At 43.3% G+C, this 72,089-nt stretch overlaps 1 long non-coding RNA gene across 1 annotated transcript; it reads right to left on the bottom strand.

Moving 5' to 3' along the window:
* Nucleotides 1–9,370: 9,370 nt before the first annotated feature.
* LOC115462734 lies at nt 9,371–24,611 on the bottom strand. The gene is made up of 3 exons (XR_003940939.1): nt 24,543–24,611; nt 13,218–13,222; nt 9,371–9,388 (listed from the first exon to the last, which is right to left on the bottom strand). It is a non-coding gene; the product is annotated as an uncharacterized LOC115462734 (long non-coding RNA).
* Nucleotides 24,612–72,089: the final 47,478 nt, after the last annotated feature.

Genomic DNA, 72,089 nt, shown 5'->3' on the forward strand with positions numbered 1-72,089 from the left:
AGCCTAATGCTCCTTGGGTTACTTTACTGGCAGTACCATGACTTGTGATGTGCACTCTGTGCACCCTGCAATTTGTGATACCAAATTTACATAGGAAGGAGTTGCTTTATATGCATTTGCATGTTTTGCATTTCATTATTGTGTAACGCAGAGTGACTTACTTAATGCTATGTTAGTGTACCTCACTCAGCTTTAGAGTCCTTTAACATGTGTTAAGGGGCAAATAACATGGGTTAGTGCCCTAATGCAGCTTGATAACTACCCCCCCCCCCCAAGTTCTTTCCTTTTAAGAACCCGCATCTTCTCTACATAAGAACATAAGAATAGCCATACTGATGAGACTGATGGTTCATCTAGCTTAGTACAAAGAATATAGGAAACACAAGAGGATAACTTATATATCACAAACAACTTAATAATAATCCTCTTTAAAGTGAGTACTTCCTTGGTTTTTATAATTTTTATATTTTTGTTTATCAGTTTTCTGAAAAATAGGGAGGGAAAGCCTCAACAGACTCCATCTAGGCAAAAGAGCCGATCAATTACAGGAGTTCTCTCTGTCATCATGGGCTAAAAAAACCTCCCAAAACTTTAATTGAATATAGACCAGAAAAACTTTTTATTTAGCTTGAAAGATGCACAGACTCCATCCACCACCATTCCACGACTGACAATGGCCAAAGGTTTGATTGCTGCATCAGGATCCGTGGAACACAAACTGTTAAAAATATAGAGAAGGGATCAGAACATCACACTGAAGCTTGTACTTCTATAATCAATGTACTCATATACCTCACTCCACTTTGTGGCTGTTAAACTCGGCTCTTCACAATCTTTCAAGATGGCGCCCGATTATATAAATTGACATCGGACACTATTTGCTCAAGACAGCCTATCATAGAAGGTTCTTAAAAAAATAACTTCAAAAACATCTGAATCAGAAATCCTTAGTAAAAGTGACACCATTCTAACTTTGAATTTAATCCCGCAGGTTCAAGTGTCTTTTATCGAAAAATCCACTTCTAATTATAATAAAGTATGTCTAAGTACATAAGTACATAAGTACATAAGTAGTGCCATACTGGGAAAGACCAAAGGTCCATCTAGCCCAGCATCCTGTCACCGACAGTGGCCAATCCAGGTCAAGGGCACCTGGCACGCTCCCCAAACGTAAAAACATTCCAGACAAGTTATACCTAAAAATGCGGAATTTTTCCAAGTCCATTTAATAGCGGTCTATGGACTTGTCCTTTAGGAATCTATCTAACCCCTTTTTAAACTCCGTCAAGCTAACCGCCCGTACCACGTTCTCCGGCAACGAATTCCAGAGTCTAATTACACGTTGGGTGAAGAAAAATTTTCTCCGATTCGTTTTAAATTTACCACACTGTAGCTTCAACTCATGCCCTCTAGTCCTAGTATTTTTGGATAGCGTGAACAGTCGCTTCACATCCACCCGATCCATTCCACTCATTATTTTATACACTTCTATCATATCTCCCCTCAGCCGTCTCTTCTCCAAGCTGAAAAGCCCTAGCCTTCTCAGCCTCTCTTCATAGGAAAGTCGTCCCATCCCCACTATCATTTTCGTCGCCCTTCGCTGTACCTTTTCCAATTCTACTATATCTTTTTTGAGATACGGAGACCAGTACTGAACACAATACTCCAGGTGCGGTCGCACCATGGAGCGATACAACGGCATTATAACATCCGCACACCTGGACTCCATACCCTTCCTAATAACACCCAACATTCTATTCGCTTTCCTAGCCGCAGCAGCACACTGAGCAGAAGGTTTCAGCGTATCATCGACGACGACACCCAGATCCCTTTCTTGATCCGTAACTCCTAACGCGGAACCTTGCAAGACGTAGCTATAATTCGGGTTCCTCTTACCCACATGCATCACTTTGCACTTGTCAACATTGAACTTCATCTGCCACTTGCACGCCCATTCTCCCAGTCTCGCAAGGTCCTCCTGTAATCGTTCACATTCCTCCTGCGACTTGACGACCCTGAATAATTTTGTGTCATCGGCGAATTTAATTACCTCACTAGTTATTCCCATCTCTAGGTCATTTATAAATACATTAAAAAGCAACGGACCCAGCACAGACCCCTGCGGGACCCCACTAACTACCCTCCTCCACTGAGAATACTGGCCACGCAATCCTACTCTCTGCTTCCTATCTTTCAACCAGTTCTTAATCCATAATAATACCCTACCTCCGATTCCATGACTCTGCAATTTCTTCAGGAGTCTTTCGTGCGGCACTTTGTCAAACGCCTTCTGAAAATCCAGATATACAATATCAACCGGCTCCCCATTGTCCACATGTTTGCTTACCCCCTCAAAAAAATGCATTAGATTGGTGAGGCAAGACTTCCCTTCACTAAATCCGTGCTGACTTTGTCTCATCAGTCCATGTTTTTGTATATGCTCTGCAATTTTATTCTTAATAATAGCCTCCACCATCTTGCCCGGCACCGACGTCAGACTCACCGGTCTATAATTTCCCGGATCTCCTCTGGAACCCTTCTTAAAAATCGGAGTAACATTGGCTACCCTCCAGTCTTCCGGTACTACACTCGATTTTAGGGACAGATTGCATATTTCTAACAGTAGCTCCGCAAGTTCATTTTTTAGTTCTATTAATACTCTGGGATGAATACCATCAGGTCCCGGTGATTTACTACTCTTCAGCTTACTGAACTGACCCATTACATCCTCCAAGGTTACAGAGAATTTGTTTAGTTTCTCCGACTCCCCCGCTTCAAATATTCTTTCCGGCACCGGTGTCCCCCCCAAATCCTCCTCGGTGAAGACCGAAGCAAAGAATTCATTTAATTTCTCCGCTACGGCTTTGTCCTCCTCTTCTTTGCAACAGTTCCACTCTTTGTAAAACAAATGTATGCTGTTTCAAATCACAATGCATTGCTAATGGAGAAGACATCTTCTTGGTGTTAATAGTACTTTTATGTTTAGTTAGATGTACTGACAATTTTCTAGAGGTTTGTCCAATATACAGTTTAAATACAATAAATCACAAAATCTGTCAGACTAGCTTAGTATCCTGCTTCCAACAGTGGCCAATCCAGGTCACAAGTACCTTGCAGAATCCCAACAACTGATCCTCACAACTGGTAGCCTTCTCATTTATCCATCTTGGAAACTACAATATTCAAACAAACCCCTGAGGCTCTAACAATGACTTTTCTTCTATCTCAAGAAGCCCGAAATCTTACATAAAACTCACCTAAAACCAGCACAAACCTCTCTCCTACATACTTGATCTCCAAGGCAGATCCCTCCAAACTGAAATCCCCTTCCTGATCCCCCTTCTGATCCCTTCAAGACCCCTGCAAACGGTTCCCAGCTGTGCCTATAGAAGAACTCAGTTTTACCTCCTCTGGACTCGTGTCCTGCATTGCTCATTATTGGTTTCCTTTGGGGTTCCTTTTAGCACATGTTAGATGTTAGTGTGGACCTGTGTTACCATTTTCCTCAAATTAAATCCTGTAGCATGGTTTGAAACCCCTGCTAGCTGCTTAATGCAGTGACAGGAATCGGCATGACTTGGGTTGGTCGGACGCATGGCTGGCTGTGACAGCTAGTGCATGGGTCAGTAGAATACATTTGAGTTTGACATGATGCCTGCTGACCCCTAATGATACCTGCAATACCACTGCAAAGGGTCAACCTTCCATATAATGACAGTTTGACCTTATATTTTATTTCTTTTTATTTATTTAATTTCTTATATATCATCTGCAAGCCTGAAAGTTATCAAAATGGTCTACATTCAGCTACAGTAACTATATATGGATGGCTGACCCCTAGCAGTAGTACCATGAGACTACTGCTAGGGATCAGTGGTGCCATTTTCTCCTGGATACAGTCAGGGCAGGAGAAGAGGGGAACATTTTTGCCCAGCCCCACAGACCACCAGGGAACGTCCTCAGGTAAGTCCCAAGGGTGATGGTAGGTACAGAGGCGGGGGGGGGGGGGGGGGGAGATGTTTCGGGGGAAGGTTGAGTTTTTAACCTTGAACCTGTGGGTGGGGCTTGAATATGGGTGTGGGGCATATTGGAAAGATCAGATCGAGGGAAGAGTGATTGGGAAGATCAGATCAGGGAGTGGAGGTTTGGGAGGACTGGATCACAGGGATGATAGGGATGGGGATCAAATGGGGCGGGATGTGTGGGGAAGGGGTGTGTCACCATGGCAGAGATGTGAATTTTGTTTCTTGATGAATGGGCCTGCAAGTAGCAGATCTGGGACTGAAAGTGACATAGTGCTATGTGGTCAATGTCTGCCCTGTGTGATAATTGCAAGGTATTACTACTACTAGTACTAGTGCTATTACTACTACTAGTAATCATTTCTATAGCACTACTAGATGTATGCAGCAATGTACGCATTATATGCAGGTACTTTCTCTGTCCCTAGAGGGCTCACAATCTAAGTTTTGGTACCTGGGACAATGGAGGGTTAAGTGACTTTCCCAAGGTCAAAAGGAGCTGCAGTGGGTCTTGAGCCCAGGTCACCAGGATCTGCTGCACCAGGACCTGCTGCAGTAGCCATTAGGCTACTCCTCTACATGCCCCCTGAATTTAACTCACAGGCTTTGCACTTACTGTGCACTAGTTTTTGCAAATCAGGTATGGTAAGTGCAAAATCTTACCGCACTTTATTAAAAGAGCTTGCCTACATTTTGAATGTCTTAAGCTTTTCTATGTAGGGTAAAGATCACTTATTTAATTAAGAGCAATCATTAGGCTTTTTACAGAACTAATCCTTTCACTCTAGAGATTACTCTGGTTGAAGCATTATAATAATAAACATATTTTCTAAAACATGCAAACAAATGACATGTATACTATGTTTCAATATAAGCTTCCGCATGGACTGGGTCTTAATATAACAGCACTGTTTAATATTGTAGCCCCTAGCAAGACTACATTCCATTATCCCTATCCTTGCTGCTCCCAATATGGCTGCAAAAGCCATTTGTACAAAATTCACACATGATCACAATGTCTAGTCTGGATGCTACTTCACTGCCTCATTCACCAGATAAGCAGGGATTCATTTGGTAAGTATCTTGTTCTTCCAGAAAGCAGTAATCGACACATTTTATAGCAGAGGCTCTCAAATCAAGTCCTTGAAGTCAGCAGGCTGGTTTGATTTGCAGGGTAATCAAGCTAGACATATTAACCTTGCTTCTGTGATCATATTTTTGCAAGTACATCTGATGAATATTCATTATGGATGTCCTAAAAACATGAAATGACTGTGGTCATGGCTGAGGACTCCTGTCAGAATTTTAATGACCGCCATAGTGGTCTTCAATCTTTATTTTCCCCTCAGGTGTGATTCTTCTTCTTAACCTTAATCATAAACCATGTGCATCATGGAAATTACAAGCTTCTTTTAAAGAATAACAAGGGTATTCAGCCTTACAGTGTACACCATTTCTTTCTTCTAGTCCATGGGTGGGCAACCTTCAGTGTTGTACAATGACTAAGTAGATGTAACTAATTAATGTACATAAGTGAAAGTTTAGTCACTTTTACTTGTAAAGAAGTACAGGAAACATTTGTTATTTTACTTTTACTGAAGTAATAAGGTCAGCAATTTTTACTACTTTTACTCAGTTACATCTGAGGCTTGTAGTTAAAAGTAAAAAGTGGAAACAAGATGTAAATGACGATTCCTCAGTAAACCAAATAAAACAGCAAAATCTGGGAACAGGATTTTGCTATTGCAAACCTTCCAAAAAGAAGCACAACGGGTTCTCAAGACTGGAACAAGTGCACTTTATTAATGACCCAACATGGGCCGTGTTTCGATGTGAACCAACGCTTGCCTCAAAAGTCAACCAACTAAGCAACACTAAAAACTTGAGTTGTTGCCAATATAGTGACTCATATTATGTTAATTTATGTTATGTTATCAGAGTCTTATAACCTGCCAAATCTCCCAAAGGAATTTAAGGCAAGGTAACAAAATAATTAAAATGAAACATAAATCAGGATATAACAAAAAACAATTATACATTATTTAAAAAAGACAATATATATCAATTATTTAAATTTTAAAAATGATTTGTTTTTAAGGCTTTCCAAAATGCAAAAAGATTTGTTATAGAACGTAACTGTACTGGTAAACCATTCCAAAGAAGAGTAGCACCAAAAAAAAAAAAAGATGTAGAATAATGCTTTAAAGTGAATAAATTTTACTGACGGAAGTGCCAAAATCAAGAAATTACATGATCTGGATGAAGTAAAGGTTTTTAAAATCTTAAAACCATTCAAAAAATCTGCAGAACATAATACTTTTAAGTGAATTCTAGCTCAAACTGGTATTCAATGTAACCTGGCCAACAGAGGAGAAACAATGAAAAATCATTCTAGCTGCAGAATTTTGGAATCATATGAAGCTTAGACAATTGTTTAACTGTTAGTTCAAATACAAAGAATTACCATAATCAAGTAGTGAAAATTCCATTCTGAAGACAAACTAAGTACCTAGTACAGAGCAGGACGCCAAGAAAAAGCAATAAAAAAGCTCAAAAGGTTGGGCATTATCTAATATGTTAAAGCTAAATGCAAACAAAATCAAGGTCCTTTGGTTTACTAACCATGTGGAATGTATACCAGATGCCATTCAAATAGGACATAATGTTAGTTTGAAGGTCGAGTGGTTATCTAGGATGTTAGGAATATTATTGGACTCATCTTTGATGTTTGAAGCACAGATTGGTTGCTTATTTAGGAGCATTTATCTCCAGCTAAGACAATTACAATCTTTTTGATCCTATTTTCATGAGCATCAATTTAGATTCTTGGTACAGAATTTTATCTTAACTCAGCTGGATTATTGTAACATTTTATATTTGAGTATTTCAATGAAATTAAGGAATCGCCTACAATTGTTGTAAAACATGGCAGCTCATTTGATTTTCAGGAGCATTAAGTTGGATCATGTGTCTTCCTTGTTGAGGGAGTTGCACTGGATGCCTTTGCAAGCGCAAATGTTATTTAAAGCCTGTTGTATTATTTTTAAGATACCATTTCAGGTTATTCAATTGGTTTCTCATTCATCTAGACTAAGTTCTAATCATTCATTCCATTGGATGGACCTTAGAAACATAGAAATATGATGGCAGATAAAGGCCAAATAGCCCATTCACTTTGCCTGTCCTCCGTAACCCTTAACTCCTCCTTTTTCCTAAGGGATCTCACATGCTTGTCCTATGCTTTCTTAAACTGTGACACAGTCCTCGTCTCCACAACCTCCACCGGGAGGCAATTCCACATGTCCACCACACTTTCCATAAATTAATACTTTCTTAGATTCCTCCTAAGCCTATTTCCTCTTAACTTCATCGTATGCCCCCTCATTCCAGCGTTTTCCTTCATTTGAAAAGGCTCTCTTCCTGTATATTTATTTTATTTTAGTTACATTTGTACCCCACGCTTTCCCACTCATGGCAGGCTCAATGCGGCTTACATATACAGGTACCTGGGGCAATGGAGGGTTAAGTGACTTGCCCAGAGTCACAAGGAGCTGTGCCTGAAGTGGGAATCGAACTCAGTTCCTCAGTTTCCCAGGACCAGAGTCCACCACCCTAACCACTAGGCCACTCCTCCACTGAGATATTTAAACATTTTTATCATATCTCCTCTTTCCCTCCTCTCTTCCAGCATATACATGTTGAGGTTCATAAGCCTGTCCTTATATGTTTTAGGTCCAAGACCGCTTACAAATTTTGTAGCCGACCTCTGGACCAACTCCATCCTGCTTATATCTTTCCGTAGGTGCTGTCTCCAGAATTGCACACAGTACTCTAAATGGGGCCTCACCAGAGACTTATTCAAGGGCACCATCACCTTTTTCTTCCTGCTGGTCATCTCTCTTCTTATGCACCCAAGCATCCTTCTGGCTTTGACGATCGCTTTTTCTACCTGTTTGGCCACTTTAAGGTCATCAGATACAATCATCCCCAAGTCCCTTTCTTTCTTTGTACACAGAAGTACTTCATCTCCTATATTGTACCGTTCCCTCGGACTCTTGTGACCCAAGTGCATGACCCTGCATTTTTTAGCATTAAATCTTAGTTGCCAAACATTAGTCCATTCCTCAAGCTTTGCTAGTCCTTCCTCGTGTTATCCACACCCTGTGGGGTATCCACCCTGTTGCAGAGTTTGGTATCATCCGCAAAGAGGTAAACCTTACTAGGCAGCCCTTCTGCATCACTCACAAAGTTGTTAAAAAGATCCGGCCCTAGGATCAATTCTTGCAGTATTCCACTTATAAGATCCTTATCTTCAGAGCAAGCTCCATTTACCACTACCCTCTGTCTCCTTCCGTTCAACCAATTTTTAACCCAGTCAGTTACTCTAGGTCCCATACTGAGGGAACTCAGTTTATTTATGAGTCGCCTGTGCGGAACCGTGTCAAAGGCCTTGCTGAAATCCAAATTCACCATATCCAGAGCCCCTCTCACGTCCAACTGTTTGGTCACCCAGTTGAAAAAATCAGATTCGTCTGACATGACCTGCCTTGTTGCCTCACGTCCTGCATTCCATTCAGTTTGAGAAACCTCACAATTCTCCACTTTAGAAGTGTTTCCATTAGTTTACTCAGCACCGAGGTCAGCCTGACAGGTCTGTAATTCCCAACCTTCTCCTTATTTCCACTCTTGTGCAAAGGGACCACATCCGCCCATGGCCAAGGCTTTTTTTGACTGCATGCATTAGAATTCAAATGCACCGTGTTATAGAATACTCCTAGAAAGTTGTGTGTGTTAATTCTAGTTTAAAAGCCAATTAGTGCTGCTAATTGGTTCTTAAGTACCAATTATTGGTGCTGATTGGCTTGTTAATCAATTAAGTTGTGCACCAATTTGGTCATGCGGCCAAATTAATGCACACAACTTAAGGTCAGCCAAAAAAGGAGGTAAAATACCTCATGTACCGTGAGATGTAGAAAAAACAGTGAGGAAAAAACAAAGGAGGATGCCAAAGAGCTTTATTGAAATTAAAAACGACCCGACACGGCCGTGTTTCGGCCCAAAAGGCCTGCCTCAGAGGTCTTAATCAATCTGGGTGTAGCAGTGTGTTTTGATACACCGATGAGAATTGATGCCCAATTATTGGGTAATATAAATCTTCCTCCAATCTTTTCTCCTTGACAAAATGGCTGTGTCGGGTCGTTTTTAATTTCAATAAAGCTCTTTAGCATCCTCCTTTGTATTTTCCTCACTGTTTTTTCTACATCTACACAACTTAAGGTGCCATATATAGAATTTGGGGGTAAGTGCTATTCTATAAAGGGTGCCCAAATTTGGGTGCCATTAATAGAAGCGCTTAGTGCCAAGATCTGCACCCATTTTGGGCGCAAGGATTTACACCAACTAAAACGTGATGTAAATCTTCATGGCTAAATTAGTTGCAGGTCTGCCATAATTTATAACACTGCGTAAAATTTCTAGGAATGCCCCTGATCCACCCATGACCCTTCCATGGCCATGCCACCTTTTCAGATCTGCATGGACAATTTACTTGTACATCTTTATAGAATCCCGACTAGGAAGATGTGCACATAAGTATTAATTGTTATCAATTAGCCCACAATTATTGCCAATTAACTGCTCATTTGTCAATTAAGTTGCATGCACATGGGTTAGGAGGAAATATTCTGGTGTGGATAAGGAATTGGCTATTGGACAGAAAACAGAGGGTAGGGTTAAATGGTTATTCCTCTCGATGGAGAAGGGTGAATAGTGGAGTGCTGCAGGGATCAGTACTGGGACTGGTGCTATTTAACATATTTATAAATAATATGGAAATTGGAATGACAAGTTAGGTGATTAAATTTGTGGATGACATAAAACTATTCAAAGTTGTTAAAACACATGCGGACTGTGAAAAATTGCAGGAAGACCATAGGAAGTTGGAAGACAGGGCATCCAAATGGCAGATGAAATTTAACGTGGACAAATGCAAAGTGATGCACATTGGAAAGAATAATCCAGATTATAGTTACCTGATGCTAGGTTCCACCTTAGGAGTCAGCACTCAAGAAAAAGATCTAGGTGTCATTGTAGACAATGCGCTGAAATTTTTTCTCTAGTATGCGGCAGCATTAAAAAAAAAGCAAACAAGATGCTAGGAATTATTAGGAAAGGGAAGTAAAATAAGACCAAGAATATTATAATGCCTCTGTATCGCTCCATGGTGTGACCTCACCTTGAGTATTGTATTCAATTCTGGTCACCCTATCTCAAAAGAGATATAGTGGAATTAGAAAAGGTTCAAAGAAGAGTGACCAGAATGATAAAGGAGATGGAAGTGCACCCATATGAGGAAAGGCTAAAGAGATTAGCAGATTGGAAAAGAGATGACTGAGGGACGATATGATTGAGGTCTATAAAATCCTGAGTGGTGTAGAATGGGTAAACGTGAATTGATTTTTTACTCTTTCAAAAAGTACAAAGACTAGGGTACACTCAATGAAATTACATGGAAATACTTTTTTAGCGCCTAAAAAATTGGCACCAAAAAAGCTCATAGCGGTATTCTATAAACCACACCTAAAGTTAGGCATGGTTTATAGAATAGCGCTTAAGCCCAGGGGTTGTGCCTACCTTTAGGTGTGGCCATTTACACCAACAAAAATGTGGTGCAAATGCTGATGCCTACATTTAGGTGCAAAGCCCCCTTATTCTATAATTATGCACATAACTAAAAGTCACGCCTCTGATCCACCCTGATCTGCCCATGGCCCTCTCATTTCTGCGCCCCCTTTTCTGACTTGCGTGTAAAATTTAGACAGATCCCGTGCTTAAATTTACATATGTAAATGTTAATTGAATCTAATTAGTGCCAATAATTGCATTTTAAAAAGCCAATTATTGGCACTAATTAGCTTGTTATTCAATTAAAATGTGTACACAAATTGGGCATGCGCCTTCATTTTTAGTGCTTTTTATAGAATTAGGAGGTTAGTGTTTACACACACAGGCACGTTGGTTTGGTTGATACTCTATAGCAGGGGTGGGCAACCTCTGTCCTCAAAGGAGACAACCCAGTCAGGTTTTCAGCATTTCCCCAATGAATATGCATGCGATCTATTTGTATGCACTGCCTCCATTGTATGCAAATAGATCTCAGGCATATTCATTGAGGAAATTCTGAAAACCTGACTGGGTTGTGGCCCTCGAGGACCAAGGTTGCCCACCCTTGCTCTATAGGAAGGTGCATTGTGGCGTTCTACTGCACTATTAAAAACCTTCAGATTAACAAGGATTTTTTACATTCATTATCTAATTAGAAACATGAAATACAATATGCTTGCTTTATTAACTTCAGACATTTTTTATAAACATAAGTATCCCATTTAGTCATCAGTATGTCCTCATTCACTTGATTTAATCGTTATATGAGTATTGGCGTAATTGTACTTTAATTACAATGAAATGTTATTTGCAGTGAATTATCAAGCACATAAATCATTTCCGCACTCAGCAAAGTATCTGATGGCTTTAAATTGGATGAAATTGTGTATTGGGTACATTTGCAAGTATCTACTTTCATTTCACATCACTCTCCCACTTAGTGGCATAGCGGGTAGGGCAATGGGTTATGGACCAGTGAAGCTAGGGTGCAAATCCAGGCGACAGTGACACTCCTTGAGGCCCTGAGCAAATCATTTTGCCCACCACTGTGTCAGGACCAACTTTAATTGCAAGCGTGAGTAGAGGAGTAGCCTAGTGGTTAGTGAGCAGACATTGATCCTGGGGAACTGGGTTCAATTCCCACTGCAGCTCCTTGTGACTCTGGGCAAATCACTTAACCCTCCATTGCCCCGGGTACAAATAAGTACCTGTATATACTATGTAAACTGCTTTGAATGTAGTTGCAAAAACCACAGAAAGGCAGTATCCCATTTCAATTTCCCTTTCTAGGGCGGGGCCTATCTGCTATATCTTACTTGCAACTGTCATTTGACATAATTTTAGAAAGGGGGGGGGGAGAGTTATTATAACCAAATTGGCTGTAGAGGTTATAGAAAATTATCTCTGGCTGAAAATTCTTTTAATTCTTCATTAATTTCACTTACTAACGCAATTAAAGAGGGTCATTTTAGATCACGTGATGTGCTGAAGGAGCAGGCAGCATTTTGCTGGAGCTCCCCAGTTCCCTCTGTGGAGACGGGCCCTAGCTGAATAAACTCTCTACAATATTCTCTTTTTCTGTTCCTTTTATTTCTTAATTGTTCTATGGACAAATTTGTGTGGAAATCAGCACAGATGATGTCCAGTAAAGTTTTTAAAAAGGACATGGAGAAGAAGACGGCCTGTGCAGATGGAGGCAAGGGGACTGCACCAGATATGGTGCAGTACATTATGGAGACAGTAGTAAGCTCATTGAAGTCTCAATTTGATGGCCTCACAGAGCAGTTTTCCGCACTGTCCCAAACTGTGAAAGAATTCGGTGGCAGGATGACGGAGTGTGAGAAACATATCAGTGAGGTGGAGGACTCAGTGGGAAGGCACAGGAGGAGCTATTTACCTTGAATACTGCACTGTGAGACTAAGCTAGAAGACCTTGAAAATAGGTCACGACACAATAATCGTTGCCTTGTGTGCTTCAAGAGACAGTCAAAGAGGCTGAGCTTGTGGAATTCTTGGAAGCTTTATGACAAAGGGAGTTGCTGCCGTCTGTGCTGGGCAGACTTCTACAGTCTGTGTCCTGATCGTAGCTGGACAGATTCAGTTTCAGAAGTTGGAGAACAAGGCCAGTGCTGGGCAGACTTCTCTGGTTTGTGCCCTGATCATGGTTGAATCAATTTGGATGGGTTAGAGTGGAGCTTTTCAGGGGCTTTGATGACAACTTCTGAAGTTTTAAAACAAGGACTATTTCAGGCAGACTTATATGGTCTATGTCCTAAAAATGGCCAGGACAAATCAAGATCAGGTATACATATGAAGTATCACATCATACCTTATGTAATGAGTTTATCTTGCTGGCAGCAGATCAGTAGCGTAGCCAGACATAGTATTCTGGGTGGACCTGAGCCCAAACTAGGTGGGCATACAATCCCTCCTGCATGCTCCTTCTGCCCCGCAAACAACCCCCCCCCCCTGCGCACATGTGCTTTTTTGCCCATACCCCGCACCACTGACTTCAAAGAATAAAATAAATACCTGAGCTGGCAGGGGATCCACAAGATCCGTCAGCTGAAGATGTCCTCCGGCGGCCAGAACAAGTGATTTTCCTATCTACTACAACCACCCATTGCCACTGTGCCACATGCTCGGTTTTCAGGCATGCGCAAAAAACAAGCATGTGCATAAGGTGTGGGGGTGGTTGGTAATGTGGCAATGGGTGAAAAGTACCGTTAGCTGAAGCAGGTAGGAAAATCACTTGTTCTGGCTGCCGAAGGACATCTTCAGCTGGCGGGGCTTGAGGATCCCTGCCAGCCATAAGGGTGTCAGAATTTTCAGGTGGGCCTGAACTGAGGTTGGGTGGGCCTAGGGCCACCCGGGCCCTCCCATGGCAATCCCCTGGGGTAGATTGGATGGACTTTACAGGTCTTTATCTGTCATCATCTACTATGTTACCACATGTTACTATGTTATGCCTGAGAATACATTGAGGAAGCTGTGAGTGGAATGTGCGCAAAGACTAATCTGTTGTGCTTTGGGAGACGGAGGTCATGTACAATTATAGCCTGCGTCATGCATTCCGGCCATAAAGATCTTATTTTGCGCCAGTATCATCAGCTGAAAGAATTAAAATATCAAGGCTCTAAAATTTTATTGTTCCTGGATTATTCCGCAGAAGTGGCATCAAAACAGTGTGCTTACAAGAACATTTACAAGATATTGGTAGAAAAAAATGTTCGCTTTGTGCTTCAACATCCAACATGACTCAGGTTTATTCATAATGGTTTACTGTGCTATTTTGCCACCCCTGAGGTGGCAACTAGCCACCTGCTGGCCCTTTTGGATGACCAAGCCTCAGCGTCTACCTCCAGAGGTATTGACTGACTGCTTGGTACTATATACAAATTGCTGGATTATGTTGCAATCCTTTTTTGATGCAGAGAAAGGAGTGATAATACTTTCATCAGATATGTATTGTATGAATGCTGGGTTTGTGTTTGGGAGATTCAGCATGAGTAATCTATGCATTTTATGTTTTTGACTGCAGAGGGAGGTTCAGGGTGGGGGAGGTTTTGGGAATAGTAATTCTGAATGTTGTGAGCTATTTCTCTTGGGAGGAGAATTATTGTCATTTTTGGTATTTTTGCAGGATGAGTGTAATACTGTTATCATTTATTATTGCAGGTATTGGGTTCTTGAGGGGTCCAGTGGGGGCTGGGCACTGGACACTTTGATATTGCTGTATGAATCCATGTTCCATGATGGATTTTATGCGTTTGGCATCGTGGAATGTCTTTGGCATAGGATCTCCCCTGAAGCACTATAAAATTTTAACTGCCTTGAGGCGTGCTAAGATTCAATTGGCCTGACTTCAGGAAACTTGGCTTTCTGCTGAGGAACACCTTAAGTTGAAGCTTGACTGGGTATGAGAGGTGGTGGTGGTGTCTTTGGGGGAGCACCATGCTAGAGTGGCCATACTTATTTGCAAATCATTTCCTTGCACGGTGGTGCATCACTTGCTGGATCCAGCGGGTCATTATGCCATATTTCAACTGCGTTGGCAAGGTATTGATATTATTGTGGTAAATGTCTACTCTTCTACTGTTCATGGTCATGCTTTTCTGTTGGCTGTAATGAACAAATGTTTGGCTTTTGGCACTTTACCTCTTTTCATTTGTGTGGAGTTCAATGTGGTTATGGATCCTAGTGTGGATAGACTCCCTGCATCGTCTCAACCTAGTAATCCTATGAGAGGTTTACCGTTTTTACTGCGTCATTGGATTTTGTAGATGTTTGGTGTGCCTTGCATCCCATGGACAATAATTTTACTCACTTTGCTAGAGCACACAATGTTGCTTCCAGATTGAACTATATTTTGTTGCCAGAGATTGGTTTGCACGTGTGCAAAAAGGGGAGCCTAAGCTATCTGATCATTTATAAATATGGGTGGGTTTTCAAGGGGCCTCTATCAGTATATCCCAAGATGGCTTTTCCCTAAATATTTATATAAGTACGTCCATTTTCAAAAATATTTTATAGAAAAATGGGATTCATATTGTTATCATAATTCTGAATACAAGGATGACCCCCTCCTTTTTGGTAGACTGCAAAAGTAGTTTTAAGTAGTTATTGCTTGTGTGGCACATAGACATAAACAGCTTAATCAGGCCACTCTAAAATTGATAGCAACTCTGGCTTAAGAACGTAGGCATTATATTCAAGACCTGACACAGGCTAATCAGGACAGTATGTTGACCATTCAATCTTTGCTAAACACCAAACTGCATGAGTGAAGTAAGAAAGAGAATACTTACTATAAATTCAAGTTATGTGTCCATGGGAATAAGGTGGGCACTTTGCTCTATCATCTTCTCCAGCCTTGGCTGGGTCCTAGAATGATGTCTACTATTTGTGATGATGCGGGGGGGGGGGGGGGGGGGGGGTCTCCATACAGTGCCAAAGGATATAGCTCAATATTTTAATGACTATTTTCAAAGTTTTTATTCAGCTCCGACAGAGGACTCTTCTGGCGGGTTTTCTTTAGAGTCCTTGGATTTGCCGCAGTTGTTGGCAGTAGATTTAGAGGTGCTTAATGCACCTATTTTGGTGGAAGTGATTAAATCGGTCATACGTTCCTTGGCCCTGAATAAATCAGCTGGACCTGTTGGTTATTCTAGTGAATTTTTTCAAGTTGTTGGAATCTCAGGTCTCGCCGGTTTTTTAATTGTATTTTTATCAGGTTTTAGCCCAAGGTACCTTTCTGCAAGATAGTAATCAGGCCTTGATTACTCTCATTCCAAAGCCTGGCAAAGATCTGAATTTAGTCATGTCCTACAGGTCAATACTGCTGTCAAATGTGGAATGCAAAATTCTTACTAAGATTCTGGCTCTGCAGATCAGTCACATTTCACCTCGTTTGCTGCATCAAGATCAAGTGGGTTTTGTTTGAGGTCAGCATTCTATATTTAATGTATGGAAGATTTTATTAGCTTGGGAATATTGTAATTTGCATAGGACTGAGGCCCTGGCTCTTAGTTGTGATGCAGAAAAGACCTTTGATTTGGTTTTGTGTTCTTTTCTTTTTCGAGTCCTAGAGAAGTTTGGTTTTCAGGGTTCTTTTCTTGCAGACCATTCATACCTTGTATCAGGAGCCACAAGCAGCGATATAGGTCAGTGGAGTGATATCTTCCACTTTTTTGGTGCAATGGGGCACCCGTCAAGGGTGTCCCCTTTCCCCTTACTATTTATGTTATTTTTGGAGCCTTTATTGAATAGCATACACATTGTTCCAGCTATTCATGGTGTTACCCTAGGTGGATCGCAAAAAACAACAAGGCAAACGATCTGCAAAATCCAATATGGAAAAAGAAGCCAGCAGATCAATATAACATCAGAAAGATTTTATTGAAGACACCGCATGTAAACAAATTGCCCGACACAGGCCGTGTTTTGCCCACCAAGGGCTGTGTCAGGGGCTAATTTGAAACCTACTGAAAGGAGCAACTCTAAAAATGGAAAACTTGTGGTGTATAATAGATTGGAAAAAACCAGCGCAAACAGCAGATGCCTAAATGATGTGACTCTTAACACAACGCAAGCAGATGCACTGCTGTCAAACCTCAGCCAGGTCACAGCAGGTACAGTGGGGGAAATAAGTATTTGATCCCTTGCTGATTTTGTAAGTTTGCCCACTGACAAAGACATGAGCAGCCCATAATTGAAGGGTAGGTTATTGGTAACAGTGAGAGATAGCACATCACAAATTAAATCCGGAAAATCACATTGTGGAAAGTATATGAATTTATTTGCATTCTGCAGAGGGAAATAAGTATTTAATCCCTCTGGCAAACAAGACCTAATACTTGGTGGCAAAACCCTTGTTGGCAAGCACAGCGGTCAGACGTCTTCTGTAGTTGATGATGAGGTTTGCACACATGTCAGGAGGAATTTTGGTCCACTCCTCTTTGCAGATCATCTCTAAATCATTAAGAGTTCTGGGCTGTCGCTTGGCAACTCGCAGCTTCAGCTCCCTCCATAAGTTTTCAATGGGATTAAGGTCAGGTGACTGGCTAGGCCACTCCATGACCCTAATGTGCTTCTTCCTGAGCCACTCCTTTGTTGCCTTGGCTGTATGTTTTGGGTCATTGTCGTGCTGGAAGACCCAGCCACGACCCATTTTTAAGGCCCTGGCGGAGGGAAGGAGGTTGTCACTCAGAATTGTACGGTACATGGCCCCATCCATTCTCCCATTGATGCGGTGAAGTAGTCCTGTGCCCTTAGCAGAGAAACACCCCCCAAAACATAACATTTCCACCTCCATGCTTGACAGTGGGGACGGTGTTCTTTGGGTCATAGGCAGCATTTCTCTTCCTCCAAACACGGCGAGTTGAGTTCATGCCAAAGAGCTCAATTTTTGTCTCATCTGACCACAGCACCTTCTCCCAATCACTCTCGGCATCATCCAGGTGTTCACTGGCAAACTTCAGACGGGCCGTCACATGTGCCTTCCGGAGCAGGGGGACCTTGCGGGCACTGCAGGATTGCAATCCGTTATGTCGTAATGTGTTACCAATGGTTTTCGTGGTGACAGTGGTCCCAGCTGCCTTGAGATCATTGACAAGTTCCCCCCTTGTAGTTGTAGGCTGATTTCTAACCTTCCTCATGATCAAGGATACCCCACGAGGTGAGATTTTGCGTGGAGCCCCAGATCTTTGTCGATTGACAGTCATTTTGTACTTCTTCCATTTTCTTACTATGGCACCAACAGTTGTCTCCTTCTCGCCCAGCGTCTTACTGATGGTTTTGTAGCCCATTCCAGCCTTGTGCAGGTGTATGATCTTGTCCCTGACATCCTTAGACAGCTCCTTGCTCTTGGCCATTTTGTAGAGGTTAGAGTCTGACTGATTCACTGAGTCTGTGGACAGGTGTCTTTCATACAGGTGACCATTGCCGACAGCTGTCTGTCATGCAGGTAACGAGTTGATTTGGAGCATCTACCTGGTCTGTAGGGGCCAGATCTCTTACTGGTTGGTGGGGGATCAAATACTTATTTCCCTCTGCAGAATGCAAATAAATTCATATACTTTCCACAATGTGATTTTCCGGATTTAATTTGTGATGTGCTATCTCTCACTGTTACCAATAACCTACCCTTCAATTATGGGCTGCTCATGTCTTTGTCAGTGGGCAAACTTACAAAATCAGCAAGGGATCAAATACTTATTTCCCCCACTGTAAATGCTTTCAGTAAAGCAGTGGCGTTCCTAGGGGGGTGGACACCCGGGGCGGCGCCCCGCCCCCCGGGTGCAGCGCCCCCCCGATGCAGCGAGGACCCCCCCGTAAAAGAGCCCCCTCCCTGGGTGCATGCCGCTGGGGGGGGGGGGGGGGTGCCGCAGTGTGCACCTGCTGCGAGTTTACTAACTTTGCTCGTTCGCTGCAGCTCCCTCTGCCCCGGAACAGGAAGTAACCTGTTCCGGGGCAGAGGGAGCTGCAGCGAACGAGAGAAGTTAGCAAACTCGCGCAGCAGGCGCACGCCGCGGCACCCCCCAGCGGCGTGCACCCGGGGCGGACAGCCCCCACCGCCCCCCCCTTGGTACGCCACTGCAGTAAAGGCATAAACTTGGACTTCAGTTCTTCTTTCCTTGGGTGGACCCAGGGGCATATCTGCGTGGGGCCACAGGGGCCTGGGCCCCCGCAGATTTCGCCCTGGCCCCCCTCCCCGCCGTCAACCCTCCCCCGCTGCTTACTTTTGCTGGCGGGGGGCCCCAACCCCCGCCAGCCGAGGTCCGACCCGCAATCTCCATATTTCGTCTTCCTCCGTGGCCATATGCTTCAAGGAAGTAACGCTGCGGTGCTGATTCGTTGAATCCAGTTCGGCGTCTGACGTCGCAGCGATGTCAGACGCCGAACTGGATTCAACGAATCAGCACTGCAGCGTTACTTCCTTGAAGCACATGGCCACGGAGGAAGACGAAATATGGAGATTGCGGGTCGGACCTCGGCTGGCGGGGGTTGGGGCCCCCCGCCAGCAAAAGTAAGCAACGGGGGAGGGTTGACGGCGGGGAGGGGGTGGAGAGAGGGGGTGGAGAGAGGCGGCGGCGGCGGGGGGGGGGGGGGGGGAAGGGAGGCAAAAATGTGCCCCCCCTCTCTGGCTCTGGCCCCCCCTACCGCCGGATTCCAGATACGCCCCTGGGTGGACCTACATTGAAATAGTGGCTTTTGAGGATAATATTTTATTTTGTTAACATCAGCCTTTGAATTCTATCCCTGCATTATTACAGTTAGTTGATTTCCTTTGGCACTGTTGAAGGTTTTACTGAACTATTAAAAAATGGTTTCTATACCTATACCTCCCTTTTCAATGGGGAGGAGACTCTACTGTTATTTGGGAGTTCAATTGCCCAAGACATTAGATAAATTGTATGAGGTTAACATTAAGCCTTTGTTGGACTATACCAGAAATCTGTTACATAATTGGGCGAATCTTCCTCTGTCTATGATGGGTAGACTTGCACTATTCTGTATGGGGCTCTTGCCTAAATGTCTATATGTGTTTCAGACTATCCCCTTGTCTCTTCATAGGAGAGATAAATTGCTACTACAACAGCATGTGCTTGCCTTTTTGTGGAGAGGACATTAGGCATAATTCGCTTATCATCAGTTGACTTGTGCAATGAGCAGGGGCGTAGCCAGACACCCAATTTTGGGTGGGCCTGGGCCCAAGATGGGTGGGCAGAAGAACTCCGCCCTGACCCACAAGTGATTTGGTCTCTCCCTCTCTCGCCTGCATGCTATATGGTCTCTCAAACATCCCCCTCCCCCCATACCTTTTAAATAGCAGCTTTTCACTGGCAGCAAGCAGTAAATAATACACACATTGCTCATGTTGGCTCCACAGCCTTCCCTCTGATGCAACTTCCTGTTTCTGCATAGGCAGGAATACATCAGAGGGAAGGCTGGTATGCAGGAAGGACAGGAATTTTCGACTGGTGGGGCTTGGGAATCCCTGCCAGACACTTCATAGGTGTGCTGCTACTGGGTGGGCCTGAGCCCAAAGTAGGTGGGACTGGGCCCACCCAGGCCCACCCTTGGCTACGCCACTGGCAATGAGACAGGGTGGCCTGGGATTACCTGATTTAGACCTTTGTTGCAAAGCTTGTGATCTACAACAAATTGCTGATTGGCTCAAGCAAACGGATTGCTATACATGCTTGCCATATGAATAAAGTCTATTTGCACCCCGGTGGCGTACCAAGGGGGGCAGTGGGGGCGGTCTGCCTTGGGTACACGCCGCTGGGGGGGTGCCATGGCGCGCTTGTTGCCCTGTCTCTGAGTTAGCAATTCGCATGTGTTCACTGCTCCCTCTGAGTCTGCCCTGGAACAGGTTACTTCCTGTTCCAGGGCAGACTCAGAGGGAGCAGTGAACACATGCGAATTGTGAACTCGGAGACAGGGCAACAGGCACGTGCCACGGCACCCTCCCCCCCCCAGCGGCGTGCACACGGGGGGTGTCATTTCGCCGGGGGTGGGGGGAGAGGTGTCATTTCGCTGGGGGGGGGGGGGGGTCGCATCGGCGATCCGCCCCAGGTGTCAGCTAGGGTCAGAACGCCACTGTTGCACCCTTGACTCTGAGCTATGTGCTTCATGCTGCATCTAAGATGCTGCCTAACGGCCATGTTTACTAAGCAGCGTTGTAGGTGCATTAACATTTTTAGCGCCCGTTAACCATGTATGTGCCTACAATATCCCTATAGGCACCTACATGGTTAACGCGTGCCGTGCGCTAAGTGTAGGCGTGCTAAAAACACTAACGCACCTTAGTAAACAGGACCCCAAGTATGCTAAAAACAGCTGCTTGGCTGTCCCACTGCGAAACGTTTGGTCCTGGCTATGAAAGTTGGAACATCTTCAGGTGTGAGTATCTGCCTGGCTGTCTTTGCAGGGCAATTTGGACATTCCAGCGGGCATGACTAGCAGTATGTTTCATCATTGGCGCTCTCTTGGAATAATTATGCTGAAACATTGTGTGGATGAGAATGGAAAAAATCCTTTCTTTTCAACAGCTATAGCAAATGTTTTAAGAAACAATACTGTGGCCATTTTACTGTTGCACTAAAAGTGGCCTCAGCACACAGGCTAAAAACAGTGCAGGCCACTTTTTAGTATGGCTTAGTAAAAGGGCCCCTTAATTTCCCAGGCAACAGCTTTTCATAAAACTAATATTAAGTCATTCAGCAGCTCGCAGAGTAAAAAACTTGCATCAGGCGTGGATGCTGTTTAAAAACACCATCCTGGAGGTTCAGGACAAATATATTCCACGTATTAGAAAAAAGGGAAAAAAGACTAAACGTCAGCCGGCGTGGCTAAACAGTAAGATAAAGGAAATCATTAGAGCCAAAAAACAATCCTTCAGAAAGTGGAGAAGAGAACCAACTGCAAGTAACAGGATAGATCATAAGGAATGCCAAGCCAAATGCAAAGCGGAGATAAGGAGGGCAAAAAAGGACTTTGAGAAGAAATTAGCGTTGGAAGCAAAAATACATAGTAAAAACTTTTTTAGATACATTAAAGCAGGAAACCGGCCAAAGAGTCGGTTGGGCCGCTGGACGAAAATGGTGTTAAAGGGGCGATCAAGGAGGACAAAGCCGTAGCGGAGAAATTAAATGAATTCTTTGCTTCGGTCTTCACCGAGGAGGATTTGGGGGGGACACCGGTGCCGGAAAGAATATTTGAAGCGGGGGAGTCGGAGAAACTAAACAAATTCTCTGTAACCTTGGAGGATGTAATGGGTCAGTTCAGCAAGCTGAAGAGTAGTAAATCACCGGGACCTGATGGTATTCATCCCAGAGTATTAATAGAACTAAAAAATGAACTTGCGGAGCTACTGTTAGAAATATGCAATCTGTCCCTAAAATCGAGTGTAATACCGGAAGACTGGAGGGTAGCCAATGTTACTCCGATTTTTAAGAAAGGTTCCAGAGGAGATCCGGGAAATTATAGACCGGTGAGTCTGACGTCGGTGCCGGGCAAGATGGTGGAGGCTATTATTAAGAATAAAATTGCAGAGCATATACAAAAACATGGACTGATGAGACAAAGTCAGCACGGATTTAGTGAAGGGAAGTCTTGCCTCACCAATCTAATGCATTTTTTTGAGGGGGTAAGCAAACATGTGGACAATGGGGAGCCGGTTGATATTGTATATCTGGATTTTCAGAAGGCGTTTGACAAAGTGCCGCACGAAAGACTCCTGAAGAAATTGCAGAGTCATGGAATCGGAGGTAGGGTATTATTATGGATTAAGAACTGGTTGAAAGATAGGAAGCAGAGAGTAGGATTGCGTGGCCAGTATTCTCAGTGGAGGAGGGTAGTTAGTGGGGTCCCGCAGGGGTCTGTGCTGGGTCCGTTGCTTTTTAATGTATTTATAAATGACCTAGAGATGGGAATAACTAGTGAGGTAATTAAATTCGCCGATGACACAAAATTATTCAGGGTCGTCAAGTCGCAGGAGGAATGTGAACGATTACAGGAGGACCTTGCGAGACTGGGAGAATGGGCGTGCAAGTGGCAGATGAAGTTCAATGTTGACAAGTGCAAAGTGATGCATGTGGGTAAGAGGAACCCGAATTATAGCTACGTCTTGCAAGGTTCCGCGTTAGGAGTTACGGATCAAGAAAGGGATCTGGGTGTCGTCGTCGATGATACGCTGAAACCTTCTGCTCAGTGTGCTGCTGCGGCTAGGAAAGCGAATAGAATGTTGGGTGTTATTAAGAAGGGTATGGAGTCCAGGTGTGCGGATGTTATAATGCCGTTGTATCGCTCCATGGTGCGACCGCACCTGGAGTATTGTGTTCAGTACTGGTCTCCGTATCTCAAAAAAGATATAGTAGAATTGGAAAAGGTACAGCGAAGGGCGACGAAAATGATAGTGGGGATGGGACGACTTTCCTATGAAGAGAGGCTGAGAAGGCTAGGGCTTTTCAGCTTGGAGAAGAGACGGCTGAGGGGAGATATGATAGAAGTGTATAAAATAATGAGTGGAATGGATCGGGTGGATGTGAAGCGACTGTTCACGCTATCCAAAAATACTAGGACTAGAGGGCATGAGTTGAAGCTACAGTGTGGTAAATTTAAAACGAATCGGAGAAAATTTTTCTTCACCCAACGTGTAATTAGACTCTGGAATTCATTGCCGGAGAACGTGGTACGGGCGGTTAGCTTGACGGAGTTTAAAAAGGGGTTAGATAGATTCCTAAAGGACAAGTCCATAGACCGCTATTAAATGGACTGGAAAAATTCCTCATTTTTAGGTATAACTTGTCTGGAATGTTTTTACGTTTGGGGAGCGTGCCAGGTGCCCTTGACCTGGATTGGCCACTGTCGGTGACAGGATGCTGGGCTAGATGGACCTTTGGTCTTTCCCAGTATGGCACTACTTATGTACTTATGTACTTATTACAGGTTTATTACTCCACAGTGAACAAGATAATTTTCAGGAATGAGTGATTAAACTTACTCTGGTTCAAAAATTCATCAGAAAACAAAATGGTATTGATCTTGGAGAGCAATGATTTACGACAATTTGTAAAGCTAGAAATAAAGGTCAACAAAATATTTGTAGGTGATACCTTTTTATTGGACATATATTTCTGGCTTGCTTTTGAGAGCTATATTACTTTCATCAGGTAAAAACAAACTCAACGATTTATATAAAATTAACTTTAAGATCAAGGGCACAAAACATTTTCCTATTACATTTTTGCTATCATTGCAAATGTCTGTTGGTCCTAGTAATTTATTTCATGGCTAACAAAATTGCTTCTCTCAAATATAATACATAAATAAAATTGAAAATAAAAATGTTATGGAATGCGTAAGTTATGGGGTCATGCGAGTAGAGCCATTTTGCTTCCATATACCACTACATGCAGTAAAGCACAGAGCAATTTAGAAGCAAACAACAGTAGCATTTCATCTGCTTTCTACCGATAAAAATCACTGTTTGCTCAGTATATTTATTGCTGTACTGCAAAATGTGGAATTATTTACACATGTCCAACTGCTTATTTATTTCCACAGCTTACTGAAATTGGAACATGCAGTATTTTAAGTTCTAGTGTGCAAAGGCTTTGGATGAAATCTGAATCTCTGTCCAAAGCTGGGGTGAAGATAGGGGGATTTCGGATTAGCCACTGTTAGAGACAGGATGCTGGACTCGATGGACCTTTGATCGACATCTCATTGCACATTGGATTGAATCCTGTACATGGTGCCAAAAGTCAGGGCACATAAAAATTAGCACTAAGCGCTATTCTACTAATGATGTTCAGAGTTGGGCGCCGTTAACAGACTAGCATCCCCCACCCAATTTTGTGCATGAGGATTTACACCAACTAGAACCTGGTGTAAATTCTTATGCTTAAATTAGGTGCAAGTCTCCCTTATTCAGTAAAACTGCATACAAATTTCAGGAATTCCCCTGATCCACCTGTGCCCCTACTATGGCTGGGTCTCCTTATCGGATCTGCGCATAAAATTTATGCATGGATCCCGGCACCTAAAGATGCATGTGCAATTATAAATTAATGCCAATTAGCACCAAATTATCCGTGCTGATTGGCTCATTTATCAATTAAATTGTGCATGTGCCCAAATTTACACATGTAATTATTAGAACCATATATAGAATTAGGATGATCTTGTTCTCTTAAGTAAAGTCTGAGCGAAGAGAAAGGCTTGAATCAGATTTCCATGTCAGCCCATTTTAGATCTTTTTGACCTTTTCTGTAGTTGGTCAGGCCCAGTCAGCGGTGGCGCCTCACTCCCCTCGTTTCCTCTCCTCCTGTGACAGCCCAGCATCTGCCCCTTCTCTTAATTTCCTATCCCTCCCTGGTGTACTTCAGAGGTGTCCTGGATGGTATAGCAATTCATCTTTGCTGCCTGTGCCAGCTCCCGCAGGCTTCTCTCTGCTGCATCCTGCCCTTGCTGACATCACTTCCTGATTCTTCACTGGTGAGACACAGCAGAGGGAAGCCTGTGGGGGCTGGCACAGGCAGCAAAGATAAATCACTGCAGCAATTGGCACATCTCAGAGGTATACAGGGGAAGGACAGGTGGCTTCAGAGAGGGGACAGATGCGATCTTTGGGCCTAGGGAGTTGGGAGGGGGTGGGAAAGACAGAGGAAATGCTGAGCTAAAGGAATGGGGACAGTTGGAATGACCCACCCAAGTTAACTGTGGGCACACCCAAAATAGTAGGTCCAGCTATGCCACTGCTTTTCTGGATATAAATATTCCCATTTTTGTGCTTAGGGGTAATACTGTAAAGTACTGTAGGTGCTGACAATTACATGCTGTTTATGTACCTAAATCATTAGATTAATGACATATAAAAGCATATGTGTTCATATATGCCAAAATTCTGCCTAAGTGCTATTCTATAAGATCATAAGAATTTAAGCATTGCCATAGTGGGACAGACTGAAGGTCCATCAAGCCCAGTATCCTGTTTCCAACTGTGGCCAATCCAGGTCACATCTTTTAGATGCTTGGATGATGCGTGCTAAGTGCAAATTCTATAATGGCGGTTCTGTGTGGCACTGCCATTATAGAATACTAGTGTAAGTTTACAGTTTCATGCCTAACTTTATGCACGTATGCCATGCCAAGGGCTGGTGTAAGTGCTCGAGCCTAACCACTGGCAGTTAGGTGTGTAACTCCAAGTATTTTATAACCTGCATGCAGAACACTTAATCATGCGTCTGACTTGCCCATGACCCTCTCACATCCATGTCCTCCCCCAGAAGTTGAGTATGATAGAATTAGTGCACCCAACTTCTAAAATAGTGACTAAGGGCATTGGGCATGCACCCACTAATTGGACTGGAGGAGTGGCCTAATGGTTAGTGTAGTGGGTTTTGGACCTGGGGAACTGGGTTTAATTCCTGCTGTTGCCTGATGGTTGGCAGTGGGTTGAGATCCTGGGGAACCAGGTTCAATTCCTTCTGCAGCTCTGTGTGACCCTGGGCAAGTCACTTAACCCTCTGTTGCCCCAAGTACAACAGTAGTACAATGCACTACTTAGATTGTGAGCCCACTAAGGACAGACCCAGTACCTGTAAAATGAAACTGTAAACCATTTAGGTCTAAGCAGTATATAAATACTTAAATGAATGAATGGTGCCATTTAGTTCCAGTTAACAGCCAATTATTAAATTAAGTTGCACACACAAGGAGTGGCCTAGTGGTTAGAGCACTGGTCTTGCAATCCAGAAGTGGTTGGTTCAAATCCCACTGCTGCTCCTTGTGATCTTGGGCAAGTCACTTAACCCTCTATTGCCTCAGGTGCAAACTTAGATTGTGAGACCTCCTGGTACACAGAAATATCCAGTATACCTGAATGTAACTCACCTTGAGCTACTACTGAAAAAGGTGTGAGCAAAATCTAAATAAATAAATAAACCAATCTCATTCTATAAATTGCATGTGCAACTTTATGTTCCAAGCGTAAAGTTGGGTGTCCAACCTTATAGAATCCATGGGGATAAAGATCTTGGTCTCACTTCTTTACTGGAAGCTTCTATAGAATTTCAAGCTACTCCTACTGCTATGTTAAGTTGTTTTTTTTTTGTTACATTTGTACCCCACGCTTTCCCACTCATGGCAGGCTCAATGAGGCTTACATGGGGCAATGGAGGGTTAAGTGACTTGCCCAGAGTCACAAGGAGCTGCCTGTGCCTGAAGTGGGAATCAAACTCACTTCCTCAATTCCCCAGGACCAAAGTCCACCACCCTAACCACTAGGCCACTCCTCCACTAGATAGAGACTGTTTACTGAAACTTTTCCTTAGACAAAAAGAAGAGACATTCTATGACTTTAAGATATGGATTTTTCACAGATGTAGCAAGTGCAACATCTCAGTTGGAGCCTCCCAAGGGCAGTCTCTGTCGGTCTCTTACTTGCTTGGTGAAGTACTTGGGGAAAGAAGTGTTATTGGGTGAGATTACTCATTTCTCCCCCCATGAACTCCCCCCCCAAAATGCAAAACCCAAATAAAATTGTAGGGAATAAGACTGACTAAAATTGGCAGGTTTGGTAGACACTTATATTCTCTGAAGTCCAATGAACACACTGGAGTCGGAAGCTTATGCAATCTCAAACTGTTTATTCTTCAACTCTGTAACAGCAGGAACATCAATCCATTTCAACTCTCCAACACTGAATGCAAATCTTTTGAAACCCCAATCCTTCTGGTGTTCCACAGAACTCCTGTATTCTTCCTTGAATATATTTACAGGTATTTTTCAGCAGGACTATATACATTTTATACAGACTCCTGTCCATGCCTATCCCACAGAATAGTGTCCCAAAGGCTGTTCTCCTCTCAGATTCACAGGTCCAGACCCCGTGGCCTGACCTCCCTCCAGGGTGACCTTTACTTTGGATCTACCCTGGTCTTGGGATGGGCACTCCCTGGTTCCAATCCCGTGATCCTAGGCTGGGTCTCTCCTCTGCCCACCTGTAGTTCTCCTTGTTCACAGTTGTTGCTTTGCTGAGCCACAGCTCCCCTTTACAGCCAAATTGTTTTACTTATCCTATTTGAGATTCCTCTTTACTCCTCCAGGTCAGTGGCAGGGGACCATCAGCCAGCCAAAGACCCTCCTAAAGGGCTAACTACCACCTTCATCTCTTTCCAGTCTCCTCCCTCTGTCACTCTCCAGTCCCAGTAGATGAAAAACAACAAAGCAGTGGAATCAAATGTATTTATTGGAACAATACCCGACGTGGCCACGTTTCGCCCTCAGGCTGCGTCAGGGGTATAAACTATCAAAAGTGTATGTAAATATATCATACACACTAGTAGTTCCAAAATCTAGTTCCATTTATCTGCTACTTCCAACTGAACTGATATGTATTAGCATGTATGATATATTTACATACACTTTTGATAGTTTATACCCCTGACGCAGCCTGAGGGCGAAACGTGGCCACGTCGGGTATTGTTCCAATAAATACATTTGATTCCACTGCTTTGTTGTTTTTCATCTACTGTTTTGTAAGCAGTTGTGTGCCTTTTTGTTTTTTTTGTTACTCTCCAGTCCCAGGACACTATTTCTCTGCATTTTATTTCAAAACTACTCCCCTTGGGCTGGGTTTCCTCCAACCCAGGGATCTCCCAGTCACTCCCCCCAGTGACTCTCCACAGGGATTAACTCTCTCAGTAATCCCCAACCTAACAGTGGATTACACAAGATTACTACAGAACAGGAAACAGCAATTTTTAAAATTCTTTTTCCTAGCAATAAATTTCTTATGATTGCCCCTACTTCTACTCCCTTACCTGAGGGCTCCATTTTACCACTGTGTCACGCTAAGGCCACTTTTTGCTGCAATTTAGCATAAGGGCCCCCCAATTAATCACTTTTTCTAATACTCAGCCTTCTTTTCAAAAATTACCCCCAGTATGGGCAAAACACTTCAGAACTGGAATTTTTCTGTATTCTATTGCAATCTCCACCAAAGAATAGAAAAGATTTAAATTAACATTTTATGAATGCCATCATTTTTTCTATTTTACACATATTGTATTTCACGGATGCGCAGACTGCATAAGCTGTATGCCTTTATCTACCACTTTTCTATATATGTGTGTTTCAATGTTCCTCACTCTTTGTCATGGCATGATATTCAAATTTTTTTTATAAAGCTTCTTTCTCAGGTTAATGTAGCATCTTACACAAATCTATAAATAATTTCCTGATTAGTCAATGACCTTTCAAGTATACCTGATTAGATGCATAAGTATTTTTCTCCTGCTGAGTCCCCATTTACCCTTTTTAAAATGTATTTTCAAACTGAATTGTATTTTAGGTATTATACACCTTGATATTTTCAACATTGCATTCTAAGGAGGCCATTTTAAAAGGTTGTGTGGCAATTGTACATGTAAATAGCAGCATTTAGGGGAAATTATCAAGTGCATTAAGGATTTAAGTCGTATTTTTTACCCCTTAATGTGACTTAAAGGGCACCAACATGGCGGTATTTAAGTCCTTATGGATTCCATAGTAATGAGATGCAAAACATGCATCTCATGTAAAGCAACTCATTACTATGTAAATTCTATAATACGCCTTGCAGTGAGCACCAAGTGCACACCACAAGTCACATTTTGGCCCTAAAATTATGGTAAAATAACCCTGGTGTTTGCCACCTGAGAGCATCAGGCCGCCAAGCTGTGTCCTGATTCTACCAGCCTTGACTTCCAGGCCAGGCCCTCCATGATCTGGCCTACCTTGATGCAAAGCCTTTCCCCCAAAATGGGCTAACCCTGATCTGAGCTCCCTGGTGGTACTGTGAGGCTATTACAAGAGGTTGCAGCAGCCATTTTATCAAGGCAGTTGCTGAAGGCAGGAGCAAGTGGGGGGGGGGGGGGGGGGGGGGGTTCCTGCCCTATTGCACTGCTGGACCACCAGGATATTTAGGTAGGCTCGGGGGGGGGGGGGGCTATTCTGACTGGGGCATTGGGGGGGGGTCTAGTCTTGTCAGTGAGGTGGGTGGAGGATTTAGCCTTGTTAGAAAGGGGGAGTCTAGCCTCATTGGGGGATGTGGGATGGGGTCTGAACCTGTGGGGGGGGGGGTGGAAAGGGGGTCTGGGCCTTTTGCAGGGTGACTGGGATCAGAGCAGTGGATGAGATCAGAGGAGCGAAGGGCACTTTTTTATTTTATGTGGGCTCTGGCCAATATTCAGCTGGGGTCCACATAACTTAAGAACATAAGAATAGCCATATTGAGTAAGTCCAATGGTCCATTTAGCCCTGTATCCTGCTTCCAAAAATGGTCAATCCAGATCACAAATACCTTGCAGAAAACCAAATAGTAGCAACATCCCATGCTATCGATCCCAGGGCAAGCAGTGACTTCTCCCATGTCTACCTAAATAGCAGACTATGGTCTTTTCTTTCAGGAACTTGGCAAACCTTTTTTAAACCCATATACGCTAGCCGCTGTAACTCCATCCTCTGGCAGCGAGTTCCAGCGATTTCCTCCACGTTTGTTTTAAAAGTGGTTCCATGTAACTTCATTGAATGTCCCCTAGTCTTTGCACTTTTTGAAAGAGCAAAAAATTGATTCACTTTTACCCGTTCCACATCACTCAGCGTTTTGTAGACCTCTATCATATCCCCCCCTCAACCATCTCTTTTCCAATCTGAAGAGCCCTAACCTCTTTAGCCTTTCCTCATTTGAGTGGAGTTCCATCCTCTTTATCATTTTGTTCGCCCTTCTTTGAATCTTTTCTAATTTTGCTATATCTTTTTTGAAATATGACAACCAGAATTGCACACAATATTCAAGGTGAGGTTGCACCATGGAGCGATACAGAGGCATTATAATATTCTTCATGTTATTTTCCATCCCTTTCCTAACTGTCTTATGTGGGCCCTTGGCTGAATATTGGCCAGAACCCGCAAATGCTCCGGCATGCTTCATTTGCCTTGGATATTCAGTGTTACTGCCTGGATATGTCCTGACACTGAATATCTGGGGCTAATTCTGCTCGTGGCAGCCAACGTATAAAAAAAAATCGTTGACCATCATGGGCTGAATATCAGCTGGACAGTTTTCAAAGTCATTACCTAGTTAAATAATAACTTGCCCAAATATATGTACCTGTCTGAATATTGCCCTTTTTAGTCCAGCTAAAAGAATGTTTGGCTTTCACACTGACTTGAGTGAATTCTTTTGAAAAGGCAGTAAATAAATCCTAATAAATAAAATAAGATATGCACTTCAAACTGAGTGTCACTTTCACAATACAGGAGCAATAAAAGGAATTGCCAGACCTTGGACAGGAACTAAAGCATGAGCACTTCCCAATTTATCTGGGTGTTACCCTGGACCATACATTGATGTACTGTGAACATCTTTTAACGACTACGGTTAAACTGAAAAACTATAATAATCTGTTGTCCACACTGTCTGGCTCCTTGTGGGGTGCCAATGCAGCCACTTTACCCAGTCAGCCCTGGCTCTTTGTTATCTGTTGCTCAATATTGTGCAGAGCATAAAGGAGAGAGAATCCAAAAACACACAAGTAAAAGCAAATACCCAAAAAAGCACAAGGAGCATTCATGAACAAGGGAGTCACAACTGTACTTTATTAATCAGACCTGACATGGTCCGCCTGCATCAGGGGTCTAGACAAATGAACACAAAAAATAAGCACAAACTTGCAGGAAAATTTGGATTACAACCATAGATTTATATGTTTATTTTATATCTATTTTTATACTTGTTTATATCCTATATAATAATTTGCACCTCCAACATTCTACGACTGGATGCCTGGGTTCGTAACACAATTCCCATTGGTTTGCCCTTGCATCGGAACGTGATGACGTCAGAGGGCGGATCAATGAGAGGAAAGGGAAACCAGCACCAGCCACCAAAAGAACGTTAGAGGTGAGGATTCAATCGACGGAGAATCGCCCCCCCTCCATCCTCCGAATTCCAGGCCCCCCCTCTCCTCCGAGTGCCAGCCCAACCTGTGTTGGCCGCCCTCTTCTTGCAGTCCTGCGCCTGCCCCTCGCCTTCCTGCGTGCCGGCAGTAATTTAAAGTTCTTACCTCAGTGTACGCAGGCAGCAGTGAAAGTAGAGCAGGCACGGCGCTTCAGTCTGCCTTCCCTTCTGTCTCAGCTCGGCCTCTTGTCCTGCCCTTCCGGAAACAGAAAATGAGGGTGGAACCAGAGGCACAGCTGAGACAGAAGGGAAGGTAGGCTGAAGCACCGTGCCTACTTGACTTACACTGCTGCTGCTGGACCATGAGATAACAACTTTTAAATTACAGCCAGCACGCAGGAAGGCGAGGGGCAGGCGCAGGACTTCAAGAAGAGGGCAGCCAATGCAGGTCGGACTGCCACTGAGAGAGAGAGGGAGGGAGGGAGGGAGGTGCGGGGGTCTGGAACTCTGAAGACAGGGGGGCATGAAACTCAGAGGGAAGGGGGGCATAGAACTCGGAGGAGAGGGAGAGAGGGAGGGGGCATGGAATTTGGTCGGAAGGGGGCCTGGAACTTGGAGGTGAGGGGAGGAGAGGGAGGGAGGGAAGGAGGGGGTCATGGAACTCGGAGCCTGTACGTGATAATGAGCGCTAAGTCAAAATGAGAATGGCTGCGAGGCATCAACTCGCGCCACCACTATCCGTTGACGTTCCGAATAATGTGCTGCTCAAAATACATTGGGCAAGCGCTGATCTCGCAAGACAACTCGCCGCTGACATCCCGATACAGCTGGCAGGGTTTACAAGACTATTGAACAGATGCCGACAGGCTGCAGTCATGTTCTGATATAGTTTCTCAGATAGTACTCTATCAACTGAAAAATAGGGAGCTCTCTCTGTCTCTCTCTCTCTCACACACACACACACACATGCACTCTCTCTCTCACACACAATGGAGAAGGATAGTTAGTGGGGTTTCTCAGAGGTCTGTGCTAGGACCGCTGCTTTTTAATATATTTATAAATGATTTAGAGATGGGAGCAACTAGCGAGGTAATTAAATTTCCTGATGACACAAAGTCATTCAAAGTCGTTAACTTGTGACAGGATTGTGAAAACTTACAGAAGGACCTTACGAGACTGAGAGACTGGGTGGCTAAATGACAGATGATGTTTAATGTGAGCAAGTGCAAGGTAATGCATGTGGGAAAAAAGAACCCAAATTATAGCTACGTCATGCAAGGTTCCACGTTACGAGTTACAGACCAAGAAAGGGATCTGGGTGTCGTTGTCGATAATACACTGAAACCTTCTGCTCAGTGTGCTGCTGTGGCTAGGAAAGCGAATAGAATGTTGGGTATTATTAGGAAAGGTATGGAAAACAGGTGTGAGGATGTTATAATGCCGTTGTATCGCTCCATGGTGCGACCGCACCATGAGTATTGTGTTCAATTCTGGTTGCCGCATCTCAAGAAAGATATAGTAGAATTGGAAAAGGTGCAGCGAAGGGCGACTAAAATGATAGCGGGGATGGGACGACTTCCCTATGAAGAAAGACTAAGGAGGCTAGGGCTTTTCAGCTTGGAGAAGAGTCGGCTGAGGGGAGACATGATAGAGGTATATAAAATAATGAGTGGAGTGGAACAGGTGGATGTGAAGCTTCTGTTCATGCTTTCCAAAAATAGTAGGACTAGGGGGCATGCGATGAAACTACAGTGTAGTAAATTTAAAACAAATCAGAGAAAAGTTTTCTTCACCCAATGCATAATTAAACTCTGGAATTTGTTGCTGGAGAACGTGGTGAAGGCAGTTAGCTTAGCAGAGTTTATTGTCCTTCTATGTTAAATTGTACATCGCTGCGTAACCCTAGTAGCACTTTAGAAATGTCAAGTAGTAGTAGTAGAGTTTAAAAAGGGGTTAGACCGTTTCCTAAAGAACAAGTTCATAAACCACTACTAAATGGACTTGGGAAAAATCCACAATTCCAGGAACAACATGTATTTTATTATTTATTTATTTATTTTTGTTACATTTGTACCCCGCGCTTTTTCCCACTCATGGCAGGCTCAATGCGGCAGGCAATGGAGGGTTAAGTGACTTGCCCAGAGTCACAAGGAGCAGCCTGTGCCAGGAATCGAATGTATAGAATGTTTGTACGTTTGGGAAGCTCGCTAGGTGCCCTTGGCCTGGATTGGCCGCTGTCATGGCATTACTTATGTACTTTTATATGTACTTATGTTCTTACTCTCTCACCCATTCTCTCTCTCATACACACACTCTATCTCTCACACAAACTTTCTCTATCAAACACACACTCTCTCTCTCACATACACACTCTGTCTCTCTCACACTCTGTGTGTCACTCTACACACACTCTCTTTCTCTATCTATAACACACACTTACTCTCTCACACACACTCTATCACACACACTCACTCTCTGTCTCTCACATACACACTCTCTCTATCACACTCTATCTCTCTATCACACACACACGCTCTCTCTCACACACACACAGTCTCTCATTGTCACACACACATACACTCTGTCTCTCCCACACAAACACACACACACCCTGTCTCTCTCTCTCTCTCTCTCACTCAATCTCTCTCTCACACACACACTTTCTCTCTCACACACACACACACTCTCTCTCAAACATACACACTCCGAGGAAAACCTTGCTAGCGCCCGTTTCATTTGTGTGAGAAATGGGCCTTTTTTACTAGTTAACTTATATTTAATATTGTTCATTTTATGGTTATAATCCAAAATTTCCTATAAGTTTGTGCTAATTTTTTGTGTTCATTTGTCTAGACCCCTGACACAGGCGGTTTTGCAGAAACACAGACTGCGTCGGGTCTGATTAATAAAGTGCGGGGTGGTGGTAAGATCTCAGGCTGAAAATGGATGTGTGCTAGTTTTTATTTTGCCGCATGTCCATTTTCCGGCCCCTTAAAAAAGGGCCTTTTTCTAGGACGTGGTAAAAACTGGCCTGGCATGCGCCCAAAATAATGCACTTGCACTACCGCAGGCCACTTTTTGCTGCTGCTTAGTAAAAGGGTCCTTGAGTGTTGTGTACCAGTTTGCAAATTATGTTCACACACCAAAATTCATTGATGTACAACTGCACACCTTGGTGCAACTCATCACAGGTATTCTCCATTATGATGGCTTCTTGTTCTATCCAACATTGAACCTTTGAGTTTTTACTACTACTACTACTACTATTGAGCATTTCTATAGCGCTACAAGGCGTACGCAGCGCTGCACAAACATAGAAGAAAGACAGTCCCTGCTCAAAGAGCTTACAATCTAATAGACAAAAAAAAAAAATAAAGTAAGCAAATCAAATCAATTAATGTGAACGGGAAGGAAGAGAGGAGGGTAGGTGGAGGCGAATGGTTACAAGTGGTTACGAGTCAAAAGCAATATTAAAGAGGTGGGCTTTCAGTCTAGATTTAAAGGTGGCCAAAGATGGGGCAAGACGTAGGGGCTCAGGAAGTTTATTCCAGGCGTAGGGTGCAGCGAGCCAGAAGGCGCGAAGTTTAGAAAACAAATAAAAATGGTTAACCATAAAATCAAGTAGCTCAGCTAGAAACCTGAGAAAGGAGCTCACATCCAACATTCAGACCACAGGATGACAGAAGTCATTACATAGGTAATTAATCACAGCAGGTGCAGTATAAAAACAAAGTATATTGGAGAGGAAGAACAAATTAGATTAAGTGAGACAGATGATACTGTTTTAAACCTGACTAAATCTATACTCAAAGGAGCCATCAAAGACCATTTAATTCCAGACATTAGAGAAGACAGAAAAACAACATCTCATCCTCACCTTGCATGGCATTGTACAGGCCTTTCAAATTACAGTGGAACACGTAATATGTTTGCTAATATTGCCTGCTTGCCTATTCTTGAAAATGTGATTGTGGTACTTTCATGTAAATGTGAATTTCAGGAATTTGGAATGCTGGCCAAAATTTGGTTACAGTCAATTGTGACCTCTAGGAGGAAACTGCCTCTGAGACAATCAACTAAATCACTTTCTAGCTGGATAGAAGTGGCTGTTTCTAAATTTGGATCCCCTTCAAAGTAGAAACATCAGATATTCACATTTCAGAGACCAGCTCAGATAGGGTACAATTTCATGAAGTCTAATCCATAGGTCACACAATTACTCATGGGTTTGGTTTACATGGAAATAGCAGAGATATTGCTCCTTGCCTTTTAACATCTACCTTAGTCCTTTGGTGTCCTTAGTGCAGCAAACATGTGGTGTCGTGTTTCCACTCACTTTAATGCCAATCACATTCTGTTGTTGTTCCCTGTAAATCCTAATATACCTGATATTCAAACCTTGCAAGCATATTTGGATGCTATAATGGATATGACTTTCAGGAAGCAGATTAATCCTGAACGAATCTAAGATTCTTGTGTGTTGGGTGATGAAAGGCTCATTGTCACCATCATGGTCGTGCCCTTCTATATTCTGGCTCACCTCAGGCCAAGGGCAGGCACCGTGGCCTCCAGCTGCACCCCCAGCATAGCGTCCCGCCAACGGCCTCCAGCCACCCTCCCAGCTCTGCGTTCCCCGACACTTCTGCTTCCTGCAGTCCTGGACCTTCTGCATCTTGAGCATCTCTCTCTCCAGCCGACCCTGATGCTCATAGAGGTGTGCACTCATGTGGGGACTCCGCTTAGAGAGCCAGGGGCAGCAATACCCGGGATCGTCCTTTGATGATGTTGAGGGTTGGGACCATTATAGGACGCTGAAGACACTTTCTCTTTTCCTTTTCAATAGGTCATCTAACATTGGCTAGTAGAGAGTTGCATCACTGCCTTCTACCTAGACTTCAATCCTGCTCTCTGTCTTTTCTTTGCCTTGCCGCCTGTCCAGCTCCGGTCTCCAGCTCCAGTACATCTCCAATCTTTACTTCCAACTCCCTTCAGTCTCCAGCTCCACTATACCCCAGTCCTCAGTTCTAGTCTACCCTAGCCAGGGTGTGACTCGCCTGCTATCGTTTGGGGCCTGCCTGACCTCCATGTTGTGTGGGCAGTGCAAACCTGACTGTGGCCCAAGAACTCACCAACCCCGAGGCATGACACTCATTGTGTCCATCCATAGGTCTTACCCTTTCTGGTGCTCCGGCAAAAGTGGTGGACACTTTTCATTGCCTGGGTGTGATAATAGACTCTGTTTTATCTTTTCAGGCCCAGGTTTCAAAAATATTGCATACCAGCTTTTTAGCATTGTGTCACTTACATCCTCTTTGGAAGCTCTTGGATGATGTTTACTTGCATTTCCTGGTACACGCTTTTCTCATTTCACGTCTGGACTATTGCAATATAGCTTATTCAAGAATAACACAGCCCCAGTTGAAATAGCTCGAAACGTTGCATAATACAGCTCTGTATTTGTTAGACAAAACTGGCAAATTTATTCATGCATCTCAGCTGTTGCTGAAACTTCACTGGTTTTTCACTTTGCTTTCTCATTTCTTTTAAAGTTCTTTCTTTAGTACATAAAGGATTGTATCTGGGGAATCCGGCTTATTTGTCTGCCTTTAGTCCCCTATATTCCTTCTCGATTTTTGTGGTCCATGGATTCCCATTTGTTGGTTCTTCCTTCCCCTTCATCTCCCCACTATGAGTCCACTAGGCATTTGGGTGTCGATATTCAGACTGTGGGAAGTAGTCTGATGACTGGCATTGAATATCCAGGTGTATTTTGGCCGGTTTAAATTTATTAGAAGATTTCATGTATGGACCTGTACATTTTCAAGTATTGCTGTGCTTGGCGTTTGGCATATATGGTTGACCACCACATACTACTGAGAATCTTCAACAAGATAGGAATTAGAGGAAAAGTATTCTCCTGGATCAAGGGATTTCTGACATTCAGAACATACCAAGTCAAATCAAACTTGGATATATCTCCACCTTGGAAAGCAGAATGTGGAGTACTACAAGGATCACCGCTCTCGCCTATATTATTCGACCTAATGATACCACTGGCTAAATCTCTATCCAAACAAGGTCTCAATTCATTTCTCTACATAGATGACGTCACCATCTATATTCCCTTCAAACAGAACCCCACAGAAATCACTAAGGAAATAATAAACAGCATGAATATCATGGAATCCTGGGCATCTGCATTCAAGTTAAAACTCAATAGAGATAAAACCCAATGTCTCATTCTCTCATCCCAATACAATAATGTTCCTCCCTCGGCAATCTCTGACCACTTGAAAATCTTAGGCATAACAATTGACCACAACCTAACACTAGAAAGCCAAGCTAAGAACATGACCAAGAAAATGTTCCACACTATGTGGAAGTTCAAACGTATAAAACCTTACTTTCCCAGGGATTCATTCCGCAACATGATCCAAACCATGGTGCTAACCCATGTAGACTACTGCAATAGTATTTACGTAGGCTGCAAAGATCAAATCATAAGAAAACTACAGACAGCACAAAACAAGGCTGCCAGACTCATCTTTGGAAAACAAGCTTCAAAAGCGTGAAACCCCTCCTAAGAAGCTTACATTGGCTTCCTATTAACGCTCATATAAAATTCAAAATATGCACAATAGTCCACAGAATCATCTACAGACTCACACCAGATTACATGACGGAACTTATCGATCTACCATTAAGAAACGTGACAAGAACAGCAAGAACCTACATAACCCCTCACTACCCCAATTGCAAAGGTATAAAATACAAATCTTCACATGCCACCAGCCTCTCCTTTATAGGCACAAATCTTTGGAACTCACTACCCAAAGACCTGAAACTCACAGAAAACTACCTACAATTCAGAAAAAAATCTGAAAACACATCTTTTCAAGAAGTCTTTCCTCCCTGGATCTGCCTAATCCCACACCACCATACATCACGAAAAGTTCAGAAATGGAAAACAATAATATTAACCTCTCTCACAATATGCTAATATATCAACCTAAGCATTTATTATACTTCTGTATTATGTACTAGACTTCTACAAATCTAAATTTTGTAACCGCCTTTTTAGAAATATGTAAGCCACATTGAACTTGCCATACAGTGGTAAAATGTGGGATACAAATGCAATAAATAAATGAATAAATAACCAGTCAAGTCGATATTCAGCGCTGGCCAGTTAAGTTTAAAATGGCCAAAGGTATTCCAGCTATTTTGGCAGCCTTATTTGGCTGCCAAACTTAGCCGGCGATGCACTAAATATTGGTGGATAGCCAGTTGTATCGCTTGATATAATCGGCTATCTGCTAAGCACTAACCAGCAATATTCAGCGGATGATAGCTGACTATCTCCTGCTGAATATTGCCGAATAGCATGGTATGTGCCATTTAACCAGCCAGGAGCCATTTCTGGCCGTTAAATGGTTTAAAAAATTGTCAGGTTGATGTTTTTCTTCATGGCTCCTAAATTATGGAATGCTCTGCCTCTTGTTTTAAAGAGGAGGCTTCTTACCAGTGTTTCAGATCTGATTTGAAGACCTACTTCTTTGAGAAAGCTTTTGGTACCTTGCGGGATGGATCTGTAGAATGAGAGTGTCTGAGGTAATGCTGTTCATTCTCTTCACTGTTGTTATATGCTTGTGTCTTCTTTGCTCTACAATGGTCTATAAACCACTTTGGTCTTTTGTAAGATAAGGTGATATAGTAAGTGATAAAAATAAATATAAACATAAACATGCTAGTCAAAAAATGGTTAATCAAAATATGCTCAGCTTCAATCCTATTTTCAACATATATTTTTATCGTAGCTCACTGAGTTCAAAATCACAGTGTTATCTTATAAATATTTTATACATCTATAAAGGATCTCTCAGATCAGCGCACCTTCCCCTAATAAGGCTAAATGAGCCTAGCATATGTCTAAGAGGGGCGTAGCGCACTCGTCATTGATCCTTAAGTGTTCTTCATAACTTTTTACATATTTTTTTAAAAAACTTTTTATCTCTATTGTTTTCAATTATTACATCCAATATATTCATTGGGTTAAATAACATTTGCAAGTACTTAACTTATCCGTTTTTCTTATATTCGATATTCAATTATTTTTAACTTTCAAAGGCTGGAGACCAGATGTCACACCGACACAGATCCATGTTTCGCGTTATAAAATGCTGTTTCAAGGTAGTCTCCCTGCTCTTGTCAAATAGTCTTAGATGGAGACTATTTGACAAGAGCGGGGAGACTACCTTGAAACAGCATTTTATAACGCGAAACATGGATCTGTGTCGGTGTGACATCTGGTCTCCAGCCTTTGAAAGTTAAAAATAATTGAATATCGAATATAAGAAAAACGGATAAGTTAAGTACTTGCAAATGTTATTTAACCCAATGAATATATTGGATGTAATAATTGAAAACAATAGAGATAAAAAGTTTTTTTAAAAAATATGTAAAAAGTTATGAAGAACACTTAAGGATCAATGACGAGTGCGCTACGCCCCTCTTAGACATATGCTAGGCTCATTTAGCCTTATTAGGGGAAGGTGCGCTGATCTGAGAGATCCTTTATAGATGTATAAAAATATTTATAAGATAACACTGTGATTTTGAACTCAGTGAGCTACGATAAAAATATATGTTGAAAATAGGATTGAAGCTGAGCATATTTTGATTAATTATTTTGTGAGCTCCCTTCAAGAAAAAAGTTTTTTGGTGCTTTTTGATTAGTCAAAAAATGGTAGCATGAGAAAAGAGCTCCTGGAGAAACTATTGAAAATACCTTCCCACTACTTTATACTTTATTAAGCAAGTGGCCAAGAAAATAAAGGCCAAAGAGTTGGCGTTCCTGAAATACAGAAAAACTCAAGAAGAGGAACATGGAGAGGAATACTGGATGAAACTGAAAGAAGCCAAGAGAGAGATACATCTGGAGAAAGCGCAAGTGGAAGAAAAAATGGCTAGAAATGTAAGGAGAGGTGACAAAAATGTCTTCAGGTATATTACTGAAAGGAGGAAGGCTAAAAAGGGAATTGTGAGACTGAAAGATGCTGCGAACTGCTATGTAGATAATGATGAAGAAAAAGCAAATTTGCTAAATAGATACTTTTGTTCTGTTTTCACAGAAGAAAATCCTGGAGAAGGACTGCGATTGACTGGCAAAAGTACAAATGAGAATGGAGTGGATATAGCACCGTTCACGGAAGAGAGTGTCCACCTTTAGCTTTTCAACAACTTGAAAAGCTAAAGGTGGACAAAGCCGTGGGACCGGACGGGATCCACCCCAGGATATTGAGGGAGCTCAGAGAGGTTCTGGCGGGTCCTCTTAAAGATTTGTTTAATAAATCCTTGGAGACGGGAGAGGTTCCGTGGGATTGGAGAATGGCGGATGTGGTCCCTCTTCACAAAAGTGGTGATAGGGAAGAAGCTGGAAACTACAGGCCGGTAAGCCTCACTTCGGTTATTGGAAAAGTAATGGAAGCGATGCTGAAGGAAAGGATAGTGAATTTCCTGGAAGACAATAAGTTGCAAGATCCAAGACAACATGGTTTTACCAAAGGTAAATCATACCAAATGAATCTCATTGAATTCTTTGACTGGGTGACTGGAGAATTGAATCAGGGACATGCTATAGACGTAATCTACTTAGATTTCAGCAAAGCTTTTGACACGGTTCCCCACAGGAGGCTCATGAATAAACTTGACGGGCTGAAGATAGGACCCGATGTGGTGAACTGGATTAGGAACTGGTTGATGCACAGACGCCAGACGGTGGTGGTTAATGGAATTTGCTCAGATGAGGGAAAGGTGAGTACTGGAGTGCCTCAGGGATCGGTGCTGGGGCCGATTCTGTTCAATATATTTGTGAGTGATATTGCCGAAGGGTTAGAAGGTAAAGTTTGCCTATTTGTGGATGATACTAAGATTTGTAACAGAGTGGACACCCGGGAGGGAGTGGAAAACATGAAAAAGGATCTGCGGAAGCTAGAAGAATGGTCTAAGGTTTGGCAAATAAAATTCAGTGCGAAGAAATGCAAAGTGATGCACTTAGGGAGTAGAAATCTGCGGGAGATGTATGTGTTAGGCGGTGAGAGTCTGATATGTACCGACGGGGAGAGGGATCTTGGGGTGATAGTATCTGAGGATCTGAAGGTGACGAAACAGTGTGACAAGGCGGTGGCCGTAACTAGAAGGTTGCTAGGCTGTATAGAGAGAGGTGTGACCAGCAAAAGAAAAGAGGTTTTAATGCCCCTGTATAAGTCGTTTCAGTTTTGGAGGCTGTATCTTGCTAAGGATGTAAAAAGAATTGAAGCGGTGCAAAGAAAAGCTACGAGAATGGTATGGGATTTGCGTTACAAGATGTATGAGGAGAGACTTGCTGACCTGAACATGTATACCCTGGAGGAAAGGAGAAACAGGGGTGATATGATACAGACGTTCAAATATTTGAAAGGTATTAATCCGCAAACGAACCTTTTTCGGAGATGGGAAGGTGGTAGAACTAGAGGACATGAAATAAGATTGAAGGGGGGCAGACTCAAGAAAAATGTCAGGAAGTATTTTTTCACGGAGAGAGTGGTGGATACTTGGAATGCCCTCCCATGGGAGGTGGTGGAGAGGAAAACGGTAACAGAATTCAAACATGCGTGACATAAAGGAATCCTGCTCAGAAGGAATGGATCCTCAGAAGCTTAGCCGAGATTGGGTGGCAGAGCCGGTGGAGGGAGGCGGGGCTGGTGTTTGGGAGGCGAGGCTAGTGCTGGGCAAGACTTCTACGGTCTGTGCCCTGAAAATGGCAGATACAAATCAAGGTAAGGTATACACAAAAAGTAGCACATATGAGTTTATCTTGTTGGGCAGACTGGATGGACCATGCAGGTCTTTTTCTGCCGTCATCTACTATGTTACTAGTGTTACTATGTTAAAGTCCAGTCTTAGTCTGCTGTGCATTGGAAGATGGTTGCTAGCAAGTTGAGCACAAATGATCCACCACTGGTGATGAATTCCAGTGTAAAACATGTGTAATCCCCCATTATAATGGGGATTACTAAGCAGTAGTAGCCCTTTCCAGGAGTCACTGGGGGCAATGGTGATATGAGAAGTCCAGCCCTAATGGAGTGTTTGGTGGAAAAGTGCAGAGGAAAATGTTCCTGGTGGTTGAATGGCATTTGGGGAGGAGTTTGGGAGGTTATAAATATTATTGTTGAGGAGTGCAAAAGGTCTTTGGTTGCCTTCACCCCCGCCAGGACCTGCTGGAGGAGAGGGGGTGTAAAGACCAATAAGCTAAGGCTTGATAAAAGAGGACGCTATTGCCAACTACAGCAATAACTGTAGTGTGAGGAGTGTTTTGGATGGGAGCCTGGGAGCAGGAGCAGGAAAAAGCCTGTCCAGGATCAGAGACTGTAGCTCGAGGAAGTGCAGTTCTGGAGGGAAAGTTCGGACAAGGAGGTCTTATCCTTTTGGGAAACAGCTTGTTGCAGACAGTGCTACAAGCACAGCCTTTGATTATTCTGCTCAAAGGGATGGGCGAAGGAACTGGAGGACAGTGGCGTAGCGGGGGGGGGGGGGGGGGGGGGGGGGGGGGGACGGCCGCCCCGGGTGTCAGCTCAGGGGGGGTGCTCCCTGCCAGCTCCCCCCCGGGTGCAGCACGATGACACCCCCCCTGACCCAGTGCCTACCCTCCTCCGTCCAACCAGCTCCCTACCTTTAAAAAAATATCGGAATCCGAGGCGAGGCGCAGCGCCTCGCGCCTGCATGTAAAAGAAATGTGGACCGTCTCATCGGGCCTTCCCTCGCTCTACCTGACTCACCCTCCGCTGACGCAACTTCCTATTTCCACAAGGGCGGGACAGACAGAGCGAGGGAAGGCCCAATGAGACGGTCTACATTTCTTTCACATGCAGGCTCGAGGTGCTGCGCCTCGCCTCGGATTCCGATATTTTTTTTAAAGGTAGGGAGCTGGTTGCACGGAGGAGGGTAGGCACTGGGTCGGGAGGGGGGTGTCGATGCGCCGAGGGGGGGGGGTGTCATTGTGCTGTACCCAGGAGGGGGGGGGGTGCAACGGCGAACCGCCCCGGGTGGCAGCCCCCCTTGCTACACCACTGCTGGAGGAGCTGTAAATATGCAAAAAAAACAAAACAAAATGAAAGCAGGGAAGAACCTCTACGTCAGGAAAACCAAGCAAGCAGGAGTAGAGGCTGACCAAAAGACGAATCCAGCACTGGAGATAGTGTGAAGAAATACTTTTATTGTTGTTGATAAAAGTATTTCTTCACACTATCTCCAGTGATGGGTTCGTCTTTTGGTCAGCCTCTACTTCTGCTTGCTTGGAGCTGTAAATATGTACATACTGTAGGGTTTACCAATCTAGAAGATTTACACCTTTTCCCTAAATTGGCTTGTGATTGTTTGTACAAAAATAGTTGGATTACATATAAACTGATTTGGGTTTCAAGAGGATTTGAGCAGCTTGTTGCAGAGTTCAGTAAAAAAAAAATAACATCCTTGGCATGAAGAATGATCTTTGGAATGAGAGTGGTGTATGGCTCTCAGATTGGTGAAAATTCCTGACTTAATACCCTACAGCCTACTGGAATAAGTCTGGCCCTGGCCTGCACCCAAGCTTGAGTGAAGAAAGATAAAGCTGACTGTGTGATATTGACTAACTTGTTTGTTGTGTGACCTGGTTCAGGGGGTTGCCCAACCCCAAGAGCTAGTTGGTGCCCCAGGATGCTAATTGAAGGGAGAGATCCGGGTTACACATGCAAAACAAGAGCCTTTTGAGTAAAATGGCAATCGGGAAAAATATTGAAAGGATTTCAAATGTGATGATAAAAGAGTTATGCTCCTTTATGGCTGTGGTAAGAAAAAATAGTCAAACAACAGACATTCAAGAAGAGATGATCTCTCTTCAAAATTAGATTGATTAGTGGTATTGAGCAGTAAATCACATTTTAACAAATATTGGCTCTCACAAACAACCAGCGAGAAAGCAAAGCCAATCAGTGTCTTGCAATGAAATCTAGATGACATGAATAATCATGGCAGAAGAAATAATCTAATTCTGGACATACCTGAATGTACAGAAGGGCTAGATACTATCCATTTCTTGGAATCTGTCCTCCATCCACCCCAGACCCTCCCCTTTTGCCTGGATAAAAACATTCACACAGCTAAACAACTCAGTTTCATGTTGACGAGCACGACTGAATTAGGCACAGAAATGGGTGACATCATCTGGAACTGCTTTTCCAGAGCTCAGGTCATAAATAAAGTTCTGATCAAGTGTGGCCCTTTGCATATACAGCAGTCTCCTAAGTTCCTCAGTTTTGTTTCTTCTGCTTTGCAAATAGACACATAATGGAGTTCTCTTGAAGAAATTTCTTTTTTTGTTATTTTAGTTTTACTATAGAAGTCTTTCGATGTTATTGATTTTCACAGCATAGCAACTAAAAATTTCAGTTAATGAAATGTTCTCTTTTAGACTGTGTCCTCTTAGTTCATGAACCTTCCATTCAGAGGACTTTCACCCATTATGCTTTGACTGTAGGGATCCTAGTCATGACTTCAAAAGTGGTATGTTCTGCATGATCACGTCATGACTATTGCTTGTAAAATAACAGGATTGACTATCTTTATTGGCATCAAAACCACCTTTGAGTATGTCTGCGATGGTAGTACAACCAGATTACCTGAGTTATGAGGCTACCTCTCACTCAGCTTGGAGTGCCTTCTGAGGCAAGCAACTCCCACTTGCACAGAGGCCTGTGATGTCTGGATGCAGAGGAGCATTCTATGAAGGATACTCCTTCTTGTTTTACCTATTTGGAACTTGTAAATTCATTTGAATCTTTCCTTGCACAGAGAGGCATGGGACTTTGATAGCTTCTTCTGCACAATTAGTTCTGCCATACCCTGCATACTCTCTGCACAGTGGCCTTGTGTGTGAACAGCAAAGCCTTCAGTCTGGACCTTCTGACCACCACAAATGTGCAACATGTGTGCAGAATTCCAAGCTTATGCTCAGTACCTGCAAGCTTTCACTGTGCAGTCATGGAATGAAGACATTTCTTCCCCCTTTGCACATTGACATCAGTGCACCCATTCTATGGAGATAATGCCAGACTATCTATTCTTCAAGAATATGATGCTGTGCTATAGAAGATATTCTTTTAACAGGAATTCTCCTTTCCAGTTGCAATATAGATCTTTGCATCTTAAATCACCCTTGATTAATATTTAAATATCTTTGGTGCTTCCATTATGGGACCTTTCTAGGTTCAGTGTTGAATTATCTTATCTCTGACCCATCCCCTAGTGCTTATGATGATGATGGGGCAGTGTTGGGCATAATATTCCTGTTTCATGGCCTTGTACCCCATATCCTTAAGCTTCTGATGTTTGTTGACAGGTCCTAAAAATTATTTTGGTAAAAACTAGATATTGCCTTTACCTTGAATTTTAAAGTTTTCTGGAAATGCCCTTCTCAATTCTCTCTATTAGCAATTGCTCCATGTTCAATATCCCTAGTTGGGCTGAGCTTGCTTTCCTCTAAGAGATGACTAAGAGCTGTACCAGGACACTTCAATTTCCTTTCTTATCTCTATAATGCCTGTCACACCAACTTTGGAGTGTACAAGATTAGGATGGTGGTGTCCAAGGTTAGGATCTTATTCCCAGTGCATTTTTTCTAGCAAAAAAGGTGCCGGTACTCAAATGCCAGGCCACCCTTAAGGGTGGGGTAATCACTGAGGGACCCATCCCACAATAGCCAGGCCTCATGCAACCAGTCACAGAATCTATGACAAGGCAGAATTAGTGTGTAGAGCCTGAGCTCTTTCATTAAAACTTGGGGACCATGGGTCAATTTTAACAGACAATGGAAAAGGTGCCGGTACTCAGTACCCCCAAGTACCCCCTCAAAAAAAGCCCTGCTTATTCCTAACCTGTTCAAAATTATTGATATTTATGTGTCCTCTCCACCAGTGAGGTAATGCCTTCTCTCCCCTCTTTTCTTCAAAATATACCTTGTACAACAAATTGTATTAATTTGTGGCCTTTCCAGATTAAATGCCAACATTCTATGTCTTTCAACTTATATAATCTCTTCACTGGGACAGGAATATCCATGTGGAATGAATTTTAAGTCCTCCATAAAAATATGGCTTTTCCATCAAGCTTTCAACCCTATGTAAGAATTCAGAGAAACAAGACAGCTGGGTCCATTGCTTTTCCTTGCCTCTCTCATTTCCCCACTGGTCTTTCTGACTCTCTCATGTTTCTTCCCTTTTTACCTTTGGCTGAGTCTGGATGTAAAAAGAATTGAAGCGGTGCAAAGAAAAGCTACGAGAATGGTATGGGATTTGCAGTGGCGTTCCTAGCCTCGATGACACCCGGGGCGGATCGCCGATGCACCCCCCCAGGTGCAGCGCCCCCCCGCGAAATGACACCTCCCCCCCGGTGAAATGACCCCCCCGGGTGCATGCCGCTGGGGGGGGGGGGGGGGGTGCCGCAGTGCGCGCCTGTGGGCTCCGAGTTCACTACGCTAACTTCGCTGGTTCGCTGCAGCTCCCTCTGCCCCGGAACAGGAAGTAACCTGTTCCGGGGCAGAGGGAGGGAGCTGCAGGAAACCAGCGAAGTTCACGTAGCGAACTCGGAGCCCACAGGCACGCGCCGCAGCACCCCCCAACAGCGTGCACCCGGGGCGGACCACCCCCACCGCCCCCCCTTGGTACGCCACTGGGGATTTGCGTTACAAGACGTATGAGAAGAGACTTGCTGACCTGAAAATGTATACTGTGGAGGAAAGGAGAAACAGGGGTGATATGATAAAGACATTCAAATATCTGAAAGGTATTAATCCGCAAACAAACCTTTTCCGGAGATGGGAAGGCGGTAGAACTAGAGGGCATGATATGATATTGAAGGGGGGCAGACTCAGGAAAAATGTCAGGAAGTATTTTTTCACGGAGAGAGTGGTGGATGCTTGGAATGCTCTCCCAGGGGAAGTGGTGGAGAGGAAAACGGTAACAAAATTCAAACATGCATGGGATAAACATAAAGGAATCCTGTTCTGAGGGAATGGATCCTCAGAAGCTTAGCTGAGATTGGGTGGCAGAGCTGGTGGTGGGAGGCAGGGCTGGTGGTTGGGAGGCAGGGATAGTGCTGGGCAGACTTCTACGGTCTGTGCCCTGAAAATGACAGATACAAATCAAGGTAAGGTATACACAAAAAGTAGCACTTATCAGTTTATCTTGTAGGGCAGACTGGATGGACCATGCAGGTATTTTTCTGCCGTCATCTACTATGTTACTATCCTGCTTATAATCGAACGAGAAAAACGCCCAAGTTCCGACCTAAATCGGGAGATGGACGTTTATCTCACAAAAACGAATAAAGCGGTATAATCGAAAGCCGATTTTTGGACGTTTTCAACTGCACTCCGTCGCGGATGCGGACAAAGTTGATGGGGGCGTGTCAGAGGTGTGGCGAAGGCGGAACTGGGGCGTGGTTATCTGCCGAACAAAAATGGGCGCATTTCACCGATAATGGGAAAAAAGTATGCGTTTTTAGCTAGAATTTAGGACACTTTTCCTGGACCCTGTTTTTTCACGAATAAGGCCCCAAAAAGTGCCCTAAATGACCAGATGACCACTGGAGGGAATCGGGGATGACCTCCCCTGACTCCCCCAGTGGTCACTAACCCCCTCCCACCACAAAAAATGATGTTTCACAACTTTTTATTTTCACCCTCAAATGTCATACCCACCTCCCTGGCAGCAGTATGCAGGTCACTGGAGGAGTTGTTAGGGGGTGCAGTGGACTTCAGGCAGGTGGACCCAGGCCCATCCTCCCTACCTGTTACAATTGTGCTGCTTAATGCTTATTAGTCGTCCAACCCCCCCAAACCCACTGTACCCACATGTAGGTGCCCCCCTTCACCCCTTAGGGCTATAGTAATGGTGTAGACTTGTGGGCAGTGGGTTTTGAGGGGGATTTGGGGGGCTCAACACACAAGGGAAGGGTGCTAAGCACCTGGGAGCTCTTTTACCATTTTTTTTGTTTTTGTAAAAGTGCCCCCTAGGGTGCCCGGTTGGTGTCCTGGCATGTGAGGGGGACCAGTACACTACGAATCCTGGCCCCTCCCACGAACAAATGCCTTGGATTTATTCATTTTTAAGCTGGGCGCTTTCATTTTCCATTATCGCTGAAAACCAAAAACGCCCAGCTCACAAATTGTCGAATAAAACATGGACGTCTATTTTTTCCCAAAATACGGTTCGGTCCGCCCCTTCACGGACCCGTTCTCGGAGATAAACGCCCATGGAGATAGGCGTTTCTGTTCGATTATGCCCCTCTATGTTTCTTGGATAAATGTGATGTTCTTTCTCATTGGTTATTGTAGTTCCTTTCCTCCTGCGGAATTTTCTTTTAGATTGTAAACCACATATCAGGGTGCCGCTACTACCACAGGGCTCCTTTTACCGCAGCTTAGTAAAAGGACCCTACTACTATTACTACTACTTATCATTTCTATAGCGCTACTAGACATATGCAGCGCTGTACACTTGAACATGAAGAGACAGTCCCTGCTGGAAAGAGCTTACAATCTAATTAGGTCAGACAAACAGGACAAATAAGGGATAAGGGAATTACTAAGGAGGGAATGGAAAAACATACATGGGTACTATACAAGTGAATAGGGGTTAGGAGTTAAAAGCAGCATCAAAAAGGTGGGCTTTTAGCCTAGATTTGAAGATGACCAGAGATGGAGCTTGACGTACAGGCTTAGGAAGTCTATTCCAGGCATATGGTGCTGCAAGATAAAAGGAACAGAGTCTGGAGTTGACAGTGGCCATCTTCTGAGGCAGTGGCCAGCTGAGTGGTCTCCTAATATTGTACAGTCCCAAATGGGTCCAGATAATGTGCTTGAGTGCAAAACAACAGTGAAAAGTCTCTCAAAGACTGCAGGAGCAAAATGAGGAAATAGAACATAGGGATTGAGAGGGAAGGGGTGGAAAAGAAGAGGGGATTTGGTGGGAGCATGACTGAGAAGGGATCTCAGGGGTGGAATAAATAGATAGAACAAAGAAAGGATTGGAGGGATTTAATGTCAGGGAGGAGTAGAAGAAGAGAGAGGGATTGGGAGTAAAGCAAGGACAAGGATGATGAGAGGAAATTAAAAGAAGTTTTAGAAGTATGGAGAAGAAAAACGGGGAAATCTGGATTGGGGAATAAGGATCTGAGATCCTGAAAGGGAGGATGGATTTACAAAACAATTAGAAACAAAACAAAAAAAAGATCATTACTAATTTTAACTCTGCTTGAAGACATCTGTTTAAATCATGAGTCATAATGAGTCCAGTGAAATTTACGAAGTGGTAATGAGCATGTCACGTTTTTAGGAAATGACATGGATGTGTGGCAGGGCAGGTATGTAAGTAGCTGCTTGCTAGGCAAATAAAAAAATGACCTCAAATTGATACAAAAATGTTTTCCGTGTACACCCCTTCCTTCAAGAAATCCAAGTTAAAATCATGAAAGTGTACTAGATATTCCTTTTTTACCATTATACAGAAGGTGAAGGGGAGAGAGAGAGAGAGAGAGAGAGAGAACCATCATTCAGAATAAAATACCAAAAGAAACCAAATGCAGTTAAATTGCCTTTTGTTATTTTAAGTGTATGACTTGCCTACTTTAGCCATTGGTCTGGAATTATAAGAATTTAAGGAATCAGGCATTATATTAGGATGTTTATATGTTAAATTATTATTTATTTATTTATAAAGAGATTAACCTAGGGTACATGTCAGGATTCTCTTATCTCTGTAGCAAATGGTGGAATTCCCTCCCAAAAAACCTAATTATTTGATATTCCAGAAATACCTTAAAGCGTCTCTGTTTAAGCAATTTCTCACAGATGATCATTATTAATTTAAACCCCTAATTGTATAATTATTCAATTTCTCAGTTCCATTCTAATTATTATTATATATGGATGACTATAAATTGTTATCTTTTTGTATCTAACATTTGTTTCCATATTATGTATTGTAATTACTACTAAATCATTTATTTTATTATTATTACTTAATGTATACTATCCTGCATCACTCTTTGTACTGTTAATCACAATGAGTTGTTAGCCATATTGAACCTGATCTAATGGGATAATGTGGGATATAAATGAAATAAATAAATCAATAACATATGTTTTCGATAAAATGTCCAAGTCCGATTTTGGATGTTTTGCTAAAAACATCCAAAAATCAAGTGGCAAACATAGCCATTTTCAAACCTGAAAATGTATATCTTTTTGGTTTGAAAATCACCTTTTTCTAGATGTTTTGTGCTCAGTACGTTTTTCTTTTAGGACCATTTTGGGGGAATAAAAACATCCAAGAGAAAAACGCCCAAAGATCAGCCATTGGGATGTCTAGAGTCCATAATTCTTAGTAGACTGGCCACGCAGACATACCAGCAGAACAGTGGGTCAGTCTAGGGGATACTGCAGTGGAATTCACATAAACGTCCCAGGTACACATCTCATCATAACCTGCTGGTGAGCCCTCCAGGAACAGAGAAAAACTACTGTACATCACTGTACACCACTACAACAGCCCTCAAGCTTGCAGGTATCACCTATATGTAGGTAAGTAGGTATTTGGTGGTTTTTGGAGGGCTCGCATGTTCCACTACAAGTGTACCAGTTAGAGTGGGATATGGGCCTGGGTGCCCTTCTTTAAAGTCTACTGCATTGACAACAATGCTAGTCCTGGGATTTGTCTGTAGTTCTAACAAGAATGGCCATCATATCTGAAGCTGTCATAGAGCTTGGTATGTACTGTCAGTGTCACATCTTAGGGGGGGAGGAAGGGATCTGTGACAACTGGGGGGGGGGGGGGGGTAAGGGGGTTTATTCATTAATCCCTCCAGTGATCATTTATTCATTTAGGGCACCTTTTGGTCATTTATTGATGATTGAAACAGGTCTAGCCAAAAATATCTTAATTTTGACCGTAGATGTTTTCATTTTGTTTCATTATTGCAGAAAAATGTCTATCTTCTGGTGTTGCCCATTTCCCACCCCCAACACCCCCAACACACCCCCTTGAAACTTGGACGAACTGTGGAGAAAAATTGCAGCTTGGACATTGTTGAGAGAAAAATATCCATCTATCACCTTATGACTCTTGGATTTTTTTTTGTTTTGAAAATGAGCCCCTGTATCTGTTATAATGTACTCTATCTGCTTGAACAATTGATCTGCTGTGGTATTTTGTTCTTTGGCTTCTGCAGATCATGCCCTCTATCTTTTATTTTTAGCTCTACCTTACAAAGGCGCCCTTTTACTAAGATGCATAGGCGCCTACGCACGCCCAACGCATGCCAAATTGGAATTACCGCCCAGTTACCGTGTGGCCCTTGCGGTAATTTCAATTTTGGCATGCATCTGCTACGCGCGTCTGAAAAATATTTTTTATTTTCTGATGCGCGGCAGTTATACGACACGCATAGACCATTACTGCCCAGTTACCGTGTGAGACCTTACTGCTAGGTCAATGGCTTGTGGTAAGGTCTCAGACCCAAAGTGGACGCACGGCAATTTTCATTTTACTGCTCATCCATTTTTGGAAACAAAAAAAAGCCATTTTTTTGTAGGTCCGCTAAAAAATAATTCTGCGTGCGCCCAAAACATGCGTCTACACTACCGCAGGCCATTTTTCAGCACACCTTAGTAAAAGGACCCCAAAGAGTCCATGATTCCACTGATTCTAAACCAACAGCCCACACAATTTATTCTGTATAAAACTAGAGACATAAGGAGTAATTCTATAAAGAGGGTTCCAACATGGGCAGGGATTTTACTAAATTTTTGCAATCTAGGGGACCCTTTTACTAAAGCACGTGGAGGGGCATAATCGAACGTCGCCGGCGAAATAGTTCGCCGGTGATCTATTTTGGAGGTGGCGCAACAGCTGGCCGGAACCGTATTATCGAAAAAGATGGCCAGCCATCTTTTTTGTCGATAATACGGTTTAGCCCGGTGAAATGCCAGAGTTCGCCGGGTTTGAGATCGCCGGTTTTGTTTTTCAGCGATAATGGAAAAAAATGCCGGCCATCTCAAACCCGGCGAAATCCAAGGCATTTGGTCAAGGGAGGATCCAGCATTTGTAATGCACTGGTCCCCCTCACATGCCAGGACACCAACCGGGCACCCTAGGGGGCACTTCTAAAAATGTTAAACAAATACACAAATAGCTCCCAGGTGCATAGCTCCCTTACCTTGGGTGCTGAGCCCCCCAAATCCCCCCAAACCCACTCCCCACAACTCTACACCATTACCATAGCCCTTATGGATGAAGGGGGGCACCTACATGTGGGTACAGTGGGTTTGGGGGGGGGTTGGAGGGCTCAACACTTAGCACCCCAAGTGTAACAGGTAGGGGGGGTGGACCTGGGTCTGCCTGCCTAAAGTGCACTGCACCCATTAAAAACTGCTCCAGGGGCTTGCATACTGCTGTCAGGGAGCTGGGTATGATATTTGAGGCTGGCATACAGGCTGGTAAAAAAAAGCTTTTTATTTTTATTTTTTAGTGTGGGAAGGGGTTGGTGACCGCTGGGGGAGTACGGGGAGGTCATCCCCCATTCCCTCCAGTGGTCATCTGGTGAGTTGGGGCACCTTTTTGAGGCTTGGTCGTGAAAATAAAAGGACCAAGTAAACCCGGCGAAATACTGATTAACGCCGCTTTTTTTTTTTCCATTATCCGTGAAAGCCGGCCATCTGGTAGCCACACCCATGCCCGCCCATGTCCTGCCTTTGCTACGCCGCCGACACACCCCCTTGAACTTTCACTGGCGTGGCGACGGGAAAATGGCGATGCTGTCAAAAAAGCCGCTTTTGATTATACCGATTTCGCTGCTTTTGAGAGATCGCCGGCCATCTCCCGATTTATGTTGGAAAATGGCCAGCGATCACTTTCGAAAATAAGCCTGATAGGCACCTATGCGCGTACAACACATGTCAAATTAGAACTAACACCTGGCTACCGCGTGCCTTGGGCGGCAATTCTAATTTTTACACGCATTCTGCTACAAGTGCATCCAGTACAAGCGCCAGAAAATATTTTTTATTTTCTGGCGCACGGCACTAACCGGGTAGTAATCGTCAACGTACATGCACTGACAATTACCACCCGGTTAATGCGTGAGACCTTATCGCTACGTGAATGGGTGGTGGTAAGGTCTCAGGCCCAAAATGAACACATGCCAATTTTGATTTTGCCGCACGTCCATTTTCAGCCAAAAAGAAATGCCTTTTTGCAGGCGCACTGAAAAATGGATCTGTGCACATCCAAAAGACGCGCCTACACTGGCGCAGGCCATTTTTCAGCGCACCTCAGTAAAAAGACCCCTAGGTGCAAACATTTACACCAGCTCTATGACCAGTGTAAGTGGTCACATCTAAATTATATGCACATATTTGCGCAGCTACGTTAGTATTTTATTAAGGAAAGTAGGTGACTACTTTCCTTTATAGAATAGACTCCAGACAGGTGTTTTCTTGCTGTCTAGGAAGAAGAAGAAGGAAGGGAATGGTGGTGGGATTTGATATTCCATTTTCTATGGATGCAATCAAAGTGGTTTGCATATTATAATATAGGTATTTATATGTACCTGGGACAATGGAAGGTTAGATGACTTGCCCAGAGTCACAAGAAGTTGCAGTAGGAATTGAACCTAGTTCCCCTGGTTCTCAGGCCATTGCACTATCCATTAGGCTACTTCTCTATGCTCCCCAAAAAGCACATTGTTATTGCATTGCCCTCATATTTTATATCAGTACAGTACTGGGCATGTATAGAAGCATGACAGAAATTATTTATTTATACCATTTTTTAAATATATTGTTTCACCGTACAAAAGAGCATTCGAAGTAGTAGCAATAAAAAGAAATGGTAAGAAGTAGTAGGACATTATTAAGTTTCAGAGATTCTTAAGCCAGCCCTTTCCCCTCTGTACTCAGTACGACTCTTCCTTTGTCTCCATTCTGCTATTCTGCAATCTATTCAAGCCACAATTAGAAGTCAATGAACTAAAGTGTATTTGCATTTATGAATATGATAATGTGTGAAAAAGGGTCATACTGCAAGAATCATATTTATGACGATGACTTGTTTGCCATTTTTCATGGATTACTTTGCATTGCAAATGCAAGTACAAGACATCTACAAAGTCACTAATGAGCTGAAGAATGATTCAAATCAGCTCATTACTGATTGTCACAAGGCTAAATTTTCTGAAATATAGCCCACATGTCACAAAGCTGAACCTGTGTGTGTGTCATATTGTCTTTATTAAAACTTGCAACAAGACAAAACAAGCATACAAACAAGCAATAAAACCTGCTAACTAATACATAAAGAAAACCTTACTGGCCAAAACCCATTCCCCCCCCCCCCCCCTACCTCCAAGCCATCCCACTCAGGGAGGCTTGAAACGAAAAACTCCTCAAATGCCTTGCCCTCCGTAGTCCAAAACAATGCTCCCTCTCCCTCACTGCCAGCTGCTGGACAAAATGTACCACATCCCCTGCCACCGCCTGTACAGACAGCCAGTTCTGATGTATTGAAGCTTGGCAGCGTGCCTGCCACAGGAAGTAACAGAGGGCTGCAGCGATGATATACAGTCCTGCTTATAATCGAAAGAGAAAAACGCCTATATTGCAACACAAATTGGGAGATGGGCGTCTTTTTCCCGTGGGCGCCCAAATAGGTATAATCGAAAGCCGATTTTGGGCGTTTCCAACTGCAATCCGTTGCGGAAACGGGTAAAGTTGACGGGGGTGTCGGAGGCGTGGTGAAGGCGGGACTGGGGCGTGGGTATCAGCCGAGGAGAGATGGGCGTCTTTAGCTGATAATCGAAAAAAAAAAGGCGTTTTTTCCACGATTTTGGGTCACTTTTTTGGACCCTTTTTTTTCACGAACAAGTCCCAAAAAAAGAGCCCCGACTGCCCAGATGACCACTGGAGGGAATCAGGGATGACCTCCCCGGACTCCCCCAGTGGTCACTAACCCCCTCCCACCAAAAAACCCCACTTTAAAAACTTTTTTCCAGCCTCTATGCCAGCCTCAAATGCCGTACCCACCTCCATGACAGCAGAATGTGTTCTACCCTGTGACAGCCTTTCCCTGGTTCTGATGTGGCTCTCAGGTGAGTGTGACACCTTTTCTGTTATGCGCACTGCAGAGTCACATCAGCAATGCACTGTGGTGTGTGTAGGGTATTGGGCTCCGTAATTCCACTAGCTTGTGGCAAATGCTCACAATGTTGGTAGTTGGTAGGCTGTACTCCCATGGTGCTTTTCCCCCTGCTAACTGGGTCAGAGGGTGTCCAGTTTTGTTTCCAGTAGTCCATGAGGTAGTGGCCATTTTTGTAAGCTAGTTTTAGATCCCTTTCATGTGTTAGCTACGTTACAGAACTTAGTTCTTACCTTGAATGTGGCTGAAAGAGGGCATTGTACAGCATTCTGCCAGCTCTGACCTACTGCTAATCTCAGTACCAGGGAGACTCTTTGCCAGTGGGGCACAACCTGTGATCTGCATTTAACTGTGAGTAAGCGTGCTTATTCCAATAAAGGACGTTTTCGGAGAGATTAGTCTTCAGGTGTCAACTGGTTTGCCAATGTTATACAGCAGCAACAAGTCCTAGAGGCCTGCGTGTATGCAGGTCTCTGGAGCACTTTTAGTGGGTACTGCAGTGCACTTCAGGCAGGCGGACCCAGGCCCATCCCCCTCCCACCTGTAACACTTGTGCTGGTAAATGGGAGGTCTCCAAAACCCACTGTACCCACATGTAGGTGCCCCCTTCACCCCTAAGAGCTATGGTAGTGTTGTACATTTGTGGATAGTGGGTTTTGGGGGAGGGGGGTTGGGGGCTCTGCACCCGTGGTAAGGGAGCTATGCATGTGGGAGCTTTTTCTGAAGTCCACCACACTGACCTCTAGGGTGCCCAGTTGGTGTCCTGGCATATCAGGGGGGCCAGTGTACTACGAATCCTGGCCCCTCCCATGACCAAATGGCTCGGATTAGGACGTTTTTGAGCCGGGTGTTTTTAGTTTCCATTATCGCTAAAACAAACAAACGCCCGGCTCAAAAACGTCCATTTTTTTTCAAAAATATGGTCTGTCACGCCTCTCCACGTACCCGTTTTCGGACATAGACGCCCATGGAGATAGTCGTTTGCTTTCAATTATGCCCCTCAGTGTCTCCCTACACCACCCCTTTCGTCCTTTGGAAAACCCTCCATAGGCCCATTCTGCATAGGATAGCTGGTGGAAGAAAGGGATCCCTAATTAGCGGGCTACTGCCTGACAGACTTGTTGATTGAACGGGCACTTGAGGAGGAAGTGGTCCATTGTTTCATCCTCCGTCACACACTCCCCCCTAGGGCACTTTGATCATCGCTGTTCCTATTTTTCATGTTAGCTCGAACATAAAGCCGGCTGTGAAAGGTCAGCCAGGCCACATTCGCGATCTTCTGGGGCAGGCGTGACGAATTTAGGAAAGTCAGACCGTCCTCCTGTATTGGACCTGGGCAGTCCCTCAAGGCTAGATGTGTTGAAAAGTGTGTCTGAATAATGCGGCGTTGTAGCTGCCTCCTGTCCTCCTTCTGGATTTCCTATACTGTGATAGCCCATCTATTCACCAATCTCAACAGAGGTGAGATGTACTGTGGCAAGTATCCTGCCTTCCATTGCAGGGGCATTGCCTGACCTCCCCTCACCCAATCCCTCAAGTCCCACTGAAGCCGGGAGGCCATGCTGTCTGCCCATGCCAACCTCCCTTCCTGCAAGACCCCTCTCAGATTTTGTTGGAAAAAAAAAACAACTAAAATGTACCACGGGGTTAACCATTCCCAACCCCCCTTCCCTTTTGGGCAAATAGGTCACATCCCTCCGGTTAACGGGCGGTAGACATTAATACAGGGCCATGCGTGGTAAAACCCATGTTAGATGCTTAACATAAGCTTTGTAAAAGAGCCCCATAATGTCAGAAAACAAAGCAATCAGACATAACACTTAAATCACAGCTAGATCCTCATCATCATTATTATAATGCTATAATTGTTCTGGCCGGTTAAATAGCGTTGAATATCGGGATTTTCATTCTGTTGGTCCAATAAAAACAGCACAACTATCTTTTCCATTGTGAGCTCTAAGAAAAGGCTTTTATGTATTTGGAAATATTGTTTTACAATATTCACATGGTATTGTTTTTGAAACAGTTGGAGTCTGACCAGTAATTTGTAAATGTTTTATCAGGTTCCCTAGCAGGGCCAGAAATACCAGATAATTTCCTTTGTTTATAGAACTCAGCCTTTAATCATTGCCACTAAAGTGGAGTGGTTACTTGGGAAGAAAGTGCACTATATTAACAATTGTGGGTGAGTCAGTTTAAGTCTGCTTACCTCTTAGGTTGCATCCCCAGGGTCATCACCGACTTGGCTCACTAAACAACAACAGACCAAGATTAAAGGATATGGGGGGGGGGGGGGGGTGGAGAGTGTGCTAGCAAATTCTGGCAGGCTCTGATTTGTCATTCAACAGGAAAAGTTCATTTTTTAAAACACACAACCATTATAGCATGTACAGTAACATTAACACCAGAGAAGAAATAGCTGTGGAATATGAAGAAAGAGAGCTAATAAAACCACATCAAGTAAAATGCAAAAATAAGGTGATTCGCACATTGATCTGACTCCCCTCTCACCACTTCTTCCCCACAAAAAGCAAAATAGAACAAATATAAAATCAAATAATAAAGGGCCCCTTTACAAAGCCGTGTAAGCGTCTACATGCGCTCAACATGCGCCAATTTGGAGTTAGTGCCTGGCTACTGCTTGGCTCTTGCGGTAATTTCATTTTTGGTGCCTGTCTGATACGCATGTCCGAAAAATAATATTTATTTTCTTGCACGCGTCCGCTATGCGCACCAAGTGACATTTAGCGTGTGTTGGTCATTACCGCCTGGTTAACGCGTGAGATCTTACTGCTAAGTCAATGGCTGGCGGTAAAGTCTCAGACCCAAAATGGACACGTGCCAATTTTTATTTTGCCGCACGTCCATTTTCGGCAAAAATGTTAAAAAGGCATTTTTTTCAGGCACGCTGAAAAATGGATCTGCGCACACCCCACGCACCTACACTACTGCAGGCCATTTTTCAGCACATCTTAGTAAAGGGGCCCCTTAATTAGGGTTATTTATGCTCCTATACAGTGGTGTGCTGGTAAATTTTTAACAACAGGCTCTCTCCCTGGTCCACCTCGGCGCCCCCTCCGGTCCACCTCGGCGCCCCCCCATCCACCACTGCGCCCCCCCAAAAAATTGCAGAGCTGGCTATACCCCGGGGGGGGGGGGGGGGGGGCCGCCAACACATTAGTCTCTCCAGGAAAAAAAAATTAAATGATCCCAGGTTCCAATCTAATTCATGTTTAATATGGGATAAAATGCCATAAATAAGTAAATAAATATAAACTTTTAACGTTCAGCACCTGATTCTCAAAGTGGACATATTCCAAACACTATAATGAAAATAAAATTATTTTTTTCTACCTGGTGACTTTGTTTCTCTTATCATGCTGGCCCAGTATCTGATTCTGCTGCTCTCTATCTGGTCCCTTGACTCCGTTTCCAGGGCTTCCTTTCTTTCCTCCTTTCTTCTTCATTTCTGGTCCTCCGCATACTTGACTGTACAGTGGATCCAGCTTCTGCCTATTTTCTCCATCCATGTGCAGTTTCTCTCCTCACTTCCTTTTCCCTCATCTAATCTCCTTCCTCTATCTTCCCTCCATGTCCAGCATTTCTTCTTTCTCCCTTCCCTCCCCTCCATCCATCCATGTCCAGAATTTCTCTTGCTCTCCCCTCCATCCATGTCCTGAAACTCTCCTCTCTCCACTGCCCCTCTCTATCCATCCATACCTAGCAATTCTCTCCCCTGCCCCCCTCTACCCACCCATGCCCAGCAAGTCTCTCCCCTGCCCCTCTACCCATCCATGCCCAGCAACTCTCCCCTGCCCCCTTCTACCCACCCATGCCCAGCAAGTCTCTCCCCTGCCCCCCTCTACCAACCCATGCCCAGCAGGTCTCTCCCCTGCCCCCCTCTACCCACCCATGCTCAGCAAGTTTCTCCCCTGCCCCCCTCTACCCATCCAGCGATTCTCCTCCCTCCCCTGCTGCTCCGAAGCATGTCCAACGATGTCCTTCACCCCCACCCTCCCCTCCGTCTTTTTTTAATTACCTCCATCGAAGCGCGCGCCATTTAAAGCCCTGCTGCATGCTGGCCGTCTACAGGCTTCCCCTGCTTGCTTCGGATGATGTTCGTGCCTTAGTCCCGCCTTCATTCTGACATCATTTCCTTTTTTCGCGAAGGCGGGACTAAGGCACGAACATCATCCGAAGCAAGCAGGGGAAGCCTGGATAGACGGCCAGCATGCAGCAGGGCTTTAAATGGCGCGCGCTTCGACGGAGGTAATTAAAAAAAGACGGAGGGGAACGGGAGGGGAGGGTGGGGGCGAAGGACATGGCTGGATATGCTTCGGAGTGGCAGGGGAGGTAAGCATGGCCTGTGATGGCGCCCTCCTGCCATGCTTACCTCTCGCAATGGAGCCGGCTCGCCCCCAACAACAACCGGCTCGCAAGAGCTGTCAAAATTTAACAAGCGGCTCTTGCGAGCCGGTGCGAACCGGCTCCAGCACACCACTGCTCCTATATAGCTTCAATGCACTAGTTTGTAAGAGAGTTTGCCAGCTATATTTATTTCCGTTTGATTACCCTCCTTTCCAAATGCAAACTCAGGGCAAGTTAAAATTTCATGTAAAATAGTTATTTTTCCACCGCATAAGACTTAGGATTCCTTTTAATAAGCTGCAGTAATTTTTGGATGTGCATGCGCTACCCACACACTAAAAAATAAAATGTATGTTTAGTACTGGGGCAGGTCTGGGGGCAGAGAGTTGGCGTGTTTTATGCTAATCGGTTAGCGCGTGGGCATTACTGCGCTAACCGATTAGCGCAGGTTTAGCATGTGAGTCTCTATTGCCTATAAAATAGGTGGCAGTAGGGGCTGACACACTAATGGGAAAATTTGCACATGACCAGAAATAGAAAAAAATAGAAAAATCAGCCATTTTACCCCTGTGGCAAAAAGTGGCTTTTGTGCATGGGAATAACTTGCCTAAGGATGTGCTAAGGGCCACATTGAACTTGAATCCTATTTGAGATAATGTGGGATATAAATGTCATAAATAAATAAATATCAGCTGTTTTATGATTGATGTAAGTGCTTATGCGTAACTACATAGGTATATGTATATATACACTCAGATGTGCTAGTATTCTATTAAAGAAAGTAGGCACCTAGTTTTCTTTATAGAATATATTCCTATCAGACACCTTCTAGGCATCATTATATAAGAACATTAGAATAGCCATACTGAGTCAGACCAATGATCCATCTAGCCCAGTATCCTGCTTCCATCAGTGGCCAATCCAGGTCACAAGTACCTGGCAGAAACCCAAATAGTAGCAACATTCCATGCTACTAATCCCGGGGCAAGGAGTGGCTTCCCCCATGTCTATCTCAGTAGCAGACTGCACTTTTTCTCCAGAAACTTGTCCAAACATTTTTAAACTCAGATATGCTAACTGCTGTTACTTCATCCTCCAGCAACAAGTTCCAGAGCTTTATCCTCCAGTTTGTTTTAAAAGTATTTCCATGTAATTTCATTGAGTGTCCCCTAGTCTTTGTACTTTTTGAAAGAGTAAAAAATCAATTCACTTTTACCCATTTTACACCATGCAGGATTTTGTAGACCTCAATCAAATCTCTCCTCATCCTTCTTTTTTCCAAGCTGAAGAGCACTAACCTCACATGGGAGGAGTTCATAGTAACATAGTAAATGATGGCAGATAAAGACCTGCACCGTCCATCCAGTCAGCCCAACAAGATAAACTCATTTTACATAGTATGTGATACTTTATATGTATACCCGAGTTTGATTTTCCTTGCCTTTCTCAGGGCACAGACTGTAGAAGTCTGCCCAGTACTTTTCTTGTACTAAGTTCTGAAGCTAACATCGAAGCCCCTTAAAATTTTCACTCCAGCCCATCCCTATCTATTCAGTCACGATCAGGGCGTAGACCATAGAAGTCTGCCCAGCTCCCATTTTGTTTCCCAATTACCGGCGTCGCCACCCAATCTCCACTAAGATTCCACGGAACCATTCCTTCTAAACAGGATTCCTTTGTGTTTATCCCTCGCATGTTTGAATTCCATTACCATTTTCATCTCCACCACATCCCGCGGTAGGGCATTCCACATATCCACCACCCTCTCTGTGAAAAAATACTTCCTAACATTAGTCCTGAGTCTGCCCCCCTTCAACCTCAATTCATGTCCTCTAGTTCTACCGCCTTCCCGTCTCCAGAAAAGGTTCATTTGCAGATTAATACCTTTCAAATATTTGTACGTCTGTATCATATCTCCCCTGTTTCTCCTTTCCTCCAAGGTATACATGTTCAGGTCAGCAAGTCTCTCCTCGTACGGTTTGCAACGCAAAGTTCCATCCCTTTTATCATTTTGGTTGCTCTTCTTTGAACCTTTTCTAATGCTGTTCGGAAGATCGCTCTAAGGGGCCCTTTTACAGACCGGTGGTATGCCCAACGTGGGCTTATTGCTCGATCTTCCGGGACTACCGCCGGCTCAAAGTGGCTGCTGGTGGTAGTCCCGTCTCGAGCGCATGCCATTTCTGGGGAAAAATAAAAGTCCAGGAAATGGCTTGCGTGGCTGTAACCTGGTGGTAATTGGGCATTTCCACGGGCTGCCTGGTTACTGCTGGGTTAGCACAGGAGCCCTTATTGCCACCTCAGTGGGTGGCGGTAAGGATTCCGCATCACATGGCCATGCGGTATGAGTTCTCTTACCACATGGCTATGTGTGTCTGGGGGCTTTTTACCTGGTGTGTGGAAAAAACAGCCCCCGCTGTTAGCACAGGACCCTTTTTCCCACAGTAAAAGGACCCCTAAGGGTGGTATATCAAGAGGCATTAAACTTGAACTTATATCTTTTTTTGAGATATGGTGACCAGAACTGAACGCAATACTCAAGGTGAGGATGCACCATGCAGCGATACAGAGACATTATAGTATTCTTGGTCTTATTTACCATCCCTTTCCATATAATTCCTACCATCCTCTTTGCTTTTCCGGCTGCCTCTGCACATTGAGCAGAAACGTTCAGCTTTTTCTTGGGAGCTGACCTCCAAGGTGGACCCTAGCTTCAGGTAACTATGATTTGAATTATTCTTTTCAATGTGCATCAGTGTGCATTTGTCCACATTAAATTTCAACCGCCATTTGGATGCCCAGTCTTCCAATTTCCTAAGGTCTTCCTGCAATTTTTCATAGTCCTCATGCATTTTAACAACTTTGAACAGGCAAGGAGTTATAGAATTACTCCCAAATTTCTGCCTTGTCAGTTAATATTTTTATGCACTACTGACAACTCTGCTTGAGGAGAAATCATTTCAGTGGGAGGTTGTCTGAAGTGCCACAGTTAATTAATTTTTACGTTCAGATATTAGGAGAATAGGTGGGCAAAATGAGTTGGATCTAGGATTGAGCATTTTTGGGGGTGGTAAGGAAAAGTTCCTTAACTATTTGACCTCTGCTGTGCTGAATGGGTTGTCAGTTCAGGTGGTGGTGGTAGTATATGATGTAGGAATTTTTGTTTGGATTCAAATTTATCTCAAAGAGAATAGGTGAAAGTGGCGGTAGAAGTTGCTTCTATAAGCTTCACTTGCTAAGATGATTGAGAAACTATGCATGTTGCCTGATTTTTAGGTTGTGCTGCAGGCATTTGTATTATGAGGATTGCACTACTGAATTAGGTTTACCTTGGTTTGCTGAGTGACTTTAGAAGAGCCATTCCGTTGATTCAAAATGAGGCTATTGTAGGGAGTGAATAGATTTGCTAGTATTTCCCCTGAAATACTATTGTTCTTATGTTCATTGAATGCCTATGGGGTAGCAGATACAGTTTAAAGTTTTCAATTTAATTTTTAAGGTATTACATGAGGGTGTGCCAGCTATCTAGGAAAACTGTTGGATTGGTATGAACTAGGGCAATATGTTCTCAAAGGTCAGATCAATTCCCAGGACTTTATATTGTTAAAACAATGTGGTGTTAAGCCACAATGTTTCCATCAATGGCCCAGAGCTATGGAACACCCTACTGGGTTCTTTCACTAAAGCACTCTCTTACTAAGCCGCGTGTCTATGTGCGCCCAAAGTGAGCCAAAATGGATTTACCTCTCAGCTACCGCGTGGCTCTTGTGGTAATTTCATTTTTGAATAATTGTCAGATACAAGTATGAATAAATAAATAGAAGAATAGAACTATTAAAAAAATAATTTTTCTTTTCATATTAGCTGAACACAGATCTAAAGAAGTGGGCTTTAAGTAAACTTCTAAACTACATATAATCAACTGAATATCTGATATACTTGGGAAATGAGTCCCAGAGTTTGGTACTTTGGAAAGAAAAATTAGCATTATGGATAGTTTTGTAGATTAAGTTTTTACAACTTGGGAAATATAATATGAGATATTCTCTAGATGATGAGGTGGCATTTCTTGGTGATGACTTCATGAGATCTATCATATATCATATCATATTTTTTATGTAAGCCGTATTGAAACTGAGCTTTTTTTGGGAAAATGCGGGATTGAAATATCATAATAAATACATGAATAAAATATAAGATGGTAAGATATAAAGAATCTGATGAACAAGAACACAGAGCTTAAATGAAATTCTTTCATTGATAGGTAACCAATATAGATCCATAAAAAGAGGAGATGCTTTAATGCAATGCGGCGATCTATATATAATAAATAAATAAATATAGCCATATCAGAATCAATTGCTTAGGCAGTTTCTTCCTACAACACCATCTGGTCAATATTCAAAATGACTTACCCAGCCAGAAATGGCCTCTGACTGGTGAATTTACTTGTCTGGGGCTATCCACTAATTCTCAATGGCACGTAACCGGTTATTGCTGCTGAAAATTTGTGGTTAGCACCTAAGTGAAAATTGGCTATTTTGGGGGTGTTCTGGTGGCAAAGTCAGCAACTGGGACCACATAAAACACAGTCCTGTGTTTATACGGTAACCCATAGCCGCTTAAGTACTGAATATTGACTTAACAGGCCTTTTTAAAAGTTTGGCCGAAAATGGACGTGTGGCAAAATGAAAATTTGCTGCATGTCCATTTTGGATCTGAGACCTTACAGCAAGCCATTGACCAAGTGGTAAGGTCTCGCACAGTAACCAGGTGGTAATGGTCTACACACGTCAAATGCCACTTGAAGTGCGTAGCTGCTGTGCGTCAGAAAATAAAAAATATTTTTTGGACACGCGTAGAAGACGCATGCCAAAATTAAAATTACCACAAGGGCCACATGGTAACCGGGCGGTAACTCCAATATGGTGCGTGTTGGGCACGTGTAGGTGCTTACGTGGCTTAGTAAGAGGGCCCCTTGGATAATGGCAATAAAGTTGACTTACTGGAAGCCACAATCGGACGTCCTAGTGGATTCTCCAAACTTTTATGTATTTTAGGTACTGTATAAAATAACAGTATCAAAGGCTTCTTAGTGTTCACAAATTGTGTTCTTCTTAGTGTTCTTTTTGTGAGAAAACCTTCTTCTAAACCCTGTAATGTAAAACCCCTGTAATGTAAGGATACACTTAGGTATCCTTTAACAAAGGCACACAGAAAAATGGCTTGCGGTACTGTAGGCATGGGTTTTGGGCATGCACCGATCCATTTTTTAGCGAGCATGTAAAAAAGGCCTTTTTAAAATTTCTGCCGAAAATGGACGTGCGGCAAAATGAAAATTTCCGTGCATCCATTTTGGGTCTGAGACCTTACCGGCAGCCAGTTCCCTAGCGGTAAAGACTTGCGCAGTAACTGGGCAGTAATGACCTACGCGCATCAAAAGTCACTTTGCGCATGTCTGATACGTGCGTCCGAAAATTAAAATTATTTTTTAGACTTGCGTATCAGACGCATGCCAAAAATGAAATTACCCTAAGAGTCACGTGGTAGTCGGACAGTAACTCCATTTTGGCGCACATTGGGCGTGCGTAGATGCTTGTGGCATAGTAAAAGGACCCCTTAATTTCTTCTTGTAACTGCTTCGTCAGATTTATTTTATTTGTAGCATTTGTATTCCACATTTTCCCACCAATTTGCAGGCTCAATATGGCTTACATTTGCCGTAATGGCGGTTGCCATTTCCGGGTAACAGAATTATATATGGTATTATGTTAAGGCACATACATACATGGTAACATACATGGAACATAACATATATGGAACAGATCATGGTATATATATACGCCATGTGCATACATACATGGTAAGGAAGAATAGATTATGGAATTGCATGAAGGTTCTGGGTAACAGAATTACATATGGTATTACATTAAGGTGCATACATACATATACATGGTAGCATACATGGAACATAACATATATGGAACAGAACGTGGTATATATATATATATATATATATATATATATATATATATATATATATATATATATAACATGTGCATACATACATGGTAAGGAAGTATTTAATTCTTCATAAGTTATTGCATCCAAAAGTTGACTGTAAGCCTCTGCTTCATAGTACTCTTTATCTAATACCACCACCACCACCACCGCTCCTCCTTTATCTGCTCTTCTTTAGAAGAGTCCCTGCTCAATTGTTGCAAAGCCTCTTCTTTAGATAAATTGTCTTGTCTATAATTATCCAAATTTTCCGCAATAACATCTTGGATTGCTAACTGTTTGAAGGTTGAAATCAAGGGATCTATGTTACCTGGAGGTGACCAATCGAATTTATTTTTCATTATGGTTCTATTAAAGTCAACGTGTGTATAAATCTTTCTAAGTCTATCAAAAGTCTAAGTCTATCTACAGTTAACATGCTGACTCATTCACTGTGGAGAAATGACAGACTTTTAGACAACAGTAAAATTTCCACTGGTGTTAAATTTCTAGTTGATAAATTAAACACTGTTTGTTCCTGTTGTTCTGCGACCTGGTGTTGGGTTGACTTCTCCGCTATCCCCATGCATATCTGTTTCTCCTTCTTCTGCGACTATCTTCTTCTTCCTAAAAAGAAACTTGTCTAGCAGATCCTTAAACTGAAGAGCTCAAAGATGATGGTGTAGAGGAACAATCATTCTGAGACTTGTTCTGTGCTGTTTGTCCTGACTCTGTTGTATACATCCATTTGTAGACCTGATTATTAGCATAATATTTTTCATCTCTTAAAATTGTTTTATTTTTTTGTTTTTTTCAAATATTCTTTATATTTCTCCACTGACGTCACAGTCTCTTTATAATGTTTCTCAAACTGCTCATCTCCTATTGCTGATTTCAAATGATTAATTTCCTGATCTACTAAGCCTCTTTGTAGCATCAGTTCCTGTTTGTTCTTACCTATAATATGTAGCATCAAGTCCAAAGAACATCGATTTAAAGTCATGTTCCATTTGTTTGCAAAGTCCTTATCCGACTTCAAAATCTGTGATCCTATATTCACACAAAGACCACATGGAATCTACTCTTTATTGCAGTAATTGATCAAAAATGCTCCATTGATCTCTAATTTAGCGACGTTTTTCAAAGATGTTAATAAAGAGTAAAAATCTTCCAAATTGGAAGGGGAACTATCTAAAGTTCCAAATGCTGTGCGATCTTGTAAGAGCGGGGTAGCTTGTTGAGCAGAAAAACCATACACTGTTCGCCACGAGCCTTCTGCCATGGTGAAAGTGTTTAATTAATAACTTATCTGGCTTGCCTCTTGCACTATCTACAATGTTATCACAGTCCGTTGCAAGGGTACTGATATAGAGCCTAGTAAGCTTACCTAGAGGGAAGAGGAAAAGACCTCAGATATTTAACTTATACTGCTAATAGCTTGCAGTATAATAATAACTGCTTTCTTTATCATCGAGTTCCTTCGTCACTGGTCTCAAACACCCCCCCCCCCCTAAACTTAATATCTCTTTATAAATTTTATATCTTCAACTCTTTTGACTTTCAAATTGGTCATGGTAAACACAATCTTATTTTATCATATACAAACAAAGTAGGCTGAAAATGGATGACTTAACTGGCGTGTCAATCTTCCGATTTGCTCAACAGAGAACTGCTGTTTCGCTGCAGCTTTTTCAAGAGCTTTTATAATATCTCTGCCAATCAGTCCTAGAACAAAGATCCAGACTCAATTTCTAAACATTATGCTGTGCCAGCTAACTCTTCTTAACTGTTTCAGCTGCTGAAAGCTGTCAAAATGGCGCCTCTGTATTTTAAATAGACGCCATCAACCAACTCACCTATCATGGACCTTGAAATTATTTTTAAGGTTTTCTTTTTTTTAAAGGAACTGCTTAAATTACCCTGCTATTGCAGCAAGCATTAAAGCATTAAAGATAAAATTAAGCAGATGAAATTTTAAAATCTATCACATTTGAAAATCCTTATAGAAATGGTTTCCAAGCAAGATGGACATTATGTCCTTTGGGAATAACTGATTGAAGCCTAAATATTCAGCGCTGTTCAATGCATGGCCATTAAAAAAAAGTTAACATGTGAGCCCTGCATTAACTAGTCAGCATGCGCAGATGGCAAAACTAAAGTAGAATGCTTAAGTGTGTCCTCTGTTAGGCGTTTATGTTGCGCAGGGGCGTAGCCAGACATCCAATTTTGGGTGGGCCTGGGCCCAAGATGGGTGGGCAGAACTCCGCCCTTTCCCACAAATGATTTGGTCTCTCCCTCTCTTGCCTGCATGCCATATATGATCTCTCAAACATCTCCCCTCCCCCGCATACCTTTTAAATAACAGATTTTCACCGGCAGCTAGCAGCAACTAATACACACTGCTCATATTGACCCTACAGCTTTCTCTCTGATTTAAATTCCTGTTTCTGCAAAGGCAGGAATATTTCAGAGGGAAGGCTGTGGGGTCAGTGCGAACAGTATGTATCAGTCACTGCTCGCTACTGGTGAAGATCTGCTATTTACGAGGTATGTAGGAAGTTGTTGGGAGTTTTCGGCTGGTGGGGCTTGGTGATCCCTGCCAGCCACATCATATGTTTGCTGCTACTGGGTGAGCCTGAGCCCAAAGTGGGCTACGCCACTGATGTTGCGTTAGGTGCAAATTAGTGCCTAATGCAGTTTAATAAATGGGCCCCTATCTCATCTGTAGTCATCCCTGTCTTCTTCCCTATCCTTAATCTCTCACTGTGCATGTCATCCATAGCTTTTAAGCATGATGTTATTACATCACTCTTCAAAAACCTTCACTGGACCCTGAACATCCTGCTAATTATCCGTTAGTCTCCCTATTTACCTTCACATCCAAAATCTTTGAATGCAGACGTAGAAAAAAGTTAGAAAAGAGTGTATGTTCTTCCTACAGATCAGAGAAATGGAGACCAGTTCTTTGGTTTGTTTAATATAACAATAATATGAAAAATGTATTTGCCTTATCCAGTGTCAATAACTGATTAAATACAACATCTTAGCTGTCTTTTTTTGTGATGTCCCAGGACAGTAATTCCCTTTACTGTGATTGCTTTGTGGAAATTGAAGCAGCCTTCCTTCTCACTTGCTTCCTGTGGGAAGCCTCTTGAAGTATAATGGCTGATTGTGATTAATAGGTAATTATAGAAATGGCATCCTTCTATGGCATCCAAATTAGCTCATCACTGAGTCACCAGAGTGTTACCATACTACACAAAAGGAGACCATTTTATACAAAAAAGACAAAGAAGAAAAAGAGGCATGGGGCTTGAATTGACCTAAGAGACATCTGAATTGTATGTCTCAGTTAAGAAATTAAGAAAAATAGTTCACAATTAGATTTATTGAAGCTAATATTCAGTGTCCAGATATCTAGTTACAGTTAACTTGATATTCAGCCTTGTCTAGTTAGTTGGGCTAATGAATGGAGTTGCCTAAACTTTGATAACATATCAAGTTATCCCAGGACAGCTACTTATTACTACTAGTTATCATTTATATAGCACTACTAGATGTATGCAGCACTGTACACTTGAACATGAAGAGACAGTCCCTGCTCGACAGTGATTACAATCTAATTAGGACAGACAAACAGGACAAATAAGAGATAAGAGAATTACTGAGTTGGGGATGATAAAATAAGGATACTGAACAAGTGAGTAAGGGTTAGGAGTTAAAAGCAGCATCAAAAAGGTGGGCTTTTAGCCTAGATTTGAAGACGGCCAGAGATGGGAGCTTGACAGATCGGCTCAGGAAGTTCATTCTAGGCATATGGTGCAGCAAGATAAAAGGAACGGAGTCTGGAGTTAGCGGTGGAGGAGAAGGGTGCAGATAAAAGAGGTTTGCCCAGTGAACGGAGTTCCCGGGGAGGAGTGTAGGGAGAGATGAGAGTGGAGAGGTACTGAGGAGCTGCAGAGTGAATGCACTTATAAGTCAATAAGTGGAGTTTGAACTGTATGCGGAAACGGATAGGGAGCCAGTGAAGTGACTTGAGGAGAGGGCTAATATGAGCATAACGACACTGGCAAAATATAAGTCGTGTGGTAGAATTTTGAACTGATTGAAGAGGAGAGAGTTGGCTAAGTGGGAAACCTATGAGAAGCAAGTTACAATAGTCTAAGTGAGAGGTGATAAGAGTGTGGATAAGGGTTCTGGTAGTGTGCTCAGAAAGGAAAGGGCGAATTTTGGTGCTATTATAGAGAAAGAAATGGCAGGTTTGAGCAGTCTACTGAATATGTGCAGAGAAGAGAGAGAGGAGTTGAAGATGACCCCAAGGTTACAAGCTGATGAGACAGGAAGGATGAGAGTGTTATCCACAGAAATAGAGAATGGGGGAAGAGTTGGTTTAGGGGGAAATATAAGAAGCTCAGTCTTGGTCATGTTTAGTTTCAGTTGGTGGTGAGACATTCAGGCGGCAATGTCAGACAGGCAGGCTGATACTTTGGCCTGGATTCCTGCTGAGATTTCTGGTGTAGAGAGGTAGATCTGGTAGACATCAGCGTAAAGATGGTACTGAAAACCATGGGATGAGATCAGAGTACCAAGGGAAGAAGTATAGATGGAGAAAAGAAGAGGTCCCAGGACAGATCCCTGAGGTACACAAACTGACAGTGGGATAGAAGTGGAGGAGGATCCACCAGAGTATACACTAAAAGTACGATGGGAGAGAAGAAGAAAACCAGGAAAGAACAGAGCCCTGAAATCCAAGTGAGGACAGCGTATCAAGGAGTAGGCTGTGATCAACAGTATTAAAAGCAGCAGATAGATCGAGAAGGATGAGAATAGAATAGAGACCTTTGGATCTGGCCAGGAACAGTTCATTGGAGACTTTAGTGAGTGCTGTTTCAGTTGAATGAAGGGGGCGAAAGCCAGACTGAAGTGGATCAAGAATAGCTTGAGACGAAAGAAAGTCAAGGCAACGGCAGTGAACAGCACGTTCAAGTATCTTGTATAGGAAAGCGAGGAGGGAGATGGGGCAATAGTTGGAAGGACAGGTAGGGTCCAAAGAAGGTTTTTTAAGGAGTGGTGTGACTATGGCATGTTTGAAGGCATCAGGAACAGTCCCAGTGGAAAGTGAAAGATTGAGGATATGACAGATAAAAGGGATGACAGTAGGAGAGATAGTGTTAAGTAGATGGGTGGGAATAGGAGCAGAGTAACAGGTAGTTAGTTTTGAGGAGGAGAGAAGATGTGTAGTTTCCTCTTCAGTGATTTCAAAAAAGGAAAAAAAGGAGGTAGGGGTTGGAGAATTGAGAGAATGGACTAAGGGAAGGAGAGGTGGAGGTGACCTGGTTGAGAATTCAAGTTTAATCTTGTGAACCTTACCATGAAAGTACTCAGCCAGAGTCTGGGGAGAAAGTGAAGAAGAAGTTGGAGGTGAAGGCACTTTGAGGAGAGAGTTCAGTGTGGCAAAGAGACGTCGAGGGTTTGAGCCAAGAGAATTTGTCAACTGGATGTAATAATCCTGTTTGGCAAGTAAAAGAGCAGACTGGATGGAGGTCAGTAAGAATTTGAAATGTATGAAGTCAGCATGGGCACGGGATTTCAGCCAAAGGTGTTCGGCAGAGCGGGCACAGGAACGTAGGTAGTGGATTCTAGAGGTCAGCCAAGGCTGGGGTTTGGTACTGTCAGACTTTCTGGGGCAACCTGGATTTGTGAGCCCTTGGGCCACTGCCGAGGAGCGGCAGAGGCAGGAAAACCACCCCAAACAGGAGACCAGGCAGAACTCAGACGGGCTGGTAGGAACAGGACTGGAACTGCCGGACTGGAGCTGCA

Source organism: Microcaecilia unicolor, chromosome 2 (genome assembly GCF_901765095.1).
Source record: "Microcaecilia unicolor chromosome 2, aMicUni1.1, whole genome shotgun sequence".
NCBI classification, from domain to species: domain Eukaryota; kingdom Metazoa; phylum Chordata; class Amphibia; order Gymnophiona; family Siphonopidae; genus Microcaecilia; species Microcaecilia unicolor.